General features: G+C 49.9%; 3 protein-coding genes across 4 annotated transcripts in view; all 3 read right to left on the bottom strand.

Moving 5' to 3' along the window:
• Positions 1-6,445, bottom strand: part of LOC144951275 (E3 ubiquitin-protein ligase RING2-like) — a 20,245-nt gene extending 13,800 nt beyond the window's left edge. The window contains exons 1-4 of the mRNA XM_078881443.1: positions 6,151-6,445; positions 2,825-2,960; positions 661-810; positions 13-173 (exon numbers count right to left, since the gene is read on the bottom strand). Of these exons, the coding sequence (XP_078737569.1) occupies positions 13-173; positions 661-768 (269 nt within the window). The 5' untranslated portion in view covers positions 769-810; positions 2,825-2,960; positions 6,151-6,445. The remainder of the gene's footprint in view (positions 1-12; positions 174-660; positions 811-2,824; positions 2,961-6,150) is intronic.
• A 12,855-nt stretch (positions 6,446-19,300) lies between these two features.
• C61H1orf21 (chromosome 61 C1orf21 homolog) lies at positions 19,301-58,146 on the bottom strand. 2 transcript variants are annotated; one of them, XM_078881409.1, is made up of 6 exons: positions 58,012-58,146; positions 36,501-36,759; positions 35,006-35,157; positions 33,759-33,820; positions 26,443-26,503; positions 19,301-25,258 (listed from the first exon to the last, which is right to left on the bottom strand). In XM_078881409.1, the coding sequence occupies exons 2-6, from the start codon at positions 36,640-36,642 to the stop codon at positions 25,220-25,222; spliced, it is 456 nt and encodes a 151-aa protein (XP_078737535.1). In that variant the 5' UTR covers positions 36,643-36,759; positions 58,012-58,146; the 3' UTR covers positions 19,301-25,219. The 2 variants fall into 2 exon arrangements, with proteins under 2 accessions (XP_078737535.1, XP_078737534.1); XM_078881408.1 differs by having other exon boundaries at positions 33,759-33,823.
• A 12,086-nt stretch (positions 58,147-70,232) lies between these two features.
• The window catches only part of LOC144951247 (interferon-induced very large GTPase 1-like), a 9,022-nt gene continuing 7,165 nt past the window's right edge, over positions 70,233-72,089 (bottom strand). Inside the window, exon 4 of the mRNA XM_078881397.1 lies at positions 70,233-70,256. Within this exon, the coding sequence (XP_078737523.1) occupies positions 70,233-70,256 (24 nt within the window). The remainder of the gene's footprint in view (positions 70,257-72,089) is intronic.

The raw sequence follows: 72,089 nt of genomic DNA on the forward strand, positions 1-72,089 counted from the left end.
GAGAGTGGTTACCCGCTGCGCAGGGCTGTGATAATGCACTCGGAGCAGAAGCGGTGCAGGCACTCCTTGGTCGTCATCGTGTTCTTCAGCATGTCCAGGCAGATGGGGCACATGAGCTCGCTGTGCAGGCTGCGCGGAGACACGGCGATCTCCGTGCCATCCGTCAGCGCCTCCTGCACACGCGCAAAGGCAAAGATTTCCCCCCCACTCACCGTGCGGCCTTTAACAGACTGGTGGGGCAAGTGGTGTCAGCGAGAACCTATTAAAGCCGGTTTGTCGCAGAGTGAGATAACCACTACACTACCACCCATGCACACAAACATACGCGTGCACATAGAGGCTCAGGGTGTTGAGACTCAGGGAGTGCATGGACCGATGAATTAATGAAAGAGTGAATGGCTGAGCAAGTGGGTGAGTAAAGCGAGCGAATGAACTAGTGAGCAATTCCGTAACCGAGCGAGTTAATTAATTGGCGAGTCGGCAAGTAAGCGAGTGAGTGAACGAGCGAGTGAGTGAACGAGCGAGTGAGTGAACGAGCGACTGAGTGAACGAGCGAGCGAGCAACTGAGCGAGCGAGTGAACGAGTGACCGAGCGAGCGAGTAAACGAGCGACTGAGCGAGCGAGTGAATGAGCGAGCGAACGAGCGATCGAGCGGGCACCTGGGGCGTGCGGTGCAGCTCGTAGAGGCTGAGCTCCCAGGTCTTGTTGGACGGGACGATGCCGTTGCCTTGAGCTGCCTGAGCCATCGCTGCCGGCATCAACACCATAGATGACGGCGGGGGGAGGTCACGCCAGGACACCCAGGAACTCTGCGCACAGCCACACAAAACAAAGACCCCCCCGTATAGCCTCAGCAAAAGGTTGGGGAAAGTGCTGTTAGCGAGCACCTATGAAGGCCGGCAAGGCATAAGTGGGGGTAGGTGGCCAGCACCACGCGTGGCCATCTTTGTCTCTCTCGCGGCGATGTTTACACATCGCACCAGGTACTCGTTTGCAGCCGAATGAACCTCGGGGAGGCCCAGGACCGGTTCAGATAATAGTCACCGACAATGGACATGAGCGGGAACAGAATTTGGGTCACTGGGCTCGAAGTGCCGCGTACTAACCACTACACTACCGCTCCACGCAAAACTGCGTGGAGAACAGCACAAGTACAATGCAGTGTCCAAATCACTCATCAGCTACAAGATCCTCCACATTCTCACCCCTAACCTCTCTCATCCCACTGTGGTTGCTTTTTTCCTCGATTTTTAGTTGCACAATTTTGTTGCTGCATTATTTCCTTGGCAATTCTTCGTGAACCTGGGCCACACTCGAGCCTATCCTGGTTCCTTGAGTTCTCCCCTGGTGAAGCAAAATCAACTTGAAGGCTGCCAATGAGTGTGCGAAAAACTTGAAGTTGTCATTCATCTACAGCTCTTGGTGCCTTCTCGCAATGGCAAGTCCATAATAAAGGTGTTTGTTCAGTTGGAGCGTGTAAATCTAAATGTGTGTCGTTAAACCCACCACCACCCAACACAGCCAATTAGTAGTAAGGTTTGTCGTGTAAACAAAACATCAATTCGTTACTAGAACAGCAACACACCGGTGTGTTGGGAGTGCAACTCCACAACGTTGACAATCTGAAGTTACTACTTCAGCACAGCAGTGTATTTGAGTGAACCCACAACATTTACAACTCGAGAATGTTGTTTTTGCTGGTGATTACATAAAGGTGAGGTCATCAATGTGAGCCTCACAGGGGGGGTTAATGTGGTCATATCAATTACAATGGATCATGTTCATCTGAGAATGTGCAGTACCGATTATGGTTGGGTTATTCACAGTTAATAAACATACATTAATGTATGCGCATTACGTTGATCTGAAAATATGCAGTACCTTATTATATTGCTGTGCAGTTGCTCAACGTACAGTGGAATGCATCCGTGATATCGACTCCCTGCCCAAGTCCAGGCTCAAGATCTTCTCCCTTTGGAGTCTCTACCTATGACGGCCTCCCTCTAAAATAAATGCACCAACTGCTTCTGTAGTGTCTGGAGCATTAGATGCTGTATAACATGCATATTTGAGTGTATATTGTGTCATGTGTGTTGTATTAATCAGAGGGATGAAGAGCTGGAACCAGAGCCACAAAGCCAGATAATGATGTTCAGTCAGAAAGTGTTTTATGGGTCACGATCCATCCACTGCTGGATGTAGGCCTCGCTAAGTCATCCACCACAGGCCCCCTCCCCCGACGCGTTGCAACAATCCAGCCACCAAAAACGAATTCAAATTAAATCCATCGGTGATGCTGGGTTGGCAGTGGTGCACAAGCACCAATAACACACACTCAGCACATATGTCAATAACGCCGTGTGTGGCACTTAAAGAAAATAACATATACAAAGGCGACAATTCAGATGATGGTCCTTCTTTAGACCACACTATTAAAACCACATTATTTACGTCCTATGGAGGGCTCATTGCCCGAAACGTCGCCTTTTAGTTTTTACCGAAGGCCATTGCGTTTTCAGACGAATGTGGTGGAGGTTGTTGTTGTTGTTTGTTAATTATAATCAAGGTGCTTCGAAGTGTCCACGTGTCGGGCAGGAGAGGCAGTGCTGCACCAGAGCCCCATTTTGTCCTCTTCTCAGGAGGGCCGTGCACTGCAGGGCCACGACAAATCCACACGGAATTTGCGAGGCCACCACCTCGTCAGACCTCGGGGAAGCCAAGCAGCTCTGGGCCTGGCCGATTGCCTGCGGGCGCTATCGGCTGCTGCGTGGGGTGGCTACGTGATTGGCGAACGGCACGGCAAATTCCAATGTTGTACTGTACCTCTATGCTCCCGCGAACTACGGCTTGTCCCCTGACGCGCCGCCGTGGTTGAGGGCTATGAAAAGGAAATGCCCCACGCGCAGGTCCGCACGGCGTGGGTAAGGAGGAGAGGTCCTAATCCAGCAGTGAGCGTGGCCTGACGATAAAAAAACATGACGGTGGATGGACACAAGAGGTTGGAAAGTGCTCAAAGGAAGTGTTTGGGGGGGGGGGTGGAGATAATTTGGGGAATCGGAGAGAGCACGGTGGACGCGAGGGATATTACGCCGAGAGACAACACAAGGAACGGCAACGCAACACGCGGGAACTAGAGGACGCAGGCGGGACTCAGCAGCATCAACATTAACAACATCATTAACATCATCAATAATCAAGGGCTTTTTTGGGGTTACTAGTAACGAATTGGCCACGTTCTGTTTATGTGACAAACCTTACTAACTGGCCGTGTCGGGTGGTGGGGGGTTTAACGACACAACATATACAGTGAGGAAAAAAAGTATTTGATCCCCTGCTGATTTTGTACGTTTGCCCACTGACAAAAAAATGATCAGTCTATAATTTTAATGGTAGGTTTATTTGAACAGTGAGAGACAGAATAACAACAAAATCCAGAAAAACGCATATCAAAAATGTTATAATTGATTTGCATTTTAATGAGGGAAATAAGTATTTGACCCCCTCTCAATCAGAAAGATGTCTGGCTCCCAGGTGTCTTTTATACAGGTAACGAGCTGAGATTAGGAGCACACTCTTAAAGGGAGTGCTCCTAATCTCAGCTTGTTACCTGTATAAAAGACACCTGTTCACAGAAGCAATCAATCAATCAGATTCCAAACTCTCCACCATGGCCAAGACCAAAGAGCTCTCCAAGGATGTCAGGGACAAGATTGTAGACCTACACAAGGCTGGAATGGGCTACAAGACCATCACCAAGCAGCTTGGTGAGAAGGGGACAACAGTTGGTGCGATTATTCGCAAATGGAAAAAAACATCAAAGAACTATCAACTTCCCTCGGCCTGGGGATCCATGCAAGATCTCACCTCGTGGAGTTGCAATGATCATGAGAACGGTGAGGAATCAGCCCAGAGGATCTTGTCAATGATCTCAAGGCAGCTGGGACCATAGTCACCAAGAAAACAGTTGGTAACACACTACACCGTGAAGGACTGAAATCCTGCAGCGCCTGCAAGGTCCCCCTGCTCAAGAAAGCACATATACATGCCCGTCTGAAGTTTGCCAATGAACATCTGAATGATTCAGAGGACAACTGGGTGAAAGTGTTGTGGTCAGATGAGACCAAAATGGAGCTCTTTGGCATCAACTCGGCGTGTTTGGAGGAGGAATGCTGCCTATGACCCCAAGAACACCATCCCCACCGTCAAACATGGAGGTGGAAACATTATGCTTTGGAGGTGTTTTTTCTGCTAAGGGGACAAGACAACTTCACCGCATCAAAGGGACGATGGACGGGGCCATGTACCGTCAAATCATGGGTGAGAACCTCCTTCCCTCAACCAGGGCATTGAAAATGGGTCGTGGATGGGTATTCCAGCATGAGAATGACCCAAAACACACGGCCAAGGCAACAAAGGAGTGGCTCAAGAAGAAGCACATTAAGGTCCTGGAGTGGCCTAGCCAGTCTCCAGACCTTAATCCCATAGAAAATCTGTGGAGGGAGCTGAAGGTTCGAGTTGCCAAACGTCAGCCTCGAAACCTTAATGAATTGGAGAAGATCTGCAAAGAGGAGTGGGACAAAATCCCTCCTGAGATGTGTGCAAACCTGGTGGCCAACTACAAGAAACGTCTGACCTCTGTGATTGCCAATACGGGATATGCCATCAAGTACTGTACTAAGTCATGTAAACAGGGGGGTCAAATACTTATTTCCCTCATTAAAATGCAAATCAATTTATAACATTTTTAACATGCATTTTTATGGATTTTGTTGTTGTTATTCTGTCTCTCACTGTTCAAATAAACCTACCATTAAAATTATAGACTGATCATTTCTTTGTCAGTGGGCAAACGTACAAAATCAGCAGGGGATCAAATACTTTTTTCCCTCACTGTATATATTGAGGCGATCTAACCCCGAAAAGAAACCGCCTCTGTAATGCATCAACAACAACAACATCGACACCGATTGTTTGGTAAAGTGAAGGCATTCCAGACGGGAATTCCCGACGGTGGCATTCCCGATGGGAATGCCGTCGACCCGAGCCCCCCCCCCCCCCACGTACGGCGCCCGCAGGAGACGGAGCGATGAAATCGGCTCCTGGCGCCGACGGCTCTCGCTGGTATCGTAGCACGGAACGACGGACGGACAATGGCTGAGAAGGATTTGATGGGGGGTGAGGGGCGGACAGACCCATGGCTGACGATGGTGGTGGTGGTGCGAACGAGGGGGAGCTGCGCGCGTTAGACAAAGATCCCCCGTGTAGCCTTAACAGACTGTAGGGGCAAGTGCTGTTAGCGAGCACCTATGAAGGACGGCACACGAGGGGGTGGGTGGCCAACACCACGCCCGACCGCCTTTGTCTCCCTAGTGGCGATGTTTACACATCACACCGGGTAATCATTTCAGGCTGAGTCGACCTAGGGGAGGCCCAGCAGGACCGGTTCAAATAATCGCCACTGATGGTGTTGGCCGTGAGCGGGAATTTAACTCGGGTGGCCAGGTTCGTAGCGCAGCGTAGCGCTAACCGCTACACCACTACTCCCTACACACACACACCAACACACACACACTAACACACACACCAACACACACATACACTAACACTCAAACACTCACACTTAAACACTCACACTTAAACACACACTAACACACAAACACACGCACTAACACTCACACTTAAACACACACTCAAACACACACTAAGACACACACACTAACAAACAATAAGACACACACACAAACACACACTCAAACACACACTATTACACACACACTAACACACACACAAACACACACACTCAAACACACACACTCAAACACAAACTATTACACACACACTATTACACACACACAAACACACACTATTACACACACACTAACACACACACACACTACGACGTACGGCGCGCGGTGTTCACGGCCTGGCTTGCCCGCGTAGCCTGACGAAGAAGAATGTGGCCCATCGCCCGGAACGTCGTCCATCGCCCTAGTTGTTGTTATCGTCGTGTTCTAATCGGGCGAACGCGACACGACGAGTCGGCGTCGTGTGGAGCGCCACGGCGACCCACACGACGACGACGACGAAGCGTGCGGCCCCCTCAGCGGGGAGACGTCGGGCGAGTGTGTGGAGTGTTGTTGTTGTTTTACCTCGAGACACGACGGAGGGCGATGGAGAGAGCGCTGGGAGAAAGGGCTGAGGCAGAGCGCTGTGGGAGAGAGAGGACTGGGAGAGAGAGCGACGGGAGAGAGCTGGGGGAGAGCTAAGAGAGAGGGCGACGGAGGGCAATGGAGAGAGCGCTGGGAGAGAGCGACGGGAGAGAGCTGGGAGAGCGCTGGAGAGAGGGCGATGCGGGGCCTCCTCAGTCCGCCTCAGTCGCTCGCACGGCCACACGGGGCCAATGGCGACTCCCCCCCACCCCCACCATGTCACGACGATCGCCATTGGCCCGATCCCGTCACGTGGTCCCCCTCGCCCCCCCACCTCCCCCTTGCACCCCATCCCCCCACCCCCTTGCACCCCATCCCCCCACCCCCACCATGTCACGACGATCGCCATTGGTCCGATCCCGTCACGTGGCTGTCCCGCGGACTCAGTCGCAGAGCTCCCTTACCCGCCCCGCATCCCATGGCCCCCCTCGCCCCCCACCCCCTAGCACCCACGGCCCCCACCCCCTAGCCCCCCTCGCCCCCCACCCCCTAGCCCCCCACCCCCTCGCCCCCTACCCTCTAGCCCCCCTCGCCCCCCACCCCCTAGCACCCACGGCCCCCACCCCCTAGCCCCCACCGCTCCCACCCCCTAGCCCCCCTCGCCCCCCACCCCCCTAGCCCCCCACCCCCTCGCCCCCTACCCTCTAGCCCCCCTCGCCCCCCACCCCCTAGCACCCACGGCCCCCCACCCCCTAGCCCCCCCTCGCCCCCACCCCCTAACCCCCACGGGCCCCACCCCCCCTCGCCCCCCACCCTCTAGCCCCCCTCGCCCCCCACTCCATAGCCCCCACCGCTCCCACCCTCTAGCCCCCCTCGCCCCCCACCCCCTAACCCCCACGGCCCCCCACCCCCTAGCCCCCACCGCTCCCACCCCCTAGCCCCCCTCGCGCCCCTAGCCCCCCTCGCCCCCCCACTCCCTAGCCCCCACCGCTCCTACCCCCCGCACGCCATCCCCTAGCCCCCCCCCCCTCGCCCCCCTCGCTTCGACGATGGTGGTGGGGAGGGGTAATGCCTTGGTTCGTGACGTCATCGACAAGCGCGGGTGACGTTTCGCGAATAATTTTTTTTTCACCATTGGAACCTCATTTGCCAGTAGCAAAATATAATTGGCTTTTTACCCTTTTATCTGGCAACAAAACTGACACCTTTTTTACAAAGAGTCATGTTAGTGCGCCTTTTGGCGTCATCTGGTCCAACACCACGTGAGACGAGGCTCTAAAGAAAGCTGTCTCGGGTGTGGACCAATCAATTTCAAGGACATTATCAGAGTTGTGTTTTTTTGTTTGCATTCCGACTGCGGGTATTGTGGTGTAAAAAAGGTGTCAGTTTTGTTGTCAGATAAAAGGGTAAAAAACCAATTTTCATTTTTTTTTCACCAAGCGATGATGTCATCACCCAGAGTGAATGTGGGGAGGCGTTCGAAACGGTATGACGTCACGCGAACAATTTTTCTCACCAGGCGATGACGAAATCACCCAACGCGAATGGGGAGATGCGCTCGTAACGAGATGACGCCACACATTTTTTTACCTGGGGTGACGTCATCACCCAACGTGATGGGGGGGGGGCGCTCGTAACGAGCTGATTCGGCGCTACGATGACGTCATATAGTAAAACAAACACATTTTATTTGGAACATTACTAAATTGGCTATTGACGCGCCAATTAAAAGGTGGCTCATCAGAAACATTAATGATGCAAGTGTGGCAGGCTCGCTTGCTGGCAGCAGCTTTATTTTATCGCGGTAGGGGGCGATGATTGCCGCTGCTGCAGAACTCTTGCGAATGACGTCACTCGATCATGACGAGCTTGAGGCCCTGTTTGCGTGACATCCAGCAGTGGAGAGGCCCTGGCTGATGACGCTGATGGTGAATTAGAGGTGGGGGGAGTGAGACATCCAGCAGTGGAGAGGCCCTGGCTGATGACGCTGATGGTGAATTAGAGGTGGGGGAGTGAGACTCATGCAGCAGTGGAGAGGCCCTGGCTGATGACGCTGATGGTGAATTAGAGGTGGGGGAGTGAGACTCATGCAGCAGTAGAGAGGCCCTGGCTGATGACGCTGATGGTGAATTAGAGGTGGGGGAGTGAGACTCATGCAGCAGTAGAGAGGCCCTGGCTGATGACGCTGATGGTGAATTAGAGGTGGGGGAGTGAGACTCATGCAGCAGTGGAGAGGCCCTGGCTGATGACGCTGATGGTGAATTAGAGGTGGGGGGAGTGAGACTCATGCAGCAGTAGAGAGGCCCTGGCTGATGACGCTGATGGTGAATTAGAGGTGGGGGGAGTGAGACTCATGCAGCAGTAGAGAGGCCCTGGCTGATGACGCTGATGGTGAATTAGAGGTGGGGGGAGTGAGACTCATGCAGCAGTAGAGAGGCCCTGGCTGATGACGCTGATGGTGAATTAGAGGTGGGGGGAGTGAGACTCATGCAGCAGTAGAGAGGCCCTGGCTGATGACGCTGATGGTGAATTAGAGGTGGGGGAGTGAGACTCATGCAGCAGTAGAGAGGCCCTGGCTGATGACGCTGATGGTGAATTAGAGGTGGGGGGAGTGAGACTCATGCAGCAGTAGAGAGGCCCTGGCTGATGACGCTGATGGTGAATTAGAGGTGGGGGAGTGAGACTCATGCAGCAGTGGAGAGGCCCTGGCTGATGACGCTGATGGTGAATTAGAGGTGGGGGAGTGAGACTCATGCAGCAGTGGAGAGGCCCTGGCTGATGACGCTGATGGTGAATTAGAGGTGGGGGAGTGAGACTCATGCAGCAGTAGAGAGGCCCTGGCTGATGACGCTGATGGTGAATTAGAGGTGGGGGAGTGAGACTCATGCAGCAGTAGAGAGGCCCTGGCTGATGATGCTGATGGTGAATTAGAGGTGGGGGAGTGAGACATTCACCAGCAGTGGAGGGGCCCGGGCTGATTACCGCAGTGCAATGTAACAAAGTGTCGGGGTGATTGTCACTCACAATTCACCAGCCTGTAGTTCCTCTTACCGTCAATAGAGTGCAGAGGTGTTACCTCGCCAGGGCACATGCCATGGGCCAGAGAGACGCCAACGGCGGATCCCAGGAAACGGATCCTGGGAGACATTCCCCGGGCCCCCGGGTGGGGGGGGACCGGGGGAAAGATGTCACCTGAGAGTGTTCCAGAAGGAAGGCGTGGCCAGGGCGGAGCCACCCACGAACCGGTATATAAGCCGGAGCTCAGGGAGCTCTGGCTCAGTTATCTACACACTGAAGACTGAAGCCCGGGCTGGAGAATATGACCCTGGACCCCAAGCACTACAGTCCTTCTAAGGGCTGGAGCTCAGAGAGGCCAGTGGTCAGGACCTACGGACCAGGAGGTCAGGGTCAGTCCCAGCCGGAGGACGATAGGGAACGGGTCACCAGAATAGGTCCCGTATAGTCCGGAGGCCACAGCTCCCTAGGAAGCGGGTGAAGGGACCGATATACCCTTCATGCTAGGGACCCTGTAGTAAAAGACAATAAACAAAGTGTGCCTCAAAGACTTTTATTCGTCAATATTTACAACACTACAAAAGTGACAAAGGTGGCAATGTTACCGCAGTGCAATGTAACAATGTAACAAAGGGGACATTGTTACCGAGGCGTCGTGGTAACAATGAAAGCGGACCATGATGGAATCATCGATCTCGCCGATATTAGCCAATCAAACGAAGGGGGCCGTGTCAAATCATTACTCGATCCGTGGATCGATTGGCAATGCATCGACACGGCGACTAACCCCCAAATTACGATTAACCGCGATACTTTCGATGTTTGATTACTAATGGGCCGAATGAGCGGAATTGATCACAAATCATCCCGATTCACGATTTTATCCGATGACAGCGCCACAGTGGCTAGGAGATGTTAACTACCTCGCCTGGTCTACAGGAGGTCGTGGGTTCGATCCCGATCTGACGCCTGCTGTATATTTGGAGTGTGCGTCTCTTTCTCTCATCATCATCAAGGTGGCTTGGAGATGTTAACTACCTCGCCTGGTGTACAGGAGGTCGTGGGTTCGATCCCGACCCTGACGCCTGCTGCTGCTGTATATTGGGAAGTTGGTGTGTCTCTCTCTCCTTTGTCGCGTGGATTCTTTCTCCGGTCTCTCCAGCCCCCCCCCCCCCCCCCCAAGTAGAAACATCACCACGCGTTCAGAGTCGTTGGCTGTTATAACTTGTTGGCCAGATCGCTTCTGAAATAAATCTTATATAGCTCAGCGGACCTTACTTGTTTTTCTGGCAACAAAACTGAAAACTTTTTACAAGGATTCATGTCTACATTAACCACAATAATTGCAGTCGAAATGCAAACAAAACACTATGATAATATATGCATTGTCCTTGAAACTGATTGGTCCACACCAAGGGACGGCTTTCTTTTGAGCCTCGACCCAATTGGTGCTATACGCCTTTTGGCGTCCTCTGGTCAAGCACCAATTCGGTCGAGGTTCAAAAGAAAGCTGTCCCTTAGTGTGGACCAATCAGTTTCAAGGACAATGCATATATTATCATAGTATGTTTTTTGTTTGCATTTTGACTGCAAGTATTGTGATTAATGTAGACATGAATCCTTGTAAGAAGGTTTCAGTTTTGTTGTCAAAAAAAAGGGGAGAAACCCGATTATTATATTTTGGTACTGGCAAAGGAAGTCGACTGATGGACCTTACCTGGTCAAATGATACTGATGGCGGTCACCCCGGGGTACCAAATAGTACTAAATGGGCGAGGCAATTAAATGTTTTATTTCTGGGACACTATTGTTTCCAGGGGTGTACTTCACTCCGTACCAATCAATCCGACATCACTGCCACTCCGCGATGTCGAAACGCAGTGAAGACGATGATTGCGCCGAAACCCTGAACGCTCACGGTACGCACCGTAGTGGTGGTGCATCATAGTGTACAGTGCGTACTGACTGTGGTGGTACCTGCTATGATTACAGCAGTGCATACCGACTGTTGTGGTATCTGTTATCACGACAGTAGTACATGCTAACTCTATGTCAGTATTTATCGACTCTATAGCACAAAGTACTTACCTGCAGAGGTGGGACAAAGTCATTGTTATGCAAGTCACAAGTAAGACTCAAGTCTTTGCTCTCGAGTCCCGAGTCAAGTCGAGTCAAAGATGAGGCAAGTCCAAGTCGAGTCTGAAGTCATCAAAATCATGACTCGAGTCTGACTCGAGTCCAAGTCGCATGACTCGAGTCCACACCTCTGAGGTGGGACAAAGTCATTGTTGTGCAAGTCACAAGTAAGTCTCAAGTCTTTGCTCTCGAGTCCCGAGTCAAGTCGAGTCAAAGATGAGGCAAGTCCAAGTCGAGTCTGAAGTCATCAAAATCATGACTCGAGTCTGACTCGAGTCCAAGTCGCATGACTCGAGTCCACACCTCTGCTTACCTGACAGAGTGGCGTGGTGAGGCCCAGTCCCGTGCAGAGCCTCCGGCCTCGCCTAGATTGTCCAGCCGGCCGAGGTGGCACCTTTGCAGGCAGGGGCTGGGCTGCTACCCCCCCCCCCCCGCAGCCATGATCTCCCCGGCCGCTCTGCAGTAATATCTACGGCCTATAGTGGTAGCATCTAGCAGAGGTGGGACAAAGTCATTGTTATGCAAGTCACAAGTAAGTCTCAAGTCTTTGCTCTCGAGTCCCGAGTCAAGTCGAGTCAAAGATGAGGCAAGTCCAAGTCGAGTCTGAAGTCATCAAAATCATGACTCGAGTCTGACTCGAGTCCAAGTCGCATGACTCGAGTCCACACCTCTGAGGTGGGACAAAGTCATTGTTGTGCAAGTCACAAGTAAGTCTCAAGTCTTTGCTCTCGAGTCCCGAGTCAAGTCGAGTCAAAGATGAGGCAAGTCCAAGTCGAGTCTGAAGTCATCAAAATCATGACTCGAGTCTGACTCGAGTCCAAGTTGCATGACTCGAGTCCACACCTCTGGCATCTAGAGACTATATATAGTGTTAATACCTACACGCATCGGGGTGGGGGGGACATCACACAGTGAAGAATCGCACTAAATCGCTAATTGAACTAATTGAACTAATTGAAAGTTGACGGGTGTGAAAAAGGAATAGCGCTTGCTGACCGCGGGGCTTACGGCGTGGTGCCTGGCTATTTTTTTTCACATAACCCCACCGTTGGAGAGCCAAGTGAGCGACCACACACAAACCCACAATTTTTTACTTTTACATATATATAGAAGAAGATAGAATATAGATAACATACATTTGTTGTCATGTTACAGTGTATTAACTTATCCGTTCTTTATCCATTAAAAACTATAGTCATGTAGAAGTGTTATCATTTTGTTTTGAAGCACCCTGTATTTCAAAATAAAAAAACAACAACATCCTTATCAGCCGGAGAGTTCTCAAACACCTTCCGTTGGTGGTTGCAGTTGGGCCACGGCAAGGTAAGGTAATTTACCCTTTTTACCGGGTAAAAGGGTAAAGGTAAAGGGTAAAGGTGTCGACATGCCAAGGGGTAAGGTAAAGGGTAGGGTAAAGGTAGCTCGGAAGAATTACCCGGTAGGGTAAAGGTAGCGCGAAGTATTACCCGATAAATACGGTGCCTTGTTTACTGCTAAAAGCTCCGTGGCGCAGTCCGTGGCCTCCATTTAATAAGTAATATTTAAAAAACACGCTTTTATTAAATGTACTCGTAATGACAGAACTCCACGACTCCAGGAAGTGGCCCTGAAGCTTGCCATAACGTAAGGGACCGTGGCCAATTACAGCCAACGTCAGTTGAGCGTGGACTATTAGACCCAAGCCGAAACATAACATATACAAAATAATGTTTAAAAATAGATCTTTTTTATGGTAGAATATATTGTCATCAGTATGACATAAGTATACAAAGTTTGCAGTCGATACCACATTAGGAAGTGGGTTAAAATTGAGTTACAAGATTTGAGGATACGACAACGACAACAATGACAACAACGACAACAAGCGTGTAAAATTTGAATCATCGAGAGAATTCTATATGAATAAAGCACTCTACCTAGCATTTACCGTTATAAACCTTTTTCATGTGTAGTACCCCAGTAATTACCCTGTAATCGGGTAATTTGTATGGGGCAAGAGTAAAAGGTAGGGTAAAGGTAGGCTCGTTGCTTTTTACCTTTTACCTTACCTGCTAAAGGGTAAAAGGTAGGGTAGAGTGATTGTATTGTGGCAAGATAAAAGGTAGGGTAAAGGTAGGCTCGTTGTTTTTACCTTTTAACTTTTACCTTACCTTGCCGAGGCCTCGGTGCCAGTCCTGAACTACAACTGCCTGCTCACGCTACTGCGGCGTGAGGACGATGACGGCTATTGCGTGTAGCCACATCACGCCAGGACCTGCGCCCGAACTCGTCAGGCCTCCGAAGCTAAGCGGGCTTTTTACAGCCTAGATAGTGCGCAGATAATTGCCTGTGGGTTTGCGCCTTGGCTGGGTCGAGCACAGCAGACGGAAATAATCTTGCGACCGTATTCGCTTAAAAATAAGCACATAAGCAGCACCCTCGCACCGTGGCATTTAAGCGATCTGTGTAATGAATGACAGGCGACACTAATTGGATATTATCATCTCATTGCGGTTCACACTCACAATGCCATCCATTGTGCCCTTCCAATTAACGGAGGCACTCACTGACAGCCAATTAAAGGTAATCATCAGTCAACAAGACAATTCAAATTACATACATCCCAGCCATTTCCACTACCGTGGTTAGTTACTGTTCTCTGGAAGTTTGCTCATGGATTCCTCCACCCGTGTTGAGGACTCGATCTATGATTTGGTCTCATCCACAACGTGTTCGACCACCACACTGCAGGTCACACCAACACACACATACACACTCAGTCATCTAATCACCCACCCACTCACACTCACTCACCCACTCATTTACCCACTCACCACACTGCAGGTCACACCAACACACACACACTCAGTCATCTAATCACCCACTCACACTCACTCACCCACTCACCACACTGCAGGTCACACCAACGCACTCACACACTCAGTTATCTAATCACCCACTCACGCTCACCCACTCGCTCACCTACTCATTTACCCACTCACCACACTGCAGGTCACACCAACACACACACTCAGTTAACTAATCACCCACTCACTCGCTCACCCACTCACCACACTGCAGGTCACACCAACACTCATGCATCTAATCACCTACTCACTCACCCGCTCGCTGCCCTACTCATTCACACACTCACTCCCTCGCCCACTCACCACACAGCAGGTCACACCACTTCACGTTCTGCTTCTTCCATCACATTGCTCCCCTTGGGAATTCCCTCCCCTCGTCTCTGATCCAAAGCCCTCCTATAGCCCTGCTCAATTTCAAGACACGTGCACATCCCGATCTCTTACACCTCCAAGTGATCTTTGTCGCTGGCCTCTGCACGTCGTTAGAGGGCGTTGTTTAGCCATACTCCGCCCTGCGGCGCGGTGTGTTGGGAGGGGCCGTCCATAAAAGACGTCCAGCACCTGGGGCGGGGGGGTCAGACATTTGTGACGATGTGTGACGAGTTGGGGGGAAGGGGTGTTTGAGAAATGTGACGTCACATCCAAATGCGCAACCTTAAATAAATATAACAAACACGTTCTACTTAATTAAATAGACTTTTTAATGTTTTCTCCTACATCAGAGTGCAGCGCCACATTAAATACGCACTACAATAACAATATCTTCTTGGTTCTTTCGGTATTATTTTATTATTTCCCTTCTACGTGACTTTACCGAAAGAACCAAGAAGTTGAATCCCTGCAGTCACGAAAGCTTTAAATCGAAAAATACAATAACAATAGTTTAAAGCGATTTGAAGCATGTTTTTTTCTAAATATAAATATGGTTTGGGGGGGGGTGCCGAGCTTTGTGATGTCATATTTGAGGGGGGGGGGGGGTTGACTCTTGTGACGCCGTGTGACGAAGGGGAGGGGGGTAAAAAATCGTCCAAAATCGCGTGACATCATTTATGGACGGCCCCTTAACCAGGCGAGAACTCGAGACCGGAATTAATCTCAATTGCAAGAGCGACAGGGGGGTGGGTGGGGGTGCATTCGTCTGCTGGTAGTGGGGGGCGGGGGGCAACGATTGCTCTTGTGCTTAATCCCCACGCGATGTATTTCCTGGTGTAATCGTGGAAAGCTGCACGCGACAACTCTCTTCTTGAGCGCCGTCGGTGGATATTTGTGGTCCACTTCGAGTCAAGTGGTTGGCGCGGAGTAGCCGTAGTTTCATCACGGTTAGATACACACCACGGGCAGCATTAACCAGGGCGGCCCACCTTGGATTCGAACCGCATCACCGCCCCCCCCCCCCCCCCCCGTATCTCGCTCAAGCGCAGAGCGAGCTGCGAATGTATTGAAATCACGAGAGCATCATTGTGAAAAAATGCATGTTTATTAAAATCGCGGGGGGACGGGGTCAGGGAGGGGGGCGAGTAGTGTAAAGTAACCATCATGGATGACTTGGATAAACAGCGCGGTCCTACAGTATTTTTTTTTCATTTCCATTATTTTTTAAGTGTGGCATGCTATGAATGGGGGGAGGGGGTGGGTATTGCATATACAGAAACTAGCGAGCACACACACGTTTTCTTTAATTAAATATACAAAATACCTGGCCTCCAGGACGTGTCGCACTTCTTACAAACACAGATGGAGGAGGCCACGCGGCGTCCCTTAAATAAAACGAAGCGGCCACAACAATCCATCGTCCAAGCAAATCCGTGAGGGAGGGGGGGGTGGTCTATGCGGAACGCAATGGGCGAGAAGCGAATTGTAAAGTGAAAATGACACCAAGGCTGAAGATGTCGTCGACGATGATGTTAATGATGATGATGATGTTGATGGCGCTACTCTGTGCTCGATTAATTTCTGCTCAAGTGATCCGATAGCAGAGCTCCAGAAAGTCTTCCCTGGCTCTTTCTCAACAGCTGATCCAGGGGAATTGGATTGGTCTTGGAATGAAGTCAATGGATAAACTGCGCAGTGAAAGATGGTTGGTGAGGGTTAGAAGCGATTTTTTTATGTTTTTGATTGGCTTCTAAATTGGTGAGGATTAGGATGCGAGGGGGGTTACCATTTACTTTTAAATTTGGGTTGGAGTTAAGGCTACACAATCGTCGATTACCAGGTTCAGCTTGTAATCCGGAGAACGCAGTGCAAGTGTGATGAGGGTTAGGGACGAGGAGTTGGGGTAGATGTGGAGGGTGTGTTAGGCCAGAGCGGGTTAGCGTGAGGTTTAAGATGAATGTGTGACCGGTGCGGTGGTTAGGAATCGGGACCTGAATATGTTAACGGTGTGACTAAATAACGTGGCAATTTGTCCTTTACACTTTCGATGTGCTTTCAAACGTGTTTTTTTACATTTTCCCCCAAAAAACGCTCAAATGTATTCGTCTCTTTAAAGGTGACACGCTTATTGCCTTTTTGCGGATATTTCTCTCTTACCCACGGCGACAGAGATGACGAAAAACTGCGATAAGCGGGCACCACCAAACGGCATGGTTACTTCAGAGGCAAGGGCTCAGGGCTAGGAACCCAATACCGCAATTCAATTGCCCGTAACAACAGGCGCCCGATGCTGTCCGTGGTGGCGGCGTCACGGCCAGCAACACAACTCAACTTAGAATCCAAAGATCGCCCATTCCCCATTCCATCTCCCGCCCCCCACCACCCGGCACCACTCCCACCGCCGCCTCCGTCAACCCATCAATGCCGCGAGTGGTTCAGTCTATCGGCAGGTCGCGTGCGGTGGGGTAAAGTGCGGGTTGCTCACTCCCACATCTCCTATAACGTACTGGCCGGCGTGGAGTATACTCCAGGGGGGGGAGGGGGGGGGGCCTATAGAGCTCAGTCTAGCGGAGGCCCTTTCCACCAGCAGCCGCGTGAGCGAGCAATACCTCGACATGATCATTAGAACAATCGCGTGCAACCTCATCCCATCCCGTTGCGTTTCGGCGCCGCGAGCATTAAATCCCAACTCCCCTGGCGTCACTTTCCATTCGCGTTTCGTTTCACAAGCTCGGCTCCATTCTGCATGTTGAGCTTTCGCACCATACATAGCCCACCGTGCTCATCGGAGGCGTGGCGTCCCTCCTCCGCTTAACGTGCTGCACACGATATGTAAGCATGTCGGATTGCACACACAATAACTCAATGGCATAACGTAAGAAAATAAAACATTATTGATATAAACAGCAATGATAATAATAATAATCATGATAGTAGATTTAAAAAAGTAATAGTGTTCAGCTTTTACACAAGGCCACGCAACAACAGGGATTCAATGGAAACCGAGGGCGGCTTGTGTCGGGATACACGAGTGCACACAAGAGGGATACAAACACGTGACCCCTGCCCCCAACTTCAGTTCAACCCCTTTTCCACTGGCACATCCGAGCCGAGCCAGTTGGTCACTCGTCGCGGTACGGGTTAATTTTTTTCCACTATTTTCCCGTGCCGAGCCGGAACCAAAGCCGTGCTACGGTCAGCCTCGCCAAAACGTCATCCAAAATCTGTCTCGGAGGCCAAGCAAGGCCAGGGAGGCGGTGGTTGACGACTCGTTCGCCGCGTGTCGGTCGGCACGCGGCATAACCGGCGTCACCCACACGTTCACTGTGCGTGGACGTCAGTGGCACGGCTTGGCTTCTGCAGTGGAAAAGAAACCCCGGTGCCCTCCTGGTGTCGTGGCCAGGTTGGCCCCGGCACAACCCCTGGTGACGGCTCAGTTGTGCGGTGGGGGGAGATACAAGAGGTACACAACAGTCTTAGTGAAGCTCCAAAACGGCTAAACTTGTTTTTTGTTGTCAGATAGATCCACCCCTTTCGCTAAAATAATAAGGGACAAGGGTCCGTTTCTTCAAACACGTACAAATACAAGCACGTCCCGTCCACGGGCCTGCAGGAGGATTTCTGTAACACTGCGTTAACCCGGCAGCATTTAACAACTCGCGAGAGGCTAAGAGTCAAAACCGACGTGGAGTTACGCGACGCAGCGACGTAATTGTGGAGTTGTGGCGGGGGGGGGCAACTGCACCAGGCCCACGGGCCAGAAGGGGGAACAGGCGCCAGGCTACGAAGGGGAGGGGAGGATTTTGGGCATTTCATTGCTTGCAGGGGGGGGGGGGGGGCATGCCAACCGCTCAACACTGCCGAGACGGATTCAACATTCTCCAATACTGGTGGAGGGAGGTGCATCGTGTGAAGGGCTCATGCCATCTCCACCTGGTGGTGGGTGGGTGGTTGGGAGGGAGGGACTCTTCTGTTAAACCTACACTCCGCCACAAAATGTGTGCGTCAAGTTGAGCACTCCTTTCACTCGCTTGCCGATCCCTGGGTTTAAGTTAACCTTATTAATGCGTTTAAAAAAAACTCTGCACATTCATCAACACAACTGTGTGCAGCCTTATATTTTAATGCCATGCATGGTCATTGACGAATGTGGAGATGTTTTGTGTTAATTGTGCTTATGCATCACTGCCAATGCAGCAGCTTTGCCAGATAATTTATGATTAAAGTAGCACATTTGGTGTTAGCACTATTCTTCACAGCACAAGTCTTTAGTCACAGTCATCATGTTTCACGGACGAGTGTGGTCTTCCAGTAGCGGGTGATGGTGGCATGTGATTTTTACCCAATTTAATAATTTACGTGCAATTAATTCATTATATTATGCCAGCACACGGCCTACTCTTCAAACAAAATAATTATAACTTGAATTGCAACGTTTTTTTCTTTTCCCGTTAAAATGAACAGGTCAAAGAAAAACACTTTTGAAAAAACCCAGTGACCCACCACCCAAAGCAACCCCCCGAACCCCCCCCATGGATTCTGCACTAGAGTTTCTTCAAGGACTTGGAAGAGTTTCACGTTTCCTCACTGGCACACGCAACGCAGGACAACGGCGGTGGTGGTGGTCTCCATTGGACGGCTACCAAATATTTCTGGGAGGCTTAAGTGGGCCACAGGGTGGCCCCGCCTACTTTTTTTACAAAGCCCCACCCACGAACCCCGCCCACTCACCTACTAGCCCCGCCCACTCACCTACTAGCCCCGCCCACTCACCTACTAGCCCCGCCCACTCACGCACTAGCCCCACAAACTAGCCCCACCCCCTACCCGGGTGGCCCCACCCTTTGGCCTGAACCACGAGTTGAACATGAGGCCGAAGAGAGGATTTGAAACCGGTGACAAAATCCGGACACAAAAAAACCCATCAGGCAGGCGAGGGGGGGGGGGGGCACACGCTGGGACAGAATTTCATAAAAACCATCGGGACTGTGGGACTCTCCTGTCACGTTCTTACCCCGTTCCCCTACTGGACATCTGTGAAACAAAGAGCTTCATAGCTCATCGGATTACTCCTGCAGTATAAATAAATATTGTGATTCTGAAATAGGGACACGTGGAAGCCTTAAGGTATACAACATCAGCGTTTGAGACACTTTTTTTTTACTCCCAATGGAAATCCATCCAGACATTATTTTTTTCTACAATGAACCTTCCACCGAACACTTGAGTAAAAACACTAATAATCATAATGCCATATATTACCTATCATGAAAGCCTCACTGAATCTCAACTCCTTTTGCAGGGGGGAGGCCAATTGCTATTGGACGTGCTTTGCTTAACGTGGGAGAAAAATCGGAATATCTGCACTAAACCAACCACGTATGCAAGAGAAGATGACATGCTAAAGGGCCTTGCAGATGGGTTTACAAACTAGCTTGCTGTACTGCCACCTCCTGGCCACATCGCAGCCCAGGTGCATCTGGGAGTCTCCTTATCGCTCTGCTGCGATGGTTACTGTTCCCGTGAACCTCACCGATTTCACGCCGGCCACTCGCTCTCTGGCGATCAGTCACTTCCCTGCCACCCTTCCATAGCTACCACTGTGGTTACTGCCCCCATGAACTTCACCCAGCGATTCGTCCACACACGGGTTGAGGAAGTCCACCAGTTACCTCTGTTCGACCGCCGCAATGTACGTCACCTCAACTTCTCTCTCCGCTTCCTCCCTCGCATTGCTCCACTTTGAAACTCCCTCCCATTGGCTTATTTCACCAAGTTTCTAGAACTTTTCTCAATTTAAGTAACCTTCTAACTCTAGCTGTTGCATCGTCATTTAGTGCAGTTTGTTGCTGGACACTTGGCATTTTGGTGGCCGGGTGGCCCAGGGGGTTCAAAGCCGGCACCGCTGAGAGCCTGGGTTCAAAATCCAGGTTCCAGCCGCTGCCTCTGCTTCAACTGGGCTCTAGCGCAGTGAGTTAATGTCTCATCCTGGTCAGCAATGACTGCAGAAAAAAAAACATTACATTCAATTTGGTTTTGTACACAATTTGTCCAAATTCCAGCTTGGAGAATTAAACAATATCGGTACTCTCTGTGGACCAGCATGTCACTCCAAAGGTTCTCAGAGATAACTCTGTGATGTCCACTTCCGCAGGCCGTCTCTCTAACGTGAAGCTGCTGTACCACCGTGCGAGATTTTCCAACGGATTCTTGGTCTCATGACGACGCGACGCCAATAGCGCGACCGTGACAAAACCCGCGGAACCGATGCATTCATTACACGCGTCTGTTAAGCGGGGACATTAAACAAAACACGTGGCCAAATATCCTGAGCAGAAACCCTCCTGCAAACCAATCCTGGGACTCTTTGAGGCTTTCCTGGGTAAATCGAGAATTGTACAATCAGTACGCAGAGAGACCCTGTACACAAACTCCGGGTGCGTCGTTGTGGAGCACTGGGGACGACTGCGGAGGTCTTCTCAAGCTCATTATTGCCGAATGTGCTGAGGAGCACTTGCAATGAACAGCGCCGGGCTGGTTCACGTCGGATGTGGAATTGTATCTCACAAGCCCTGAGAGCTGACTACTTAGCCGTGTGTGTTAAGTCACAACGCCACGAGGCAGAACGATCCCTTTACGGTTCACCCGCCCAACGTCGTGGAGAGGTTGCGGGTGTGGAGGTAATTAAGTAGAGTAATGAATGAATCAAGTGGCTGGGGTAAACTTGACGGCCTAAAAAGCACACGTACGTACATGTTCACACACACACACACACGCATTCATACCAGTGCATACATACAGACGCATTCATGAACCAATACCAATACCCGCCATTCGCCACTAAGTGATGGTTACGTCATACACTTATAAACATGCACACACGCACATTCATACACAAAGACCTCCCGTATAGCCGTAACAGATATTACGCCAAGCGCTGTTAGCGAGCTCCTATGAAGGCCGGCACGGCAGATTAGGGGGGTTGGTGGCCAGCACCACGCCCGGCCGCCTTTGTCTCCCCAGTGGTGATGTTTACACACCAGGTCCTCAGTTGAGGCCGTGTCGACCTAGCGGAGGAGGCCCATGAACGGTTCAGATAATCCTCACCGGTGTTGGTGGCCGTGAGTGGGAATCGAACTCGGGTCGCCGGGTTCGTAGTGCAGCGCGCCGACCTGCCACACTACAGCTCCCCCATTAAACACACTTAGGGCACACACACATTCCCCCAAGCATGCACACAATCATGCACACATACAAACACAAAGATCGCCTGTTGTGCATTTTTTTAATTGTTGGGGCAAGTGCTGTTAACAAACAAGCACCTATTAAAGGCCGTAGTGCCATGCAAGGGGCTGATGTGGCCGGACTCCACGCCCCCCCGGCCACATTTCCCTCCCCAGTGCTGATGTTTACGACACATCGCACCATGCCCTCATTACAACGGCCACTTTAGGCTCGCCCCATTGCAGTTTATTGTACATAGTGATCTAACTTGCAGCCCCTTGTCAATTTGCTGCTGGGTGACAGCCTCTCGAATCCGTATCGGACATGGGGGATGTTTGACCATACTTCACCGCACTGGTCACCGAGGGTTGGTGAAGTAGGGGGGCTGGGGTGAGCAGTACCCTCACGGGTAATGCTCACCACTTGTTGGACGTGGCCAGGTATTAAACGCTGGTCAGTTGTTCGTAGCACATTGTGCAAACCGGCGAACTGCCATTCCGTACACACGTACATGCAAACTCGCGCGCGCGCACACACACACAGCAGTACATAGAGACGAAACAACAGCCGCCATTCGCCACTAAGTGGCGCCGATGTCTCCATGGCATCTGTGCCAGGCTGCATGCTTTCTGAAGCGATGCGAAATGTCGAAGGCTCGCTTGCGGGAGGTCAGCAAACTCAAACACACACAGTGACCCTAAACAGTAAAGACACACACACACACATAGCCCCAAACAGTAAATCCACTCACACAGTACACACACACACACGACTCCACACACAGTAAACCAATACACACACACTCACCAGTGACACCACACACCTACATGAATTCCACATGCACGCACTGACAGAAACATGCGTACAAATATCCATACACGTACAGATACACACACACACACAACCCATCACTATTAACTCACACACAACCCCCATCACTACTATCACACAAACACCCCACACAAATGAATTTGCATTCACTTTGCTTAAAAAACAATATCACTCCCTAATTTCGTATTTTTTAAGTGATTTCACTGCACGCAGATGGACAGATGGCCCCCCAGGAATGATTGTTGGTCACCAGCGTGGCACAGAGCTAATGGGTGACCCCCCCAACCCACCTCTAAGAAGGCAAACGTGGGAAAAATTGGCAAAGTCGACCCAAAATAAATGCGTTGGCACAACACGTTGGGAAATGTTGGGCAATTCTTCAAGCCGGCTGCACACCTAAGCACCGAGCCGCTCCATCGGATCGCTTGCGTGGGGGTAAAAATAAATAAATCGGATCGCACCATCGCCCATTGGCCCATGCGCTGCTCGCATGCGAGCGAGTGGTGGCGTGCGCAACTAGGACGAGGTGTCCGGGCCGTGGCGCGTGTCCGGCCACACCCACTCTGCCCATAAAAACGTAAATCGTAGCTGTGGGCAAATGTTGTCGAGTGGGTGACGGAACGACTCGCTACAAATCGTCTGAGAGGATCGATGCTTGAAAGCGGAGTCCTTTCTCTACCATTGCAAGCAACTGCTCGTGACTGGTTGCAGATATGCGTCCGTATTAGAAGACATTCAGTTGCACGCAAGCAAGAAGTGCAACCGATCGGTTCACGTGTAGACCCCAGCCAGAAGAAAAACACTGCTCGGTTTTGTATTTATCCTAGTTTTCAGTTTGGCTTAAGAAGAGCGAACGGAACGGGACGGTACCGTGTTGAAATGCACGAGCATGTTAGCGTTTGCGTTTTGTCCACTTGCAAAACAATAATTTGGCAAAAATATCGACGGTCGGAAAATTAATCGGTGGGGAACGGCGGCGAGATTCACATGCAGCTGCGCTCTCATCGCTCTCGACACGAACTTCACGGGGAAAAATATATTTTACAAAGTCTGCCACTTTCGTAGTGTTTACGATACCACGTCACCAACTTAATGTCACTTCCCCGTGTCAATGACAACACCTTCAGCAGACATTAATATTAAGACTTTAGAATAAAAAAATTCGAACAACTCCCGTGGCACTTGCGTCTTCTGCCAAAGTTAAAAGAAATCGACGATATCTGTAGAAAAATAATAATTTAGGGGAAGAATCTGGTGGAGATGGGAATGTTCCGATTGATACTTGCGTAGGCTCTCGCGGTTGTGCTGCAGCGGAACACGGTTGCGTTCGGCACGCTGTCCGACGTTTCGCTCCACACGCCGGCCGCTTCTTCAGCGACTGAATTTGGGAACTAAGCAAGTAATTAGTTCCAAATGATTCCATTGTTCAAATCTGCGTCGTCGTCGTCGTCATCGTCGTCGTCACCATTTCCGTTGCCGCTGCAGACGCACTCCGCGGTTACCGCCGCAGCGGTGCGTTCCGTGGCGTCTGCCACGACTCTTGACGTGACGATTTCGCCGTCGGTGCCCATCAGTCATCAACGCTATTCCCAAACCGATTTCAGATTCAGCAGTTCCTGAAGAAGCGGCTCCCGCAGCGACGCCGTCGGGACGTCGTGCCGAACGGCGCCAAATCGGAAAAACCGCACGGCAGAGCAAAGCTAAAAAAAAGGTTGTCTCTCTCTCTACCCCCAGTTCAGTTGAAATCGGCTTGGAGTGAGGGAGAATGCAGTTGCCGCCGCCGCCACCGGCAGGGTGGAGCGCAGGGGAAGCCCTGCGGCGAACAGAGTGCGGGGCGGGGAGTGGGGCGCGGCAGGCTCCACGAATAACGCCGCGGCCGGGAATGAGCCCTTGCGCGCGCGGAAAGTAAAAACACGACGACGACAACAACAGCAACGTAGCTGCAGAGGGTAGAATACTAAAATTATGTTTTAAAACAATCACTCTCTCCATCTCAACGGCGGAATCTGGTCGATTGACTCCTGGGTCGAAGCGGCCGCAAGAGGAACGTGTCCCAAAATCTTCTTCTGGTTGCCATCATCGTCTTCATCATCATCATCATGATCGTTATTATTTACAGATATTTATTATTCACGAACCTCCAAACTGTTGCGTTCCATCAGACTCAGCAGTCGTCTTCTTCGGAGATGAACAAATCACGAACACATCATCGTCATCATCGTCATCCTCCTGCCTTGCCCCGTCCTTCACTCGGAGGGATAAAAAAAATGCATGGGCGCACGTGAAGAGATTCTCGAAACGTTTTGGCGCATCGGCAAACGGCAACCACCTCTATGCCGTCTCCTCTCCTCCTCGCACAGTCTTCCCGTCTCGATCGTCTTTGCCGTCGCTCCAGCCGCGGGTTCTCACACGCCCGCCGTTTCGCGGCGTCAATGCGCATTTCCCGCCGCGACGCGCAATTGGAGGACGGCTGTCATCTCCCCGTTCGGGAGAGTTTAGTTTGTCCGTCGTCTTGCACTCCGCGCCGTCGTATGTACACGGAGACACGCACGCCGTCCGGTGGCGCTCACGGCAGGCAGGCGGGGGCGCGGGGGGCAGCCCCCCCCTCACTGTGGGGGGGGGGGGGGGGGAGGTGGGGTCCCCGCCTATGTCACGTCCTCGTCGTCAGAGCAGTAGTCGCGCCCCTGCCGGGAGAAGAAAACACAACGAGTGATCGGCAAGGTGCGTTGTTTGCATCTGACAAAAAAAAATACCGGTATTGAAAAAAAACACAGGACAGGGTAACTTCGGGGGGGGGGGGGGGGCGACAGACAGCTGCAATTATTGTGCCCCACTCCCATGGCTTCAGTCACAGCTAAGACTCAGGGGGGGTGGGGGGGGGTGTTGAGACGGAGCTGTGCGGAGCGCCGAGCCGCCCCGGCATAAAGGAGGGCAGGTGGCTCCACCGGGAGCCAAATCAACGTTTGTATTATTGGCGTTACGCAACTCGTCAAAATGGGAGAGAGATTATCCCTCCGAGTTGATTCGCTCCTTGATCCCGACCATTGTCCCCCCATTTAGCGATTTTACCCGACAGCATTATCCCCTCTCTCTTCCCTCTCTTTCCCATACAAGCTCCCCCATAACACTCTCCCATCTCTCTCTCTCCTACCCCCCTCCCCCGCCCCCTCTCGTGCGCACTTCCTCCTGTTTTTTCCCCGGGAGATCGCAGGCAGCCGTTGAACGCCTCCGTGTTAACACATCGGTGGTGCACGTCGGCCGATCAAGTCTGCTGCCGTATTGTTGCGCCAAAACCATTAGGAAGATCATTATATAAAATAACAAAGGGTGGCCTTTCACAACGGCGCAAAGGGTGTACATAATTAGCACCCTTGACTGCTCGTCCAACGGATTGCTTTCCTAATGAGCAAATGTGCCCTGGCGTTAGCCCCCCGCTCGCTAAGCCATTTGCGCAGTTCACCAAAACAATCCCAAGCCGGAGGTATTAGCAGCACAACAGGCTGTGAGGAGCGGGGATTAGAGTAAGCGATCTGTGGCCCTGTGCGGGTTTAAATTTGCATCATTATTGTCAATATTGCTACGGGTGATGTAAACACCCGTTCATGGAGCTTGGTCAAAAATCTCCCAAACACCACCACGGCAGCTCTCTAATACAGCACCACAGAGCTGGCGGCTCCTTCTCGCATTTGTTTGTGGTTTTGCCGGTGGCCTCCGAAACATTCTCTCTCTCGGATAGTGAACTAAAACAGTGCTCGTTGCAAATTATAAATGGTTTTTACCTTTAATATGATCCACAGATTAGCTGATCTTCAACATCACTGTAGTAATCATCATCATCACAGATGTAGAGATGCAATAATGAACTTACCCGCTCTATCTTCTCATCCAACATGCGGAAGAACTCAATTTGACTTTCCGACAGGTGCAGGCTGCAAAACAAGTGCAAGTCAATTCTGTTAAGCCAGACGTGATCTCAAGAGACTAGGACGAGGTGTTATCTTAACGGAATTTATTCAGCGCCTTAGCTAAGGCCACTTTATGGAGAATTAAGAACGGTACAACACGTGTGAGTGTGTGTGTGAATGTAACGGTCGAGGTGAGGTGAATGAAATAGATGAGAGGGAAGTAATGGGGGCGAATCTGTGATGAGTGAATTCGGTGAAAGCGAAACTGATGACAGTAAATCATGATGAATGGATTGAATGAATGCGGAACGAGTGACAGCCATGCAATGAGAATATGAAGAGGGAACAGTAACGGTGGTGGTGGTTATGAGGGGCAGATTCAGGGGGTCGTGGGGTGAGCTAGGAAACAATAAGCGAGTTTTGAGTGAGGAACGGAAACTTAGTGAGCGAAGGCGACTGCCTAATGTGGAGCGGGAAATTTGTTCCAGTGAAAGGAGGGAGGGAGTGAGACGAGAGAAGGAGCGGCAGCCTGTGATTGAGCACAAGCAGGAGCAACAGAGAGAGGTAAGAGAGTGACCCGGGGACATTCATCTGCAGTCGGGGGCGGTGACTGCTGCGTGCGATCCCAATCGAGCGATCCGCGGTGTCATTTCCGAATTTGGGCGAATTTGGACCCTCTTGGCCGACACGTGGCAGGCAGCACACTCTTGCGAATGATGTCAAGGGATCTTTAACGCCCACCGTTGTAAGGGAAACCTCGTGAACGCGGGCTGGGGGAGGGGGGTGGTTATGTTCCTGCAAAATGCCGCGCTGGGAAATAGGGTTGCGCTCCTGGGTACAAAATCATCACCTCCCTCCCCCCTTCCCTCTCCCCCTCTTTCGGTTGAACTAATTCCAAGTGAATTCCCCCCTTGCCGTTGTACTAAAGGAGCGCGGAGTCGCTCTCCGTCCCTTGTGCGTGCGCGTGTACACTCTTTATTTTCAATTTCACCTCATCACCAAACCCCCGTCTCTACAGCACCCTTTCCGCACCGCTGCACTCGTGCCCAACCGCTCTCCCCCCCTCCCCCAACACTGAGCCCCCCCCCCTCCCCAGAGTGGACGGCTAGATGCGTGCGGCAACGCGCCTGCGAACATCTGCATTGTGCGCGAGCGTGTCGAGTTCCCTGTGTGTTGCATCATCACACACACACACGCGGTAAATAAATCGTTCCACGCAGTCAATTCATTCGCACCGCAGTCCCATCCAACGGACGCAACGCTCTCTCATCTCTCGCAAGGCCGCACCTCCGATGGGCGCAGTTGGCTACGTACGGTGCGAAAAGAGTCGAACGACTATCTTCGCAACAATCTTAGCAATGTCCAACCACGTATAGACGAAACATCACTCCCCTCATCCCAGTCTTCTGGAAAACCGACCTCACTAAACAAACTGTTTAGAGGCAAAGCCGTGATTGGCAAGGTTTTTATGTGGCCAAACATACCCTGTCAGGACCTTCCTAAAAAAAAAGGTCTTGAGACTCGATCAAACGTGATATACGTGTTAAACGAAGGCCGCCAACTAGCACTGCCGTGCATTTGCATGGGATATCGCTACAGTGAATCACAAGCGAAACGGATTGATCGACAGTCACTGGCCGACTTTCAAACAACAACAACAATAATGTGACGTAACAATATGAACAGATAAAAACAGATCTAAATCAACACCAAGAACGATTCAACATGACATCAATCTAATGACAAATATACATCGACAACAATAAGATAATTGTTCACATCAACAATAATATATCAACATCCACCAGTGACATATCGACAACATTAATATCATCAACACCTCGTGCATAAGTATTTTACAACCACAACTGAAGCCACAATATAACGAACAAACATTATAATCACAACTACAACCACATTACAACCGCAACTGAAATGAAATGACGACAACAGCCGCAATATAGCCACAACCACAGCCAAAAAACGGCATTAACGTGGACCAACCCTGTGACGAAGCCACCCGCAATGCGTCCGATCGCCGTCGGATCACGCAAGCTCAACGGGCATTGAGCCTGCGTTATGCGGAAAGGGCGAGCGTCGAGCGCTAGGCGTTGCGGCCTGTGGGGCCAAGTTCGTGGGCAGGAACAGACGGCAGTGCAGAAAGACCCAATGTTGTATATGCGTTGAACGTCTTTCGCGATGTGCGTAGCCAACCGTTCTAATCGAAGGTGCAGTGTAGAATCTATGGGCAGTGTTGAGTCTATGGAGAGTGTTAGTGGTTGAGTCTATGGGTAGTGCTGAGTCTATGGGCAGTGATTGAGTCTATGGGTAGTGTTGAGACAATGGGCAGTGTTGAGTCTATGGGCAGTGATTGAGTCTATGGGCAGTGATTGAGTCTATGGGCAGTGTTGAGTCTATGGGCAGTGTTGAGTCTATGGGCAGTGTTGAGTCTATGGGCAGTGATGAGTCTATGGGCAGTGTTTAATCCATGGGTAGTGTTGAGTCTATGGGCATTCTTGAGTCTATGGGTAGTGTTGAGTCTAGGGGCAGTGTTAGTCTATGAGTAGTGGAGTCTATGGGCAGTGTTGAGTCTACTCTATGGGCAGTGTTGAGTCTATGGGTAGTGTTAGTCTATGGACAGTGTTGAGTCTATGGACAGTGTTGAGTCTATGGGCAGTGTTGTGTCTATGGGCAGTGTTAGTCTATGGGCAGTGTTGAGTCTATGGCCAGTGTTGAGTCTATGGGCAGTGTTGAGTCTATGGGCAGTGTTGAGTCTATGGGCAGTGTTGAGTCTATGGGCAGTGTTGAGTCTATGGGCAGTGTTAGTCTATGGGCAGTGTTGAGTCTATGGGCAGTGTTGAGTCTATGGGCAGTGTTGAGTCTATGGGCAGTGTTGAGTCTATGGGCAGTGTTGAGTCTATGGGCAGTGTTTAGTCTATGGGTAGTGTTGAGTCTATGGGCAGTGTTGAATCTATGGGCAGTGTTGAGTCTATGGGCAGTGTTAGTCTATGGGCAGTGTTGAGTCTATGGGTAGTGTTAGTCTATGGGTAGTGTTGAGTCTATGGGCAGTGTTAGTCTATGGGTAGTGGTTGAGTCTATGGGCAGTCTTGAGTCTATGGGCAGTGTTGAGTCTATGGGCAGTGTTGAGTCTATGGGCAGTGTTGAGTCTATGGGCAGTGTTGAGTCTATGGGCAGTGTTGAGTCTATGGGCAGTGTTAGTCTATGGGCAGTGTTGAGTCTATGGGCAGTGTTAGTCTATGGGCAGTGTTGAGTCTATATGGGCAGTGTTAGTCTATGGGCAGTGTTAGTCTATGGGCAGTGTTGAGTCTATATGGGCAGTGTTGAGTCTATATGGGCAGTGTTGAGTCTATGGGCAGTGTTGAGTCTATGGGCAGTGTTGAGTCTATGGGCAGTGTTGAGTCTATGGGCAGTGTTAGTCTATGGGCAGTGTTAGTCTATGGGCAGTGTTGAGTCTATGGGCAGTGTTGAGTCTATGGGCAGTGTTGAGTCTATGGGCAGTGTTGAGTCTATGGGCAGTGGTTGAGTCTATGGGCAGTGTTGATTCTATGGGCAGTGTTGATTCTATGGGCAGTGTTGAGTCTATGGGTAGTGTTGAGTATATGGGCAGTGTTGAGTCTATGGGCAGTGTTGAGTCTATGAGTAGTGTTGAGTCTATGGGTAGTGTTGAGTCTATGGGCAGTGTTGAGTCTATGGGCAGTGTTGAGTCTATAGGTAGTTTTGAGTCTATGGGTAGCGTTGAGTCTATGGGCACTGCTGAGTCTATAGGCAGTATGTATGTAGAACTTCTTTCGCACCGTACGTAGCCAACCATGCTAATCGGAGTGCATTGCAACCGAGTTTAATCACAGTGGGTGGCTGAAACATGGATTCGAACCCAAGCTCTTAGCGGTGCTGGCTCAGTGGCCCGTGACCTCTGTCATCAGCTCCCAGATAATGACAATAAGCTGACCCGACCCCAAACTGGACTTTGCACTCGCAACCTTCCGATAAACCAAGTCTGGCGCCAACCAGCTCAGCACCACCCAATAAAATGCAAAGGTCTTCACACGGGCGAGCATCATCTTCCTGCTACCTCCACTCTCCTCCGACTGGAGTGTCCTCGACGCTCCGGGCTAATTCAGGACATGGAGAGGCGCAGCCCTACAATTTCTCACTCGTGCCACTGGTGGCGGAATGGCCTCCACTAGTTGAGGGAGCTCTGCGGAGTTCCATCTGGGCAGCGTTTTGGCCTACACTTCCACGCTGGCTCAACAGCTTCGATGAGGTGGGAGTACCCACACTTTTCCCCACCGCAGGCGCGTTGCCGATAGACTTAACTGCGGCGTGATGCTGCAGCGTGGACAGAGGCGGTGGATGGTGGCGTTTCAATCGACGACCTCTGGATTGCCAGTCCAGTGTGCTGCTGTTACACCATTGTGGCAGGGTCCCATTCTTTATTTAGCCCGTTTACGGCTCGCAATGTTATTTATATTGCTCTTTTACAATGTGTAACAAAGAAAAAAAGCAGCAATATAAAAATAAATGTGGCAACGGGGAACTAAAACCACCGTAAAAGTAACCAAAAACGCAAAACGATTCGGGATCGCACGATCCAGTGCTAGTTGGTCACTGCACACGGTACAGGACTGGACTGGACCTGCATCGGCACACATTACATCTCTCTGCGCAGCTCACAAGGGTGCAAAAGCTTTGGCAGTGCGAATTTCTTTTAAAATATAATTTACTTAAATGTTTATGTAGGGTACACGCCCACCACCCCCTACGCCCCCACCTCTCCAAAAACAAATATCCCTATTTGAGACCCACAACCACCTCCTTGGCCAATACCGCGGGTGCGTTGTTATCAACCACAAACACTCCGGGCAGCCTGCACCGTGGCGGTCGTTGCTGGAAGACGAGGTGGCCACGCGCTTGCCGGTGTCATGCTCCAGGTTATTTCGCGATAAATTAATTGGGGGAAACGCAGCGGTCGTGGTCCCCCCTAATGAAGCTCTCCTGAGTAAGAAACGTAACAATAGTAGGCAGGACACCGTGTTTGTGTGTGTGTGTATATAAGGGAACGGTAGTGTCGTGGTTATCGCGCTGCACTACAAACCCGATGACCCGAATTTGATTCCTGCTCACGGTCAACACCAGTGACCTTAAATTTAACCAGTCCCTGGGCCTCCCCCCTAGGTCGACTCAGCCTCAAATGAGTACCTGGTGCAATATGTAAACATTGCCATTGGGGAGACAAAGGCGGCTGGGCGTGGTGCAGGCCACCCACCCCCTCGTGCGCCATGCCGGCCTTCATAGGTGCTCGCTAACAGCAATTGCCCCTACAGTTTACCCGGAAGGTCTTTGTTTTTATAAATATATATAGCTTCCCATATAATGTTAGGACACACTGCAATTAACCGTGCTCCTGTGATGGTGCCAGTAGTTCACAGGTACACGAACGAGTGTCAAGTAGAATTTGTTTATCCAGATGAAAACTCAACAGACGAGGATGAGTCTCATCTACTGGTGACCTGGGGCATTCTTCTGTCAGTAGCACGGGGGGTGGGGGGGGACGATGATTGGCGTTGTGTATAATCATCAATCCGATAACTTTCGAATTTGCCGAATGTTGTACCCCAACGCCTGCACACGACGGGCCTACTCTTGCGAATGCTGGCACGGGAATTTTTAACGACCACCGTGGTGTTAGTCGTAGTAATATTGTTACGGCTATTTTACACCGCAGTATTAATCAGGATGGTCGCTGGATTCAAACCGCAAAACCCCCGCAACGATCAGCGAACGCGCCGCTGGCGCCAGGCCATGGTGGCACCGCGCCACGAGTGCCGGGCAGCACCCTCGTTGGCCTGTGGCCGCCCTGTGGCCGCCCTGTGGCCGCCCTGTGGCCGCCCTGTGGCCGCCCTGTGGCCGCCCTGTGGCCGCCCTGTGGCCGCCCTGTGACCGCCCTGTGGCCGCCCTGTGGCCGCCCTGTGGCCGCCCTGTGGCCGCCCTGTGGCCGCCCTGTGGCCGTGCCGTGGCTACAGGAAAACTGCTGCAGCAGCAGCAGTCAGCAGCTTTTACGGCGATTCCTTCCACAACGAACTCAACCCGCCTCCGTTTGACCTGGCGCCAATAAAATTTTACATTTCACAATAATGGCTCCGTTAAATAACACGGCGATCCGCGTGCAGATGCCAGAGAAGAAATTGGTACCTCCATGTAAGAGAGGTAGCAAAACTTTCGTCGATGGGATCTTTGCTGCCAATATCAACAATTATGAAAATTAATAAGAATAGGCTTTACCCTTTCTGGCAACACAACAGGAGGTTTTAAATTTTGATTTAAAGCTTTCGTGACTGCAGGGATTCATATTCTTGGTTCTTTCGGTAAAGTCACGTAGAAGGGAAACAATAAAATAATATAAATATAAAACAATAAAAATTCTCACGACGTTTCGACTGCAACACAAGCAATCATCATCAGGTGTGAAATCCACAAATATAATATAGAACAGGAGGTGTTAAAATGTTCATTTTAGATACTGGCAAAAAAAGGTATCCCATCGATGTAACTGCTCAACCCGAGCTATAAATGTTCCGAGACTTGCCTTGTCTTTGTACTTTCGCCTTTGAAGCGTTCTCTGGTCTCACACCGGTGAGACAGGGCCATAAAGACGTCTCTGGTGTAGGCCAATCAGTTTCAAGGACAAGGCAAAAATCATTATCAGAGCATGTTCGTTTACTTGTTTTGCCGAAAGTACGTGTGGTTAATACAGACTTTATACCTTGCAAAAGGTATCTATCTGGTGTTTAAACAAATTCTAACACCTCGTGTTTTATTGTCAGAAAGGGTAAAACCTGTTTTTACTGTTTAAAAACTTCAGTATTAGCCCTTTATTTACATGTCTGATTCTATTCTATCCCTTGCACATGGCAAATGTGCTCGGGAGCTCGATGCCAATGCGGAGGTCTGTACGGCCACAATCGCACTGCTATGGATTGTTTCTAAATAGATCTCTATCATTATGGGTTTACTAGATTGTCGATATTGTCCACAGTTTGTGTTGCATGGCTTGTCTTGGATCTTCCACATAGGAACGAAGGAGATGGTGCGCATTAATGTGGCTGCTTTTCCGCAGGATAAATTCTCAACAGCAATGCAACTTGACAGGAAAGTTTTGCTCGTACCCAATGATCTCATGACCACCCCCCCTCCCCTCACCCCGCCCATGTGAAAGACAGACAGGAGGAAAGAAACGCCGTGCAGCGGGATGCCTTACTTGGCTCGCGCTCCTCCGCTCACTTGAAGACCATCTCTCACGATCTGCCTCCCGACTCCCAGCTTCTGAGAGACAACAGAACGAGGCATCAAGGTCGTTGTTGCCGCCACCACCACCACCATCACCACCAAACCTCCCTCCTTCTGCTAGACCCGGTGCCTGTTGCGGAAGCGCAACACACAGGGCGGTGACGCGGCCCAGCGGTAGCCTGTTCATAACTATGTATGGACGAATAAGTTCTTTCCTATGTAGAACTTCTTTGGTACCATACGTAGCCAAACGTGCTAATCGGAGGTTTATATCTCGATTCCGGCAGGTAGCCCTGGCCAATACTGCACCGTGTGTTAATCACAAAAGACTGCGGGCCATCTGCTTTACAACGGACGTTAATGATCCCGTGTCATTATTCGAAACGAGCAGGCCATCACGTGCCGAAGTTACAGTCCAAATTTTCCCCAGTCTAAAAATTATACCGCAAACAACTCAATTGGCGATGAGTGCGGTGCAATCATCGCCGCCCCCCCTCCCCTCCTGGCAGACGACTGCCCAACGTGCGGGCCACGTGTCGGGTGGGCACCCAGCAGAGCAACTGAAACAATGGGGAGAGCAAGTTTGTTAAATCCCCACTCATATGTATGTTGAACTTTGGATTTAAAGTTTTCGTGACTGCAGGGATTCATATTCTTGGTTCGTTCGGTAAAGTCACGTAGAAGGGAAATAATAAAATAATCAAAATAAAACATAATAAAGTTCTCACGACGTTTCGGCCACAACACAAGCAGCCGTTCTCAGGTGTCTTTCAGACAGCTCTGTTTCTTCACCCGAGGATGGCTGCTTGCGTTGTGGCCGAAACGTCGTGAGAACTTTATTATGTTTTCGTTGTATAATTTTTATTATTTCCCTTCTACGTGACTTTACCGAAAGAAACCAGAAATATTTTGAACTTCTTTCACAGTGTATGTAGCCAACCCTGCTAAATCTGTTCACCCAATGGCAACCAGTGGAATTCACTTCTACTGGACGTACACTCTGCTGACTCCCCCACCCCCCCCTCTCTCACTTCATTCAAATCGCGCCGTAAGACGGAACTTTTTCAAAGCGATTTTTTTCTATTTCTTGGCTCCTTTGTGTTTGGGGGTTGGGTTTTGATTGAATCCACCGGAATCGCCCCCCCCACCCCCCCGGTTTGTGAGTCTGAGCCGGAGGAGCTGTGGTGGGGCGAGTTGGGGGGGGGGGGAGCAGCTCACCCCGGCCGCCGCATCCCCGGCAATCCCCGCAAATCGGTCGTTGGCATCGGGCCTGGCGGCGAGGTGGTTCTGCATGGTGCTGAGAGCACCGATCCCATCGGCGCCGGCGGCCTTTTTCTTCGGCCCTTCCACGTCCGTCTTCGAGGGTTTGTCTGCGGAGAAACGGGCCAAGGTGTGATTTTTTGTTATGTTGTTTTCGGATTTTTATTTACTGCGTTAACAATCGACCAAGCCGAGGCTGAAAACGCAAACGTGCACGTGGGTGGCGGCGGTGGCTACGCCGCCCGCCACCGCCTGCGCACTCCAGCACAGCTGAGCAGGCAGGGAGGCTTGGTGGATCGCACGGTAGCAGCCCATGCCAGATTGGCCACACATGGGGTTCTAAATGTGGAAAACATTGCAAGTAACAAATTCAATAACCTCGGCAAAAACGTGAGCTGCACTGGAATGGATTGCAAAGTTAAAGCCATTGAAATAAAGGAAACCCCTTTTTAACCTTGTTTCAGCTAGATTCCCAGATCGACACGAGATTTTTCTTTTTTTAGCAAAGTCATCGCAAGATAAACACAGCAAAGAAAATAATGTTCTATCATTTGACAGGGGAATCCTTATCTCGTGTGTGGTTTTTTGGCGGAAAGAGTGCCGAATCTGTTCACTCACGGTCGGATGAGGAGGTAGGCCCCTTGAAAATACATCCAAAGTTAAAAACTCTAAACTGTGTCCCAGGTTGTCCGTGTCCCCCCCCCCCCATCAATCAGGATGCGTAGGGTACACAGGGCCTGGCGGATATCCGCTGCTGGGCCTTTGTTTTCGTGTACAGAAAAAAACTAGTACATATATTTTAATGAAATTAAACTAAAAAACTGTGGCGTGGCTTTCATCGTGCCCAGGCAGTGCAAACTGCACCAGGCCCCCATGGGCCAGAGGGGCCCACCCAGGCCCTGGGCTACAAATCGTACACAAGTAGGGGTGGGGGGTGGTGAGCAGTGGGGTCCATTTCATTAATTGCATCTGGGCCCATGCCAACCAAGCTACTCCTACCGATTGGTATTGTTGATCGATTATTCTGGAAGGAAGACATGCACAGGGGAAATGTAACAGTCATGGACCGGTGGACACGTTTCCCAGGGTGTACGCGTCCCCGGAAGCCGTGCTCCCAGGCAAGCAGTTTTAATGCCGCGTTAATTCGCCAATCGATAAGTTTAGCCTGTGTCCATATCACACGCAATGTGCCCGACGGAAGTTCGTGTGGGACAGCGGTTGATGATGACCACGACGATGATGATGAGGGGTGATGGTGGGAACGTCCCTCATCTCCCTAACGCGCGTCTCCATTGCCCTGCGCTCTGTTGATGGCCACTCACGACGCCGATGACGAAGATGATACCAATGAGGATGACGCTGCTGCTGACGATGACGCTAATGACGGCGCTGCTGCCCACGAACTGTGGTGGCACCGACGACGGTGGTGGTTGCGCCTCCTCCACCCGCTCACCTCCCTTCTTGTGTGCGTCCCCGTTGTGCTGCGCCCTCTCGGCGCTCGCTCCGTTGGTCTCCCCCCCCTCCTCCTCCTCGTCGCCGGGCCCCACCGACTGCTGTTTCTTGCTGGAGGCGCAGCCCATTGCGGGCACGCGCATCGGGGCACCCTCCCCCTCCCTCCCCCACGCCCCCTCCTCCCCTCCTCCGGCGGAGTCCTCCGGCGGAGAGTTGCCGCGCGCCGGTGCGGCTTCACGTGCCTCCGAGCTCGCGCATTACTGCGGGAAAAGACAAGGGGAGTGGACACCACGCGTCAGCGTTGGCGCGTCCTTCCCCGCGCATTTTTTGAAGCCGGCTCACGAGCAATCAAATCGGTCAAGCAAACAAATCGCCAATCCCGAAATCGTGCAACGCAATCGGTCCCCGCGACCACTACCCACATCCGAGTGAGCAGTTGCGCAACGGAGGAGAACAAACGCCGTATTCAGGGTCGTGCCGACCAATCGTAGTTCGTACATTTTGCAAATCCTCGGCTGGATTCCCTGGACTCTCTCTGCCGGTTTCCCATTGCCTGCCTCTGCCACAGCGCCTCTACTCTCGGTCGTCCACCGTGTTTCTCTCCGCTCCCATCACCCTGCACTATGGCTCACGTGAGAACGATCGGCAGCTGCAGCAGCGCGACTCTCAACCTCCTCCTCCTCCTCCTCTCTCGACCACCGACCTGGGCGGCGCTACTGCCTGGCGTCGTCTCTCCGTGGCAGCCCCCGCCATCTGGAACGTGGCCATCATCGTCCCACCGCTGCACATTCACAGCAGCAGCAGCAGTCAATCTGCATCGCCTTTTAAAGAGACACTTAAAAGGCCCCACCACTATCACCTGGCTATCAAGTGACACCGAGCCTGGCTCCCCAACTCAGTATCACGGTCATTTTTCCGTCCGTGAATGTCACTACGCATTATAAATTGCATCGTTAGCAATGTCTCACGAGACAAAAGCGCGTCAGCTAAAGATTGCCGAGCAGGTCAACGGTCGACAGCGGCATCTCTTCCGCAAACGGTAGCGCAACTGCTCACAGAGACGCGCACACAAACAGCACACGAGCGGTGGCAAGAAACGCAGAGGTCGCCGGGTCGATTCTATCTCCCGGCGTGGCAGTAGAAACAATGGGGGGGGGCGAGTTTCTTAAATTCCGCCCCCCCCCCACCCCCTGCCCCCAGCGTGGGAGAGTAGACCAAATAACCTGTAGAGAAGGGCTCTGTTGAGCTCCCTCTGGTGATCACCCTTCCGACCAGCAGTGGTGCGAGCAGGAATTTGCAGAGCTGCACCTTCCAACCATTTAGCTTTTTATTACTTTTCACTATTTACAATGTTACAGAACGACCCAACTAGCAAATGCGATTGCAGCGAGTTCACAGGAGGTGGATGTTTTCAGAAAAGAGACGCTCTGTGTGGAAACAACCAAGCTTCCTTACCCGTCTGTGCAGCAACGCTCACTAACGATGAACAAAAACTCTGTGATAAGGCCCTGGTGGCGTAGAGTGTTGCAATGAATACGTAGCAGCAGTAAACCACAGAGCTGGGAGACAACAGCAGCAGCAACAAGAATGCAAAACAAAACACTGCTGGTCTCTACGCACGCGGCATTAGAATGTCAGCAGAGATTGGGGGGCTATACAGGTAAACAAATGGACAGGAAGAGAGAAACGTGGATTGATGATACTCGGAAAGCCACTGGAGCTATGCACTTTGAAATCCAGATTGAGAGCTAATTTAGTAAGAACTGCTTTTTGTGCTTAGTTTGTTGTCCTTTCCCCGCACCTCCGATTAACGCGATTGGCTAAGTACTGTGCGAAAGAAGTTCAACATACATTCTAGGCGATCTGGTCATACGCACGCTCCTGCTGTTCAATAAAACAGCAGCGGCGTTCTTTTTACTCCTTTAAACGTTGGACGAAGTCAAAATTAGATCATTGCCGCGAAATCAATTTTGGAAGCAAACCACGGGGGATCTCTGCCCGGCTGGGGTTGAGACACGAAGCCGAAAAACGTGGCTAAGGGAGACGAAGGGCAGAAACACGAGAGGTGATAGGAGACGATTGTTTAATGCTTCCAGTTTACTTTGACGATCCAGGTTAAAAAATAACTCTAGAGGCCAGGAAGAGCCTCATTCACAGCAAGAGCGACGTGATTATCCGCCACTTTGCCATCCGCAAGGCTCTATTAACCGGCGTCTGCCACGGACGGAAAACACAAATATTTGTTCATTTACCCCGAAAAAATCCCGACAGCCATCTGGCACCTTCCTGTGCGTGCGCTTATGATGGGTGCGTTGTTTGCGAGAGATTCAGGACGCTGCCGAGCGGTGGCGCTAGCGATAGTCTGTACTGTACTCCTGTATACTGTACTCTAAAAGGGCACCCACTGCTTCTCGACAATGAAATGAAAATGCCCTACAGCCGACTGGTCAGTGCCGCTGTATAATAGCGGAAGTTTCTTATATCGCAGTACAATATGCAGGCTCAGTTTCTTTGCAGAACAGGGGGAGAACATATCTAATTATACATTTTTTACTTTAAGGGGCAATGTAATTCACGAATGTGTTGTGCTTTTGCCGTTGGTGCTATGCGCCACTGCCACCGACACGTAAACTGAATAAACGGGGTTCCTCAAGTGTAGCGAGTTGATGATCAGAGCCCAGTTACCAATGACTTATGCAACGACCCACGAACTCGCACAGTGATCCACAGCTTCACGTTGATAGAGCTGTTAGTGAACAGGGTTTCTCAACTGTAGCGAGTTTATGGCCTCTGCGCGGTCAGCAATGACTGTGAGGGCAAGCGCTGTTAGCGAACACCTATAAAGGCCAGAACGACACACGAGGGGATGGTTGACCAACACCACGCCCGATCGCATTCATCTCCCCAGTGGTGATATTTACACATCGCACCAGGTACTCAATTCAGACTAGTAGACCCAAGGGAGACCCATGACCGGTTCAATGATCGCCACTGGTGTTGACCGTGAGCAGGAATCGAACTCGGGTTGCCGAGTTCGTAGCGCGGGGCCCTAACCTCTACCAAAAACGACCGCACGCACACAAAATAACATTTACCACGTTACGTTTGGTTTTTCGCTCAAGAGGTGGCGCAGAGGTCACAGCGCTGAGCTGGCTCGACCGAGACACCGGGGGCCATCCCTGTAATGCCCATGGGGGTGGGGGGGGCCCTCATCTCATTATAAGACACCAACAGCAGTACAAATTGGAATTGTGAAAAGGCAATAGAAAATGTTAAAAAGGGGCAGAATATTATTACCGAGGAACAACGTGTCGGGGGTGAGGTTGAGAAGGCACGCTGTGGCCTGCCTGTTTAACCTCCAGTGGTGGATGAGAAGCAACACTTATACCAAGCAAAGGCACACAAGTGGCTCATGGGAGGCACCAGATCCATATATACCGGTGCAGTAAATATAAGCTCAAATTATAAATTATATTTTGATTTGAAGCTTTCGTGACTGCAGGAATCCATACTCTTTTGTTCTTTCGATAAAGTCATGTGGGTAGAAAATAAATCACGACGTTTCGATCACAACACAAACGGTCGTCCTCAGGCGGAAAAAATATAATCCAGCAGTGGAACTGCTGAACTAGCGAGAGAGCAGCTACAACAAGGCTATATATGTGGCGATGGGCAAGCAAGCGGGCTCTGAGCTGGAAAGGATTAGAAATTCTAAACAATACAATATTAGAAATTCTGAACAATACAATAGGCTAATCAACATAAATCGCACAATTACTGTGATCTCTCTCTCACCGCCAACTTGTCTGCATCTCCCTTCTCCCATCCGACCACCCTCTCTGTTCTTGTACACAAAATGGATAAGGACACAGGAGGTCAAACTCCCGGCTCGGCAGTTGAAACGATGCGGACCCCCCTCCGCCTGCCGTCCCTCCACTCAGCAGTGGAAACGGGCTCATCACAGTTTGTCAATCGTCAGATTGCATGCCGTGGGGAAACCAACACCTCTTACAAGATGTCTGGTCAGTGTGGAAGAATAGGCCAAAGATACCCCCTGCAGAGGGACTCTCTAACAGCTGCCTCCAGTGGAGGCCCTTCTTTCACTAACAGTGGCACCAGCATGCAATTGCAGGACCATGCCTTTACTTAAATCTACATTTTTCATTCCCACATCTCAATAGGATTTTATAAACTGAGAGAAATGGGGGAGGGGACACAAAAACAATATTTGCTTAGGGCCCCCAATCGAGGGGAGGAGAGGGGCCCTCCCACCCCCCACAATCAAACCCACGACTTGTCCAAGCCATCGCACTGAAAGCGGCTACAACATTTGGCCCTGCACAAGCCGATATTTCAGAGTAAACAAAAAATACCCCTTTAACCTTTAGCACTTGCAATCACAAAAGGCCACCACCCGCCCCCCCACCCCCCATTAAAATCACTAACGCAGCAGGGCCTATTTTCCCGCAAAATTTGCCGCGCAAACCGCACGTCCAAACTGCGCGCTCGTTAGCCAGCGCTTTCAAACTGCAATGGTTTTGTCTTCATTTGTTATTCCCTCATCTCAATAGGATTTTATAAACTGAGAGAAATGAGGGGGGGGGGGGCACAAAAATAAGATCTGCTTAGGACCCCGAGGGGAGGAGGAGAGGGGACCTCCCCCCCCCCCCAATCAAACCCACGACTTGTCCAAGCCATCGCACTGAAAACGGCTACAACATTTGGCCTTGCACAAGCCAATATTACAGAGTAAACAAAAAAAATATCCCTTTAACCTTTAGCACTTGCAATCACAAAAGGTCACCCCCCCCCCCCGCCCCATTAAAATCACAAACGCCGCAGGGCCTATTTTTCGGCAAAATTAGCCACCCAAACCGCACCATCCAAACTCTGCGCTTGTTAGCCACTGCTTTCAAACTGCAATGAGTTCGTCTTCACGACCCCCTCCTCGTCCCCCCCCCCCACGCTGGCGACGGGTGCAGTTGGTACAGCCCTGTGATTTGCACACTCACGCCACCGCCAATTGGTAGAGGTCCCTCCACCCTCTCGGAAGATCACCTTGGCCTACTCTTCCAAGCTGGCCGGATGACTTACCCCCACCAACACACACGTGATCTCTGCCGATTGAGTGTGGTGTACCCAATTAAACTGCTAGATCCTCTCTCTTCACAGGATATTTGGCCTACTCTTTCACACTGGCACTGTGGAAGATCCAAGCGGGGGGGGGGGGGCAGCGCAATGTGACCAATACCCCCCTCACCCGGTGGTCCCCATTGAATTGTAAGGTTCAACCTGCTCAGAGATAACATCATTATGTTAAAGCAATGAATGAACTTCCGTACGAATTATGCACATTTATTGCATTCATTTCGTTTCTTAAAATATCCTATCCTTAAAATCTCCGATTGCTTTCAGTAGCCACCAGGAATTCAATGCCAACTGCGGTCGTGGTTCCCGACTTTTCAAGACAAGAAGCTGGAAGACTTCTTCACAATTCTGGCAAACCACCCGATGAAGCTGGTTGTAAATCGCCAGTGAAACGGCGTTGTGGGTTCACTTTCCATAACAGCAGTGTGCCGAAACAAGTAACTAATTGGCATGTTTTGTTCATGTGACAAAGCTTACTAATTGGCCGTGTAGGCTGGCGACACTTTTATATTTACACAATCGAACCCAAAAACCTTGATTATGAATAATATTGGTCTTCACAGCTTACTACGTGTTAAAGTGAGCGCCTATTAAGGTTGACATGGGGGGCAAGATCAGTGTTGCCAGCACCATGCCCGGCTGCCTTCATCTCTCCCCAGTGCGGATGGTTCACACACCACACCAGGTTCTCATTAAAGCTGAACTGACCTAGTAGAGGCCCAGAATCGGTTCAGATAAAAATCATAAAAATTGTGAGTGGGAATTGAACCCAGGTCACCAGGTTCGAGGAAAGGTGCCCGAATCACTATGCCATCATTCCCAGCACAGACATATCTGCTCACAAACATACAGATACACGTAGACACACACACACGTAGTAAAAACAGTGCCATGTACAGACACACATATGCAAAGTGAAAAGACAAGGATCCCCTGTGTAGCCCACACAGGCTGCTTGGGTAAAGTGCTGTTAGCGAGCAGTACCTATGAAGGCCACTCACACTAGCGAGCGCGCACATTATAATTAATCCTGGCACACTTTCGGAGTGAATTCCCTTCAATGAACAGGCTGTTAACACGCTTCATACCTTTCCTCTGGGCTAAACGCACCGGCAAGGCCTGATATCTACAACTACAACAACTCATGGGGGGTTGTTCACAAACCAGAGGGGATGGGCCCCATTGTGCAGAGGGCACCGAGACCCAAGGGGACTGGGCTTAGCAGTGGAACCTGCTCCCTCACCGCTGCTCTTTTCCCCACACATCCTGCACCGCTAAAATATGTAATTCATCTCCATCCTCCTTGACACCCTGGACTGCTAGATTTCGTCCTTCCCCACCGGTCTTCACACAGGCTTAACAAAACTCACCCTCGAGTCTAGCTACGTTCACCACTATCAGGTCCGCGATGCTCACAGCACGTTTGGTCTCAACTGCAGATCTTCAACATTTCAGTGGCGACCCTCAAATAAAAATTCGATTGTGGCCAAGATACACAGATACACACACATGCACACTCATGCACACTCATGCACACTCATGCACACTCATGCACACTCATGCAGACTCATGCAGAAGCGCATGACGGCTGCCTCGCCAACCGCACAGAATCCCTTTGCACGCCGAGTAGCAGGAAGGTCCCCAGGAATAGATGAACGCCCGAGGCGGCCAGGGAATGGCAGCGGCGCACCCACCTGATAACGGGAAAGTGTAGCCAAGGAGATTCGTTATCACGAGGGCGCCCGAGATAGGGACCGCAACGCAAGGAGGACTTTGGTCCCGACTGCTACGAACCCAGAGTCGACGATGCGTGTGCGCTAATGACCGACTGCGACGCGACGCTTTTCAGAATTGCCGCGACGCATGGTGAAACTACTCTAGGCAGGCAGAGGGTGCAAGCCCAGCAACTGCTTTCTCACGGCACTGTTGACGAAAAGGCCGATACGAGAAGGCAGTGCGGTCAATGGGATGGGTACAAATCTTTGAAAACATTCTTGGTCGAAATAGATATGGGGAAGTGTATTTTTTTTATTATTCACGTTGTTACACGACACTCACTGAACCAGGAGAGCCTCACTGAGGCGCGACGGTAGCGAGATGTTAACTACCTCGCCCGGTATACAGGAGGTCGTGGGTTTGATCCTAACCCTGATGCCTGTATATTTGGAGTTTGCATGTTCTCTCTGTGGCCCCACAGATTTTTCTCCAGGTCCTCTGGGTTGTTCCCTCCACATTTAGAAACAAGTGTCAAGAGTATTTGGCTGCGAAACATTTCCATGTGATGAGCCACTTCGTTGGGCTATGATTTGTGGCCAGTCCACGTCTGAAGAAGAGCTCGGGGGAGAGAATAGGCTCTAAAGGAAAGCTGTCTCAGGTGTGGACCAATCAACTTCAAGGACAGTGCATACATTATCAGAGTTGTGTTTTTTGTTTGCATTACGACTGCAGGTATTGTGGTCTATGCAAACATGACTGCTTGTAAAAAAAAAGGTGTCAGTTTTGTTGCCACATAAAAGGGTAAAAAAACAATTATATTTTTTACTGGCAAATGAGGTACCAATGGTGTAAATGCTTACCCCGAGCTCTCATACTCTGATGGTGCATTGTCCTTGAGTTGTGCGCCTTTTGGCGTCATTTGGTCCAACCCATGTGAGACTAGGCTCTAAGGAAAGCCGTCTCGGGTGTGGACCAATCAACTTCAAGGACAGTGCATACATTATCAGAGTTATGTTTTTTGTTTGCATTATGACTGCAGGTATTGTGGTCTATGCAAACATGACTCCTCGTAAAAAAGGTGTCAGTTTTGTTGCCAGATAAAAGGGTAAAAAACCTATTATCATATTTTTTACTGGCAAATGAGGTACCAATGGTGAAGAGCTACATAGCTCAGTGAGCCTTACCTGGTAAAATAAAAAATAGTTTAAATTTTAGTTAAACACTTCTTTAGGAGGGTCCTGCCATGTTGCTGTGTGCAATACCCATTAAGTAGTTTTCAGGTAATTGGGATGCTTGGCCAAAACCCACGCAGGACAGCGGGAGAACATACCAACACCACATTCCCACTCTCACTCAAACTCACGTTCTGCAGAGCAGTCGAATGTACAGCCTCCATACAGAGAAGCACCCGAATTGGGAATCGAACCCCGGCATATATTGCTATGATGCACAAGTGGGCATTTGGCCTAATCTTCCACTCTGACATCTTGGAAGAGGTAGGAGTTACCCACACTTTACCCCACCACACGCGGTGTGCCGATTGACTTAAACTGCAGAAACTCCATTTCAATTTGCCGCGTGGACAGAGGCAGTGGTATTTGGAGGGATTTAAGAAGCTTGCAACTGCGGTGCCGGGAGAGAGACTCGAACTGGCGACTTCTGAATTTCAAGTCCATGACACCATAGACAGGATCCCACACATTATCGTTTACACGTCATTGATCTTCTGACAGCATACGCATTATAAGTGTTATAGATTTTAAAGTTAGGACACTCAGGCACGCTTACGTTTGAGTGAACTGCAACCGGAGAACTTTTTGAAGTGAATCGTCATTTGTATCGAGAATAAAGCAAACCACAAACACAAGACAATAATAATACCAAACGAGTAATAGTAATGATACGAAACACAGCTACAAGGGTTGGTGGGTCACGTGTAGATCTGTGACAATTCCAAACCTGCTGGAAAGCGAGGTGCTCATGGGATTACAATATAGCAATTAGGTTCCTTACACACCTGTACAGCAAAACCATTTAAGGGTTATCTTCTGGGATGTTTTGTAGGTTTTCTCCGGGCACTCACACGTGATGAAAAAAAAATTGCATTGGGGGTTGGCGGCCGGGTGAGGTCAGAGCGCAGAGCCAGCACCACTCAGAACCTGAGTTGGATTCCAGTTTGCAGCCGCTGCCTGTGGTTAAACCGGGTTCTCTAGTGCAGTGAGAGTTGATGTCTCAGCGCAGTCAGCAATGACTCACACATAGCCCATAGACTCACACAGAGCCCAAGACTCACAGAGAGACCCACTCAGAGAGCCACAGATTCACAAAGTCTAAGCTGTGATTAAAATGGGTTCTCAAGGGTAGCGAGTTCGTGGTCTCAGCCCAGTCACAAATAGATTTACATAGAGGCTCATTAACCCGCACAGAGACCTATAAACTTCTACAACAATTAGGGAAACACTCATCCTGTACAGATGGAAACAGATGGAGATTAAACCATACTGACCCAGGGTATGGCACCTCCTCGACGCCTCTGGGAAAGGGAGTTTCACAACATCGGTATGTGATTCACCAACCCTCGCAGCCTCCACAGTGCTGGGTTACAGGCCAATACCAATACCCTCCACTCACCACCAAGTGACGGTGATGTCACCACGACGAAGGTGCCAGGCCAGGTGGACCTTGAGGTCACGTGAAGTGTCAAAGGCTCAATGACAGGAGGTCACAAGACAGACCCAGGGGCAATGGGTTGGCTGACTTAGATGACTGGCAGATGCACCAGCTGTACCCCCGAATGTGCCAACTTGCTGCATTTCAGCTGCCCGGCGCGCCGCTCGTTGTTGTGAGCATCGCTCCTCTGCCCTCAGTTGTTGTTGGAGGCCGACTATCCTGCAACTGCCTCCTCCGAGGAGGCGACACGCATAGCCACCACAGCCCCACCTATTTGGGTCTTCTGGCTCACAAAAGTGATGCCACTTGACACAATTTGTTGAACAAGGTATAGATGAGATGAAATAATTCAGTTCCAGTAGACAGAGCCCTCAAACATGGATGAAGAAATCAATGAGTGAAGTTCACAGGAACAGCAATCATGGCAGTAGCGATTGAAGAACAATAAGGGAGTGACTGACCACCGACTGTACACAAAACACATCTTTAGAAACTAAAATTGACATCACCACTATCACAATACAGGACAGCCATGTTAAATGCACCGATAGGTTAGGAGATATGATCTTGTAGCGGAGGTCTCCGACTCTGTGTTTAAGTCGTGGGGTGGCTCTCGCCGTGAAGGTCACCGGCAAGACCGGTCAAACCGGGTCACACGGCAGTGACCGCCGGCTTTGGCAGCGAGGGGGAGCAACCACGCGGAGCGAGCTAGACCGTGTAATCACGCAGGCCATCTCTCAGCCACGCCCCGTCCAGGCACTCGGCTCCACGCGGTATATGGACCGATGGAAGGGAGAGATGGGCAGACAGGGAGATGGATGGATAGATAGATGCAGGGAGGTAGAGAGTGATGAACAGAAAGATAAACTGAAGGACAGCGAAATGCATCGGCAGTAACAGACAGGCAGACAGACAGAACTGATGAAGAGAGACACACGGAGTGAGAGAGACAGGCAGGCACACCGGCTGATAGACAGGGAGACAGACCGGTAAGACCAACACAGAGGCAGACAGGCAGACAGACAGAACAACTGATGAAGAGAGACACACGGAGTGAGAGAGACAGGCAGGCACACCGGCTGATAGACAGGGAGACAGACAGCTAAGATGAATGGAATGACAGAGGAGCTGACCTACAGAGGAATATACAGACGCACAAAAGGACTGGTAGACAGATGGACAAACGGACCGCTTGGCCCGTTCGCCATGAACCAAAGGTTCAACTCCCACTGAAACTGCCTGGGAGGAGGGGGGGGGGAGGAATTTCTACTCTGACATAGCGGCACACTTCACCCCTCGCGAAGCCAGCGTCCAAGTCCCCGCGCCATCATTCGCTCGCGGCCGATGATTACACGGCATGGAAATTACCTTCAAGCAAGGTGGCAATCACAAACCACCTTCACTCTCCGTCTCCCTTGGCTGTCTCCACGGCCCTGATTCTCTCTCTCGTGCGTGTGCACTATTTCTACATTAAGCCACTTCTCTTTCTGTCTTGTATACTATCGATTTTGTTTTACTTCCCTTTAGCCTGCCTGCCGACTTTCTCTTGCACTGAAATGACACGTGCATCTGTCTGTACGTTATTGAATTTCTTTCTTTGTAACAAGTAGCAGATGCTGCTGCTGCTGCTCTTGCCAATATTATCTGGGAATCCAGTATAAATTATTTAACAAGCCTAATTCTGCTTATGAGACGTAGAAGGTTGAACTCCATCCATAATTTGCCTTAAACAAATAACCTTATGGTGGGGACCCTGGAGTCCCGTAAGCCCCCGGCTCTCGCATGAACATTATATTATGTCTTTTTCACCAATGGGTTTGAAGGATGGTGGCAAGTGTTTACTTGTTAAACTTTGCCTTTAAAACGGAAAACTACTTCAGTGCCCTCAAAAATTCTAGTTCAGAGGTAGGGTGTGCCCAGGTTATATCCATATTTCGAACCTAACCCAGTTACTTCCGCAAAGACAAACACGATCCCACTTAAAAAACTAAAAATCCTATTATATTAAAACGCAATAAGTACCTGAGAATAGCTTTTTTTTGTTATGCATACAGCATAATTCATGCAAATTTCAATCACACAATCGCCGAGGGACCCACAGATAAGCTGGAAGACAGCCAGGCGGTGAACCTGCGCCACTAACAATTTCCAAAGCTCCGTAGTCCTCTATATATACAAATTATTTCATTCATTCATTGACTGTTTATAAAGGTAAATGTGCAGCTATGCAAACTGCTTGTTCATGCCACTTCTGGCAGAAAAACCTCCACGAGAGGGCATTTGGCCCACTCCTCCACATTAAAGTTACCACACGGCACCTGCCGATCATAGACGAACTGTGGCGTGAGCTCATTTACACTCCTGAGTGGACAAAGGTGGTGGTGAGCGGGGAGGGGTTTAAGAATCTTGCACCGTTGTTTCAACTTTCGCCGCCAAGAGATGGAATGAAAGCGGCCACCTCTGGATTGCAAGTCCAGCGAGGTATGAACCGTCACACCTCTGTGGCAGCATCCAATTTTTACGTGAGCTTTCTACTTCTCAACCGTGCAAGAGACATTCTCTTTACACCTCCATAAAGTGTCACTTACGTGAGGCTTCAGTGGCCATTGCGTTAAATTACGCACATTTTTCCTACCTTAAGTATAGCACAAATCCTGCCCTAGAGTCTGCAAGAGAAATCCATTGCAAAACTCACTGCCTTCATCATTATTGCTGCCCCATTACATACAAATCATTAGGCTAATGGTCCTTTTTCAAACGTAAGTAACATGCTAGTTGGCCTGTGGCCGCACCTGCGGTACTAAAAAGGCATTCTGCTGCTGCTGCCGCCTCCTGCGCATACATTATTCCGTGTTGAGCTGGTGAGTGTTGTGGGGGGGGGCATGTAGCAGGAGTGAGGGGTAGGCAGGTATAGTTAGGGGTGCGGGCAGTTTCACGTCAACCACCAGAATCCCTCTTCGGACAGCGAGATTATACAGGTACTCCTCTACTTACCAACAATCGACTTACGAACTTTCAGAGATACGAACAAATCTGTCCGTATGTCCAGTTGCCTGTTCAGACCGAGTCGTAAGTTCAACCGCCGTGCAATAGATGGCGGTGGTGGCATCTACATCTCCAGAACACGAAGAACCAGTGGCATCTAGTTCTACAGAACATGAAGAACCAGTGGCATAGTAGTAGGTTTTTACCCTTTTAAACTGGTACAAAACCGACACCTTTATTCAAGGCATCATGTATGCAATAACCACAACACAAGTAGTCAAAAAAGCAAACAAAAAGAAGCAACTCTGATAATGATAATAATATGCACTGTCCTTGAAGTTGATTGGTCCACACCCGAGGCGGCTTTCTTTAAAGAAAGCCGTCTCGGGTGTGGACCAATCAACTGATAATAATATGCACTGTCCTTGAAGTTGATTGGTCCACACCCGAGATGGCTTTCTTTAAAAAAAGCCGTCTCGGTTGTGGAGTTGATTGGTCCACACCCGAGACGGCTTTCTTTAAAGAAAGCCGTCTCGGGTGTGGACCAATCAACGCAGTCTCGGGTGTGGACCAATCAACTTCAAGGACAGTGCATATTATTATCATTATCAGAGTTGCTTCTTTTTGTTTGCTTTTTTGACTACTTGTGTTGTGGTTATTGCATACATGATGCCTTGAATAAAGGTGTCAGTTTTGTACCAGTTTAAAAGGGTAAAAACCTACTACTATATTTTGCCACTGGTAAAAGAGATCTCAGTGTAAAAACCAGTGGCATCTACATCTACAAAACATGAAGAACCAGTGGCATCTACATAACATGAAGAACCAGTGGCATCTACATCTACAGAACATTAAGAACCAGTGGCATCTACAGGAGATTATACAACTTTTAAAGCCATTCCCCGTGTTTAGTGCACATGCCGCACAACATATTTGGAATCGACAAGAGTATACTCACAAACAAATCGACATGCAAACAGACCTCTGGAACCTAACTCGTTCCTAAGTAGAGGAGTCTCTGATCGACAGGGGCTGCGACATGGCCGAGTGGTAGAGCGTATTGCCGCTTGCTGCAGAGGTCTGTGGTTCGAGTTCTGCGGCCGCCCCGGCCAACTCTGCGCTGTGCATTGATCATGAAGACCATGCGCCGTCCGCTCCACAGCGCACGTTAAGAGATCCCTTGACGTCAATTGAAACGAGAAGGCCATCGCGTGCCAGCGTCACGGCCCATAATTGCCGACTTTGATAAAACCGCATGGCAAATTACTCAATCGGGAGATCGCGTTGCAACATTACCCTCCGACTGTGAAACTACTGTAGACCGTCTGCGAAACACAGGAGCGCCTTCCTTCGCGATGATCGCCCTGCGCTATACAAACGATAGCGCCAATATACTCATTATGCGATTGAAAAATATTTTTTTTTACTAATATAACATAGGTTTCAGTAACCAACGCAATGCTCCATAATTGCTTTCTTTAAACCTCTTCCACCTGACGAGATTGTCATGCTTACAACGATATTGTTGATGATGGCGAGGTACCCAGGACCTTGATTAGATGTCACTCACCACTAGTGCGAGTAGCCGTGGCCAGGAATCGAACTCGGGGGACAAGGATCACAGCAAGGACCTGATGTTTGCAATCTTCTCAACTGAGCTTCTCTTACATGCACATCCACACGACATCATCCACAAAGTGTCCCTATCACTCTTCAAACCGCCAATCCTCACCCCTCACCTCCAAGTTGCTGGATTACAAGCGACCTACACACTCCCCAAAGATAACAAAGCAAGCCTCTAACACCCAAAAGTCAACAAAGAAAACATCTCCAGCGGAGCCTGCAGCCTTGTTGGGGAAAGTTATGTTACCGCCAGCTTCTATGAAGGCCGGCGTTGATGCACAAGGGAGTGGGGGTATGGCCAGCAGCACATCCGGCTGTCCTTTTTTAGCCAGTGCCGATGTTTACACATCACACCAGGAACTCATTTAAGGGTTGAGTTGACCTAGGGGTGGGGCTTTGTCCTAGTTCTGATATAAACGCAGGTCACCGGGTTTGTATCGTAATTAAAGTGTCCTAACCACTACACCGCCTCTCATAACACAACCATCAGCGCGCACACACAAGCCACCGCCTCGCATACCTTACACAACCACCACACCCACGTGTACACACACTCTCAGAGTAAAAGTTCAGAAATATTCATCTCTGATATTGGCTGCGAGCAAGAATCAAATGCAGAGTTATGGGCTATTCGCGCAACGCACTAACCACTACACCACCTCTCTCCACAGCCACACTGCACAAGTGTGCATGCATGCAGTGTGCAGATTGCACACAGCAGGGGTCCCCATGTGGGGAGCTTCGCTCATTATTTATTGAACAATATTTATTTAGGGGTAGCACCTTAGGCCAGGCACCAGTACAGACACCTTGGGGGATTGGCAACACAGCACAAGTCGCAGCAGTGAATGGCAGCACAATGGAAGGCTATACAGATAGTCCCCGAGTTACGATGGTCCGACTTACGATATTTCGATCTTACGATGGCGATAGCGATACGACAAAATTTTTAAATATTTTAAATTTCGCGCGGCAGGCAAACGCAGCAGCGTACGAGGTACGATGCTGTATGTTGGGACGCTGCCGGAATGTACGCATCTCCCACTTTGTGTGATGCAGATAGGATTGTTTCCTGAAAAAACTTTCTATTTAATTGCAGTTCATATAGGTAGGCTAAGAATTAACCTTGTTTTCTTACTTTACATTTTACTGTGCAATACAGTATTGTAATTAATAAATACATACAGTATATAGTTTATACAGTACAGTACTGTAAATTGCTTTGTTTTGCTAAATTATCACCATTCTTTAAGACTCCTGGGTAGGCTAGGCCATCTTCGACTTACGATATTTTTGACTTACGATGGGGTCGTCGTAACGCATCTCCATCTTAAGTAGAGGACTACACAGCGTATTACCCAACCGTGAGCAAACATTTAAAGGTGCAGCCCTGAAATAGCTTGTTAACACGACTCCTGCTGAATGAGCAACCACTATAGTGCAGCGCTAGGGAGTGCCCCTCCAAAAAGGGGTTTGCCTCCTCCTACATGCTGGCCAGATGTCTCGGAAAAGGTGGAAGTAACCCACACTTTACCCCACCACACACGTGCCCTGCCCATCAATCAACTGCGGTGTAGCTATTTATACTGCTGGGTGGACCAATGCGTAGCGGGGAAGGGGGGGATGATTTATTAAACTCACCCATTGTCTCAACTGTTTCAGGTTAATGGCATCATTCAATCTGTGTAAGTGGCCTTGGGCAGGACACGTCATGGCTAGAAGGGTTGATGGCCGATGGTCAAGAATTATGACGGAGTTACAGCCAACTCCGTCGCGAGAGGTACACCACCGAGGAGATGGGGGGATTAAATCAGCTAGTGTGCATGGGCTAATCATCACCAATCATCAATACAATCTCTCACCGTCATCCTTATCCAGTTTAATCACAACTTGTCAATGGGGAGTCCACAGGTCCCCCATGTAAGTCTATGGGCCTCTATGTAAATTATATGGCTCACTGCTTAGGTGTACACATCTCTATGCAAATCAATTGGTCTCCATGTAACCCTACGGAGTTTCTGCGCGAGTCATTTGCCACAGAGATTAGACAATCAACTCACTGCACTTGAGAACCCGGATTAAATCACGGTTGGGTGGCAGAAAGACGGATGGGAACATGCAACCTCAAGGAGTCTGACACAGCATTTCTGCTTCTACGAGTCATCTTCAGATCCATCTGGACATTTAAATATCCACATTTTGCCAATCGTTGCGAAACCCTTGGCCCGAAATAGACATTGCTCCACGTTCACACACACCATTTCTCTAGCTTGGAGGAGGGTAAACATTTTCATTGTGAAATGTCACTTTATTGCCGAGGTTATTTTGTTTTCAAATGTTACCTTCACCAATGTTGATATTGACAGGGATGCAGTTGAGGCAAGGATTGTTGCCGTGGTGTAATGGTCAGCACACTGGGCTTCCACTGCAGAGGTCCCCGGAAGTTCAAACAACAGTTCAAGTTTCTTAATTCCTCTCCCCCCCCACATCTCTTTTCACCCAGCGGTGTAAATGGATTGACCGACGTTGCCTGGCAGTGGTGGCTTTGCATGCGAGTTTGACACGTAGGTTTTCGAGACCAATAATAAAGATTTGTTGGGTTAGGTCGCGCCAGTATAAATGTGCAGTTAAGCCCGCTCCGGCCAATTAGAGAGGTTTGTCACGTAAACAAAACGTGCCAATTAGTTACAAATTCAGCCTACCGGTGTGTTGGAGAGTAAATCCACAACATTTACAACTTGATGCACAGATGCGTACCTATGCATGCAGCCTGCAATCCAGCACTGTGGAGGCGAGGCTTGGTGGACCCGCGTGTATGTTGCGAAAATCCCGTCCCCTATGGGTATCGACGGAACAAATCCTGGCTTTAAAGAAAGCAGCGCAACACATTTGGACGAAGTTCATCTGTCCCATCAGTATTGGAGAGTGTTGCTGAGTGAAAGGGGGTCAACACCCTCAAATAATCATTAAGAGAGGGCCCTCCAGAGCTCCCTCTAATGGAGGCCCTTCTGCCAGCTGTAGGCATGCAACGAAGCAATTGCAGCGCTGCACCTTTACCATTGCAGAGTGGACACACCAGGGTTGTCAACAGCTATGCATTCGAGGCTGCAACCAGCACACGATTACTATTACGTCAGGAGACATTACTCGATTACTAAGGAAAATACAGACCCTTGCCACCGTTCCATGTGGCGGTACACTGTGATTTTCTTGTACAGTGTTTGGCAGCTCTCTTTTGGCGGGCGCGGCCCGAGGTGAAACGTACATGCGGTCCTTTGTCAATCCACCGCTGGATGAGAGACATTAAGTGAGAAATCCACATTTTTATTTAAAGCTTCCAGACATTATATTCTTGGTTCTTTCGGTCAAGTCACGTAGAAGGGGAATAATAAAATAATAAAAATAAAACAATACAATTCTCACGACGTTTCGATGGCAACACAAGCAATCATCATCAGGTGTGAAAACCACAGCAAGAAAACTTTACCGAAAGAACCAAGAATATGAATCCCTGCAGTCACGAAGGCTTTAAATCGAAACTTTCAGACATTGCCCACTATAATCTAAATGCACTGATTAACTCCTTCCCGAAACATTTTGTCCAACTTAACCGGTCTGATGCACTCAGAACATTCCATAATGCGAGAGCCGAGGTCATTCGAAAGAGGGTAATTAAAAATCAGTGGGGTATCTATAAATGGATCGCCCAGAGCAGTATATCACCAATGAATTCACATTGGTGTTTAAATTGAAAATGTCATATTTTCAACTTCTTTCGTGAGTTTGCACTGAGAAAACAACATTTACAAAAGCACTTCAAAATAATGTTGGTGCAATGTTGTTCTTATTCATCTTCTGAAATTTAACCCCAGGTGCATGTACGACACATTTGACAATCCAATGCTGGATGAAGGCCTCCTCCCCCCCACCCTCCCCCCAACGGTGGAGGGTGGGGAGGCGCATAGATGGGGAGCACAACAGTACAGTCCAACAGCCACCCGCTGACCTAGGCTGCCGTGTGGTTTCTACGTTCGCCCACAACCTGGCCACGCAGAAGCCTATAAATACCCAGTTGCGCACAGCAGTTTGACCATATATCCTTGTGAGATAGAGTACAACTGTGGAGGTCCTTCTGGTCAGGAAAGCCTCGAGTCATGGACAAATGTGCACGAGACTGAGTGAAAACCGAATACAGAACCTGTCGCCTTGTGGGTAAAACTTAAGACACAACCCAAACGATGCAGCAGTGGCGATGTGAAAATTCGATCCACGGTACAAGTTCGGCCATCGCCAGACCTAGGCTCCATCTTCATCAACCATTATCTATCCACTGCTAGATAATAACTTTTTAACTCAGGAAAGTTTCACCGAGTCAGAGATGTTTTGGTTGTAGGAAGGTCATGCATTGGGATGTATGGCCCACACCAATTACATTGCATGTGTTTCGCTATCAGAGGAAACCGGAGAACCCTGGAGACAAAACCCCATGCAGAATACGGGGAGAAGATAGAAATTGCACACAGAAAGGGTGCCAGACTTGGGAATCTAACGCAGGTGTATCCTGCTGCGAGGCACCAGTGTGCCACTGTGCTACCCTCATGCCGTAGAATGGAGGCCACCCCGCGCCTCGTGACTCGTGTTGAAAGAGAGAAGGATACCCATACTTTGACCCACCACACGCCACCTGCCGACCGCCTGTAGTGAACCCATTCATATTGCTGGGAGGACTGAAGCGTGTGGGGGGGGGGGGGGGATAATAAACTTCAGTATTGTTTCAGATGCCGCGCCGGGAGATCAAACTGGCAATCTCTCGATTGCAAGTCCAGAATACACCGTGGCTAAGGGCCCACATTACACCATGGAATACATTCCGACCATGTTCAATCCACCGCTGTATTAAACAAAACAAAGATACAACCCACGCACCAGTGTCGGCCACTATTTGACCAAATGCTTCATGTACCACGCCGACCAACGCGAGTTGACAAGAGCCGTCCCGAGGGTACGCGGCGCGACCGCCCTGGGCCCCGCGCTTGGGGGGGCGGCACGCTTTCAACGCCAGTGTCAGCAGATGTAATAATTGCGGTTTAGTTTTAAGGCGTCTGGGGGTGTAGGGGGGGGGGCACACATTGGGATTTTCCCTGGGCCCCGACCATTCCCGCCTATGCGGGTTGGTGAAGGGGAGACCCCAAACCAGTCTCGGTTCAGCTAAACACCACCCACCGATGTTTAACACGGAAGCTTCCGCGACCAATATCATCCATGCAGTTAGTTTTTGGGTTAGATCGCGTAAATATATAAATGTGTCGTTAAACCCGGCACCACCCGACACGGCCAATTCGTAAGGTTTGTCACGTAAACAGAACATGCCAATCTTGATTTGAAGCTTTCGTGACTGCAAGAATCCATACTCTTTGGTTATTTCGGTAACATGCCAGTTCGTAACGAGTACAGCAACGCCGGTGTGTTGGAGAGCAAAGCCACAACATTTACAATCTGAGTACTACTACGTTTCACCAGTAATTACAACTAGCATCGTCTAGTTATAATTACAACTAGTTCAGGCTAGTTGATGGAACTAGTTGTAATTACTGGCGAAACGTCTCAGACTGTCGTGGCTTTGCCCTCCAACACACTACCGGTGTGTGCTGTTACCAGAAACGTTCCATCACCCACCAATGTTGGCCGCAGCCGGGATTCGAACTCAGGCCGCCGACGTTCAGGGCGCAGCGCGTGCGCTCACCGCTGCGCCACCGCTCCCACCGCACAACAATAACAACATTGCATCATGATTCTTCTTAACGAACGGAAATTCCACGGTGCTGAGGGCCAGTGGAGTCGAACCCAGCGGCGGACTGGTTTAAGGCGACGCCTCTTGGCCGGGGACAAGAACTCGGGCTCTCATCATCAGCATCACGGGCTCTCATCGTCATCACGGTTCTCATCATCACCACGGTTCCATCATCACCACTCATCATCATCGTCACCACGCTTCCCATCACCATCACCACGGTTCCCGTCATCACCACGGTTCTCGTCATCACCACGGTTCCCGTCATCACCACGGTTCTCATCATTATCACCACGGTTCCCGTCATCACCACTCATCATCATCATCACCACGGTTCTCATCATCACGGTTCCCATCATCATCACCACGGTTCTCATCATCATCACGGTTCTCATCATCATCACGGTTCTCATCATCATCATCACGGGTTCTCATCATCACCACGGTTCTCATCATCATCATCACGGGTTCTCATCGGCATCACAACGCAGCCGTGCGCTTTCATCCCCTCACACACGACACAATTATAGCCACGCAATGTACGTGATGTGTGCGTGCTGTGTGTGCGGTGTGTGGTGTGTGTGCTGCGTGTGCTGCGTGCTCTGTGTGTGATGTGTGTGCTGTGTGTGTGGTGTGTGTGGTGTATGTGTGGTGTGTGTGGTGTGCTATGTGTGCGTGGGGTGCTGTTTGCTATGTGTGCTGTGTGCTATGTGTGCTCTGTGTGTGTGCTGTGTGTGTGTGATGTGTGTGTGTGCTGTGTGTGTGTGCTGTGTGCGGTGATGTGTGTGTGTGATGTGTGTGTGGTGTGTGCTGTGATGTGTGTGTGTGATGTGTGTGTGGTGTGTGCTGTGTGTGCTATGTGTGTGTGTGATGTGTGTGGTGTGTGTGCTATGTGCGTGCTGTGTGTGCGCTGTGTGTGTGTGGTGTGTGTGCTATGTGCGTGCTGTGTGTGCGCTGTGTGTGCGTGCTGTGTGTGCGCTGTGTGTGGTGTGTACTGTGTGTGCGTGCTGTGTGTGCGCTGTGTGGTGTGCTGTGTGTGTGTGGTGTGTGTGCTGTGTGTGCGTGTGTTGTGTGCTGTATGCTGTGTGTGTGCGTGTGTGTTCTGTGTGTGCTGTGTGTGTATTCCACATTGCTATGGCCGGGGCCAAGTTCTTCCCACCCATCCGTGTCACGCACAATATTCAATGTTCGCAATTCCATGCCTTGGGCCTACCTCGGCGCCAGGCGATTTTTTTTATAAAGATGATTATTTCTTCAACATATCAACGTTTAAAGCAAACACAAATGTGTGTTTTTTACAGGACACAAACCTGCGATGTCGCAGCTGCGATGCGCGCGTCTTAAAACCGTAAGAAATTACGAATTAACAATAAAAACCTCACGAGCGGACACGAGCGACGTGAAACAATAAGACGACGCCGTGCCAATTGAAACCTCCCCTCCCGGAGCATGAGGGGATAGCGATAATTTTAATAAATAAAGTTAAACACGTACGCGTGGCGACCAGCGGCTTGCCTCCGATCGCTCTCGAGGCGGCGCAGACGTGTACGAGTGTAAGTTTGATGGCGATGTCTCTCACCTGCTTTCTGTTCGCCTCAGAGCCTTAAAGTCGCGCCGCCCGAATCGCTTCCCAGTCGCCTCTTCCCCGTTGCTAAATTTGGACCCCCTCCTCCTCCACGTCCTCGCGGGGCCCCGCGTGCACTCGCGAGGGCTGGCTTGCGCATGCGCGGTTGACGCGAGCGAGGGCTTATTTAGCGGGAGGGGCACAGATGTGGCACGGCAAGTCGGCGAGGGTTGTTTTTTTAAAGGGGACGCGTCCGTGATGATGTCGGTGCAGGGCCAATCGCGAACCACCATCAGCGGCAGCCGTGGGCGCTCCACTGCTGGATGAGTCCCTTCCCCCCGTGGGCGCTCCACTGCTGGATGGACCCCTCCCCCCGTGGGCGCTCCACTGCTGGATGAACCCCTCCCCCCGTGGTCTCTCCACTGCTGGATGGACCCCTCCCCCCGTGGTCTCTCCACTGCTGGATGGACCCCTCCCCCCGTGGTCTCTCCACTGCTGGATGAACCCCTCCCCCCGTGGTCTCTCCACTGCTGGATGGACCCCTCCCCCCGTGGTCTCTCCACTGCTGGATGGACCCCTCCCCCCGTGGTCTCTCCACTGCTGGATGAACCCCTCCCCCCGTGGTCTCTCCACTGCTGCATGAACCCCTCCCCCCGTGGTCTCTCCACTGCTGGATGGACCCCTCCCCCCGTGGGCGCTCCACTGCTGGATGAACCCCTCCCCCCGTGGTCTCTCCACTGGTGGATGGACCCCTCCCCGTGGTCTCTCTCCTGCTGGATGAACCCCTCCCCCCGTGGTCTCTCCACTGCTGGATGGACCCCTCCCCGTGGTCTCTCCACTGCTGGATGAGCCCCTCCCCCCGTGGTCTCTCCACTGCTGGATGGACCCCTCCCCCCGTGGTCTCTCCACTGCTGGATGAACCCCTCCCCCCGTGGTCTCTACCCTGCTGGATGGACCCCTCCCCCCGTGGTCTCTACCCTGCTGGATGAGCCCCTCCCCCCGTGGGCGCTCCACTGCTGGATGAACCCCTCCCCCCGTGGTCTCTACCCTGCTGGATGAGCCCCTCCCCCCGTGGGCGCTCCACTGCTGGATGAACCCCTCCCCCCGTGGTCTCTACCCTGCTGGATGAACCCCTCCCCCCGTGGTCTCTCCACTGCTGGATGAACCCCTCCCCCCGTGGTCTCTCCACTGCTGGATGAACCCCGTGGTCTCTCCACTGCTGGATGAACCCCTCCCCCCGTGGTCTCTCTCCTGCTGGATGAACCCCTCCCCCCGTGGTCTCTCCACTGCTGGATGAACCCCGTGGTCTCTCCACTGCTGGATGAACCCCTACCCCGTGGTCTCTCCACTGCTGGATGAGCCCCTCCCACCGTGGTCTCCCCACTGCTGGATGGACCCCTCCCCCCGTGGTCTCTCCACTGCTGGATGAACCCCTCCCCCCGTGGTCTCTACCCTGCTGGATGGACCCCTCCCCCCGTGGTCTCTCCACTGCTGGATGAACCCCTCCCCCCGTGGTCTCTCCACTGCTGGATGAACCCCTCCCCCCGTGGTCTCTACCCTGCTGGATGGACCCCTCCCCCCGTGGTCTCTCCACTGCTGGATGAACCCCTCCCCCCGTGGTCTCTCCACTGCTGGATGGACCCCTCCCCCCGTGGTCTCTCCACTGCTGGATGAACCCCTCCTCCCGTGGTCTCTACCCTGCTGGATGAGCCCCTCCCCCCGTGGGCGCTCCACTGCTGGATGAACCCCTCCCCCCGTGGTCTCTCCACTACTGGATGAACCCCTCCCCCCGTGGTCTCTCCACTGCTGGATGAACCCCGTGGTCTCTCCACTGCTGGATGAACCCCTACCCCCGTGGTCTCTCCACTGCTGGATGAACCCCTCCCCCGCTGGATGAACCCCTCCCCCCGTGGTCTCTCCACTGCTGGATGAACCCCTCCCCCCGTGGTCTCTCCACTGCTGGATGAACCCCTCCCCCCGTGGTCTCTTCACTGCTGGATGAACCCCTCCCCCCGTGGGCTCTCCACTGCTGGATGAACACCTCCCCCCATACATCAGCGGCAGCCGTGGGGCAATTGCTACATTGGCAACCGCGGTCACTGCGTGGCCCACATCTTGCCCTCGCGTCTGGCGTAGCGCGAGTGAAGAAGGTGGTGAGCTGCAGAAGTGGGTGGCGCTCTTTGGCCTACTCTTCTTTCCGTGCCTACCAGCGGTCTAGGAAGAGGCGAGCAATACCCACACTTTGTCCCATGGCACGCAGCGGCCAGGCGAACCACGTTTTTCCATCCATTATAGAGGGCTTTTTTTTGTGTGTGGTTAGATGTCGTAAATATATAAATGTTGCGTCGTTAAACCCGCCACCGCCAACTAGTAAGGGGTTTGTCACGTGAACAAAACGTGGCCAATTCGTTACTCGTTACAGCACGTGCCGCTGTGGTGGAGAGTGAACCCACAGCGTGCTGGGCGCACACTCCACATGCCGAACCCCTCCCCAATAACCATCAGCGGGTGACGTCACTACACATGGGGCAACCCCCCCCTCATGAATAATCATGAGCGGGTGACGTCACTCCACATGCCGCACCCCTCCCCAATAACCATTAGCGGGTGACGTCACTCCACATGGGGCAACCCACCCCCCGCCCCTCATTAATAATCATGAGCTGAACAATTTCCTATTTAATATTTCAGATCCACTGCAAAATAAAACCCTTCCTTGGACGGGCAGAAAAAAAGCTAGTTTTTAAATATTTGTTAAATTTTCACTTCCGTTTCAACTGCCGCGCCGGGAGATATAAACATCCAACCGGCGCGCTGCACGTGCGCGTGGTTGCCGACCGTTTCACAACCGTCGCAGATCTCCTCCCTTCGTTGCAACATCAACAACGACAACCAAAGCAAACAAGGTGAACATGTTGTACGCGTTTGTCTGAAGCTTTCGTGACTGCAGGAATCCATACTCGTTGGTTCTTTCGGTTAAAGTCACGTGGGTAGAAAAATAAAATAAATCACGTTTCGGGCGCAACACCCGAAACGTCATTATGGACGCCCCCCTGGAAGATTGCGGCCAAGGACCTCGCGCCATCGACAACCAGAGCAAGAAACAATTTTCCCACTTCACTTGCTTCTTGCTGCGGTTGTCCCACCTGATGACGGACGCTTGTGTTGCGCCCGAAACGTCGTGATTACATTTATTTAATCTTTTATACCGACGTGACTTTACCGAAATAACCAAAGAGAATGGACAACCTGGCTCCTTCATTATCGCAGGGGAAATTCGGTGCTCAGAACCTGTCCGCCCAATGCACGCACGCACGCGCACGCACGCGCGTGCGTGCGCGAGACATGTTTTACGTTGAGGAGCGGTTCGTGGAGCGGTTACAAACCCGGCGAGCCGAGTTCGATTCCCAGTGCCGGCCCGAGCCTCTTGGGGGCCCTAAGCAGAATTTGATTTGGGGGCCCCCCTCCCACCACGCAGACTCATCTGTGCTAGAAGATTATTGACACAAATGTCACACTATAATGTTATAGCGAATATTATAAACGAATACAGTGAGGTTATGTATTAATAAAAAATAAAAACAACACTTAAAATACTTCACTCTTTTATTAAAACTTCTGAATACAAACGGTCACAAAAAACATATTAAATAAATTATTTGCAAATGTGCATTAAATGTGCAATCTTTTAAATAAAACCAAAATAGACAAACATTAATCTAATCAAAAATAGAATGTTACAAAAAAAAAGATACTTAAATAATGAAAGCAAACATAAGAACAGCAAGGGTTCAACAATGTCAACTGTACAACAATGACCTCAAAATCGTTCCTTCCTAGCTTTTCTGGAGGCAAAGTCACTAATGACATCATTGTATGGTATTGCTTGGCCAACTTTGTTATTAATACTAATGACTGCAAGTCCACTTAGTCTTTCCTGGGCCATTGATGATCTCAAATATGTTTTTATCAATTTGAGCTTGGAAAAGCTCCTCTCTGCTGAGGCAACTGACACAGGCAGAGTGCAGGCTATCCTGAGAGCTACCCAAAGATTTGGGTAAAGCTCACACATCTCATTTTGTGAGAGGTATGTGAGAAGCTCAAAGGCAGTCATCATAGTTTGGGGAAGTTCAGGAAGACTCTCTATCTCTACTGCCAGTGCGCTACCATCAATATCAGCCTCCTCTCCACAAGAGAGTTTTTCCCCAAGAAGCTCACATTGTTCCCTCCGGACCTTTTGATCTAGCTCCCTAAAATTGAGCAGCACTCCAAAGTTCTTTTTAACCTCACTTAGAGACTTAAATCTATCCTCCAATGACAGAATACTACGGTCCACTACAGCATTAAAAAATGACACTTCCAGCCTCTTCATAGCGTCCACTATCGGCTCATCTGCAGCCTCATAGGCAAAGTGCCTTTTTGTAGAACGCAATCGCTTCTCTTTCAGCACTGCTTCGAATTGTCAATGAGCCGTGACATCCGTGAGCCGTGACAAAGCAGCAGTTGTCGACAGAATTTTCTTGTCTTGAATCATTTATTCATTCATTCATTAATTCATTTATATCACTTGTTTAAGTTATTTAATTGTAAAAAAAAACGATTCGGGGGCCCCCTGGTGGCCAGGGGGCCCCAAGCAGCCGCTTAGTTCGCTTATGCCTCGGGCCGGCCCTGTCGATTCCCGCTCACGGCCAACACCGGTGACGATCATTTGAACCGGTCCTGAGCCTCCCCTAGGATGACTCAGCCTCAAACGAGTACCTGGTGTGGTGTGTAAACATTGCCACTAGGGAGACAAAGGCGGCCGGGCGTGGTACTAGTTACCCGCCCCCTCGTGTGCCATGCCGGCACCTTCATAGGTGCTCGCTAACAGCACTTGCCCCTACAGTCTGTTAAGGCTTCCCGGGAGATCTTTGTTTTGTTCGTGTTATATGCAGCGTGGCCCAAAAGTCAGGACACGGGGATTTTTTATTTATTTTACCAAATAACTTTGATTTGTTTAATTTATTTGAACAAAGGTTAAAAGTGACTTCCATTTACATGAATGCATGCGTGACATCTGTATTGAAATTAATTTTAGGACTTTTTAAAAGATGCCAGGAGTGTCATCTTTGAACGTTCATCAATTATATTTTGTTTCAAATCATTCCAGGTTCGTGGTCAAGTTTTGTAAATGACTGATTCATGTGGCCTCACAGAAAGAAGACACTATGTAGACAATAATAATAATAGACTCAATATTATCTCTAAAAATACAGAATTAACATGCGTTAATGCCAGTATATTAAAATAAATTAAATAACCCTGTGTGTCCTTACTTGTGGGCCACCCTGAATATATGGGGAGCGGTAGCGCCCCATCGTATACGGTAGCGCACTGCGCTACCGTGAGCCAAGTGACCCGAGTTCGATTCCAGCTCACGACGAGAAACTGTGGTGAATATCTGAGCCGGGCCTCCCTTAGGTCGACTCAGCCTTCAACGAGTAAACTGCTGTCGCGGTTTGTAAAACATGTAACACTGGGGGAGACAAAGGCAGCCGGGCGTGGTGTTGGCAACCCAGCCCCCCCCCCCGACCCTTAAATCGACTCGCTAGGACACGGAGCGTGTGGGAGCGGTTGTTTTGTTGACCCCTGTGGTCGCCCTCGGCTTTACAATCGAGGTTTTTGTTGGGTTAGATCGAGTCAATATAAACGTGTCGTTAAACCCGCCGCCACCCGACACAGCCACTTAGCAAGGTTTGCCACGGAAACGAAACGTGGCCATTTCGTTCCAAGTACAGCACGAACCGGTTTCTTGCAGAGTGAACCAAGGCGGTAACTATAATAGATATTGGACACACACCCCCCCCCCCTCAATATTCAAATATGCTCAAAATGTCTCCCCCAATTTATTGCTATAAAATAGATTTCTGTTTATATGATTGTGGTTATGGTTGTACTTTATTAATTCCCAATTTCTCTGCCATTATATACAATGAAACAAGAAAAGGTAAAACAGATAAAACAGAGCAATGTAATATAATACACTATTAGACATTATTGTAAAAAAATATTAAAAAGTCCATCCTATGTTTTAGTGAATTTTTTATATTTTAGGCAGGAAATTCGTTTTAAAATTTAGATATTTTTTTCTGGGGGGGGACCCCCACACCTCCTGAAAGATTGTATCCCCCCCAATGTTGACTCCATGGCTACGGCCTTAATTTATACTCTCCAACAACGACGCCAATGATGATTTTTAACTGCAGCATGAACACACAGCATGTGCCCTTTGCAAGTCACGGGACACATCCGGCCGCCCTCTGGTGGCGACTGAGCGTGTGGGCCACACTACGACGTGTTACTGCTGCTGCTGGCGAAGTGTCGTACTCCGATTGTAAATGTTGGCTCTCCGACACACCGGTGTGTGCTGTAACTCGTCACGAATTGGCCACGTTCTGTTTACGTGACAAGGGGTCGTCCATAAATGACGTCACGCACCTAGGGGGGGGGGGGGGTCAGACATTTGTGACGATGTGTGACGATGAGGGGGGGGGGGTTGAGAAATGTGACGTCACATAAAAATGCGCAACTTTTAATAAATATAGACAACACGTTCTACTTAATTAAATAGACTTTATAATCAATGTTTTCTTCTACAACATCAGAATGCAGCGCCACATTAAATACGCACTGCAATGACAATAGTTTAAAGCGACTTGAAGCATGTTTTATATTTGTTTTGGGGGGGGCAGAGCTTTGTGACGTCATATTTGAGGGGGGGGGGGGGTCTGACTTTTTGTGACGCCGTGTGACGATGGTGGGGGGGGGGAATCGTCCAAAATCGCGTGACGTCATTTATGGACGGCCCCTAAGCCGTACTGTACTAGTTGGCTGTGTCGCGTGGTGGCTGGTTTAACGACACATTTATATATTGACGCGATCTAACCCAAAGTACCTATATTATGGATGATAATGGTCGCGAAAGCGTCCTCCGTGTTCAACCGCGATGTGTGCCTGCCGCCTGTGCACAGGAGGGTTCATGCAGGACCCAAACCCTGGGCATCCTCGATGGTCCCACGCCACTCAAGTGGATTGCACCTTGGACAAAAACGCCTGATTCTATTGTTCAGATCTAGATTATTATATTCTGCTAATGCCCCAGTTACCTGGTGTTCCATCGCTTCAAACATATCCTTCCACCTGGGTGGCAGGCTGGTGGGGGTGCAGTGGCGATGCTCGTGCCTCGCAGCAAGAGGCGCCTGGGTTTGATTCCCGACTGGAACGTCCATTCTGTGGCGTTTGTACATGTCCTCTCCGCCTGTTCCTCTGAGTGTGTGGGGAGCGGTGGTGTCGTGCTTAGCGCACTGCCGTACGAACCCCGCCACATGAGTTCGATTCCCACTCACGGCCAACGTCATTGATACATATCTGAAACCGGTCCTGGTCTTTCCCTAGGTCAACTCAGCCTCAAATGAGTACCTGGTGCGATGCATAGACATCTCCATGAGGGAGACAAAGGCGGCCGGGCATGGTGCTGGTCACCCACGCATTCATGTGATGTTCTGGCCTTCAGAGGTGCTCGCAAACAACTTGGTGAAGGCTATACGAGGGATCTTATATTCTGAGTGCGAGTGAGTTGAGCGGGTGGCGTTTGTGTGTTGCCTCCACGTTTTGCATGGGATTCCCCCCGGGCCTTCTGGCTTCCTCGCACAGCTAACCACGTGGACACAACGCCATTGGTGTTGGCCAAAGATTCCAATGTTAGCAGGACCCTCCTGAAAAAAGAGTCTACGGACTCAGTGTTGCTGTCCCGGGGAAGCCAGTGGTTGTCTAAATCACAAGGTGATGCCGAGCTGTGGATTCTGTGCGACAGCTTTATTTACCATATGTCCCCGTCTGTTTGCACAGAGAAATAATCACTCTCGTCTCTATGCTCAATGGCTCCGTGACTTAACTTTGCTGTCAATGTTTTTAAAGCGATTTGTCCGACCCAATATTCGTTGCAAGAAATGTATTTAATCGAATGCTTATTTGTGCGTGTGTAGTATTTCCTATCTATGTTGTCATTCATTTGTTTTCGTGCTGGTTTCTATTCGCTTGTCTTGCTCAGTACTTTGTAATTAAGTCGTTTTTTTCATTCTGGTGACCAAATTGAGACTCGTACTGGTCTCTTCAGTTCACACCCGGTTTAACAAGCCAGACATGCGACCTCAGCTTGATGTGGACTGACATTCATTGTTGTTGTTGCTAATTAATACATTGTAGCTTACTTCACGCCAAACAAGTTAAGTAAAACAAGATGCAGGCCAATCAGGCAATTGACATTTCTGGGACAATAATTCCCAGCAGCAACTTTGGTCGAGATTTATTCAAGTGAATGGTGTTGCTGCCACTGCGGTGTGATGGTTTGCATGCTGGACTTGCAATACAGAGTTCACTCAGTTGATCTACCCCGTGTGGCAACTAAGGCCCATGTGAAATCACAAGACCCACGTGTCAATTCAGGCCCACGTGACAATTCAGGCCCACGTGACAATTCAGGTCCACGTGACATCTCAGGCCCACGTGACATCTCAGACCCACGTGGCATCTCAAGCCCATGTGACATCTCAGGCCCACGTGACATGACAAGGCCCGCGTGAGGTCACAGTGGCGCTGTGTGCTCTCGCTCACTTTGCTTACAGAGCGGAGCTCGTGTGCACAGTTCAAGATCCTTCCACATGGACGCCTCCATGGACGTTTTCGCCGGTGGTGATTTCCGCATACCAGGCCCTCAGCTGCAGCGGCGATTTGCGAACCACGCGGCCGGAGATGGTGGTGTGGACATTGGGGCTGTGGCCGGCGCTGGTGCCTTGGTTGATGCCGTGGCTGGTGCCTGGGGCGGTGCTGGGGCCGGGGATGGCGCCGGGGCTGGCGCTGTTGTCGGTGCTGGCGCGGGTGACGCATGGCACAGACGTCGCTGTCGCCCTGCATTTGGCGTGGCGCTGCGCAGAAGCAAGCGGGTCGCTACGATGGCGCTGCGGCGCAACCTGCGCCGTTTCCAGCAGCAACTGCGGAAGCGGCAGCAGATGGGGCGAGCATAGGTGCAGCATCCACGGTAACACCACTGGCGTGTTTTGTCCAATTAGCTTAATCATTTATGTTTGGTTTAGTCCGCGTGGTAACGATTGGACCAAAAATACGTGACGTGAAAACCTCCACCACCCGACACAGTTAAAATATGACATTGTCACTCGGTGCACAAGCGTTGAATGAGGTGCCAATTGCTATTATTTCAGTTCAACTCACTGGTGATTGAGTTTGTAAACAATCCTCAACACCAAACTTAGCAAACGTCGGTATTTTAGCACGAGCATTGCTCCTCCAGCAATGAGTGACGACGTATTTTGCTTGGCTGTCGGGTGGTGGAGGGTTTCATGATACAAATTTGGCCAGATCACTCCTACGTGGCCAAAAACTAAAAACAAAATAATGAATCGTAATATTGGCTAGGGGCCGTCCATAAATGACGTCACACACCTAGGGAGGGGGAGGGGGGTCAGACATTTGTGACAATGTGTGACGAGGGGGGTAGGGGGGTTTGAGAAATGCGACGTCACATCAAAATGCGCAGCTTTAAATAAATATAAACAATATAATTGCTGTAACAACACTAATTTTGATTAATTTTCATTATTAACTATTTGATTATTTAAATTTACTAAGTTCACCTTTTATTTATTCCATGAAGGAACATTTTGCTTCTCCATGGGAGAATGGAGAAGCATAAATTTTGTGAAAAAATTGAATGATTGTTATTAAACATTTACATTTTAATTATTCTACCAGGGCTTTTCATTCTGTGGAATTAATATGTATGTGATTGTTATAATTGTATTCTCCATTTTGCTTTGTTCTACTACAAAGTTTCAAGTATTTTTTATTGTTATAATTACTTTTAATATTTTATAATTATAAAAGAATTTCAATATAATATTCTGAACATCTGCAGTTTTATTTAGACGTTGAATATTTTCAAGTGAATTTTATGCAAAATTTCAGCTTTCCAACGCCTCCTTTTTAATACGTGTTTTCTCCTACAACATCAGAGTGCATCGCCACATTAAATACGCACTACAATGGCAATAGTTTAAAGTGATTTGAAGCATGTTTTATTTTCAAAATGGAATTATGGGCTGGGGGGGGGAAGAGCTTTGTGACGTCAAATTTGAAGGGGGTCTGACTTTTTGTGACGCCGTGGGATGAGGGGGGGGGTCAAAAATCGGCCAAAATCGCGTGACGTCTTTTATGGACGGCCCCCTACGAAAACGGACGATGTGTTCAGTCATTTACGTATACGATTGTAGTTGTAGTGGTTGTGTGGAGTTGATTGTTTTCGTGGTACTGATTGTTACTGCCCTGTGTTTCATTCAGAGCCTGTCGAAACAAAGAATACGAACACAATTTCCCAGACCTGTTGAAGATAAAGACAAAGATAGCCCGTATAGCCTTTTAACGGACTGTTGGGACGAGTGCAGTTCGTGAACACTTCATGAAGGCTGGAATGGCACACGAGGGGGTGGGTGATCAACTGCACGCCCAACCACGAACACTACACAATACAAATAAACCCACAGACCTCCCAACCCACACACACCCACATGTACAAAAGTGCTCAACTGATTGAACTAAATAAACTTGAAAATGGAACTTTATATGGACTGGCATTCACTGTCGTTAATGAACAACATTTACACGGGGCAAGAGTTCTGTTTTTTTTCTTCTGACCAAAATAAATGACACAAAGCCACATCGAGGTCCATCAGCTAAGGGCCTTGAGGGCCAATAACTCCTAAGCGCAACTTTCCTTGAGATGAAGTGAACAGGATTCTATTCTACAGTATTCTTGCGCACGATGGCCGCAATATGTTCAGGAGCTAAACGCCAACGTCTGCTGGCCGTGACGAGAGGGTTTCCGCGAGGGAGTTCCGTGTCGTTCTCATGTTCCTCTTCCGTTGAAGGAGCAGAAGACCACAGTGGTTCACTTACACCACGGCTGGGGAACGTCCGGCCCGCAAAATCATTTGGTGTGGCCCTGCCAAGGCAACCGCAGGCGGGACTCGAGATTCAATAAATCTCGGAGCAAACCTGGAAAAGCAGTTGCGAGTAGCAGCAACATCGTCAACACCAGCTAACATCACTCGCCTCACCAAAGAGAATCAGTTCCAGCCATCACATTAGGGATGAGTTATTCAATGTTTTACCAAATATAACAGGCTAATTTTTAAGTTGATAATTTTGTATGATGTTATAAATATCCAAATGGCCCTTGGCAGAAAAAAGGTTCCCCACCCCTGACTTACGTGGTAAGGTTGGCTAGCAGCAATCCCTCACCAACCGTGGGGGTTAGGCCCCTGAAACCCCTGCCCCTGCCGCCCTGCGGTTGGCAAAACCGTGGTTGGTTGGTTGGCAAGACTAAAGGCGGATGGAAAATAGGGGGTTATGTCCCGCAGCCGGCGTTGATGCTCGTACTGAAGCCTAACTACCGCATCCTACGCATTCAGTAAACTTGAGAACGATATACAGTACTATACAAACACACAGTGACTCTGTATGAACAAAATACAATTTTTACATTCATCGTGAACAAAAAATACATTTAATAACCTTTAATATCAATAGTGAAGTCCAGATAACGTTGACAGTGACGCTGCTGATGACGATGATGTTAGGGGATGGGGGGGGAGGTTGCCCTCCGCTCACACAGCTCAGATGACGTCCTACCGACGCCACAGTCTCTCCAGGCGCGGGACGATCGAGCAAACTCAACCACAACCCTCCTCTCCTTGCCCTCTTCTTCACATTAGGCTTCACCTTCACCACTACTGATGGGGACGAAAAAAATAGTGGCATTGCACAGTAGTTACGGTACAACTTTCACGAGGTATAAATTACAGCACTACTACGATGTAACGTACCGCTGCACAACAACTCAATGACACGGACAAGTACTGTGGCACGCAGGGCAAGCGTGATGGGTAACGCGCTTGCTGCGCCCCTGGTGTGGCAGATGCTTGAACACGGCTGGAGATTTGAAACATACATCACCCCTTCCGGATCACATCAGTAGCCTCACTTTACGCCACAAATACAAATGAAGGCGAGAGACGGAAGCAAGTCTGGACTGCGGCCGGCATAACATCTCTCACTCAGCGATCCTGTCGTCGAATCGCCCGGTTTCAACCTTCTGCACCGCCAATGGTCAACTATCAACCGAATCAACACGTGGCCGATGCAGCCACCTGATGCACAAATGGTGCATCAAACCATTGACCACATTGTAAACACTCCTCCATTGCTGCTGTCTTCACTCCTTTGAAGGAGGAATGGACGCGATCCACTCTGCTTCTCAAAAGAGAATTAAGTGGATTACAAATATCAAAAATTACATCTTAATCAAGGGTAGCAGGGAAAACCAAACCGTGGTTATGCAAAACGCTGTACCGTGGTTGGCAAAAATGGTACACGTAATATTGTGCATCAATACTCGAAACCATGGTTGGCAAAATTGTAGTTGACGAGATATTGCTGTACTGTACATTGAACTTATTTTGCACTGTACGTAGCCAACCGTGCTAATCAGAGGTGCAGGGGAAGGACAACAAACTAAATGCGGTTCTAAAGAAATTCGTTTCCAATGAGATTTAAAAGTGCATAGCTCCAGTGGCTTCCTAATACTATCACTGTGCTCAGGTTGATTGGAGCACCGCTTTGTGTTAATGCCTTAACCAATATGGACGCCCACTAAATAACTTAACCAACATGGACACTCGCTAAGTCAGGGGTGTCCAAACCTTTTGCAAAGAGGGCCAAATTTGATAAAGTGAAGATGCCCGGGGGCCAATAGTTCCTTCTGACATTTTTTAAACCACAAAAGTTACGTGAAAATATACACTGTTAGAAAAAATTTTCATTGTCACAATTACCTTTTATTTTTCAAATGACAATGTAACCAAATATAAGTCACTCAGGCAGACGTGAACAACTCTAAAAACACAATTCTGTCTTTCATTCAGTCAGATAACATTGAACAAACTGTATAGAATACCTTACATTTCCATGAGTTAAATATCTTTGCCTCGTGAACATTTTAAACAGGAGTTATAAGTAATGCAAAGTCGTCTGTTATCATTACACTTTAAAACAAGTTAATTTGCCCTTGTCTTTTACAAGATCTTTCAGAAAGCAATAGTTTGTGTTACATCTACAGGTACATAATATCAACAGTTATAACCAAATATTATTCAAGAGTTTAATAAAAACAAGTGCCATAAGTCCAAGTGCATTAGTGTGCTTTAGGCTTTTCACTGTTAATAGTGACAGATGTTACCGTTCAAAACACTCAATTTCAGATTGATCAAGGAACAGATAACTTGCTGACACTAATGAGAAGGGTGATACTGAGATCTATATTTCAGTAAAGAGACCAGGTCTGATTTCGATTTAAAGCTTTCGTGACTGCAGGGATTCATCTTCTTGGTTCTTTCGGTAAAGTCACGTAGAATGGAAATAATAAAATAATAATAATAAAACAGGTCTGGCTTGAGGGCAGTGGTTGAGATGCGTAAAATGTCACACAAGTGGGAGTCACTCATTCTTGACCTCAATTGGTTCTTGTTTAAGTTCATGACTGAGAATGTTTGCACACACAAATATGTGGAGCCGAATAAGCTCAGCATTTTCTTAGCGAATGACCGCATTTCTGGAAACCTGCTTTTGTCCAGCTGCCGGTAAAAGTCAACAAGAGAACACTGCTGGTGTTTTCTGCGGCACTCATCGTGACAGCTGTGGAGGAGCATCATCAGGGTCCACGGAGAAGGGAGAAGAGAAAAGCAACATGTCCTTTTCAATAACTGCAAAGTCCCAAAAGCGTTTGTTAAATTCCACAGAAAGAGATGCGATAGCTGTTGCATAACTCTTCATTTGCGCAACCGATGTTGTCCTGTGGGAAACTGTCAATGACCTCTTTCAAAGCTGGGAAGTGCGCGGTGCAGGGCTCTGTTTGGGACAAATGTCTTTGGAAAAGTTGCAGTTTGGTTCCAAAGGCCTTGATGTGAGCGTATAGCTGGCTCACC

Source organism: Lampetra fluviatilis, chromosome 61 (genome assembly GCF_964198595.1).
Source record: "Lampetra fluviatilis chromosome 61, kcLamFluv1.1, whole genome shotgun sequence".
Taxonomy (NCBI): Eukaryota; Metazoa; Chordata; class Hyperoartia; order Petromyzontiformes; family Petromyzontidae; genus Lampetra; species Lampetra fluviatilis.

Coding starts and splice junctions, on each gene's coding strand:
- C61H1orf21 (XM_078881408.1), bottom strand. CDS start 36,642: ATGCGCGTGCCCGCAATGGGCTGCGCCTCCAGCAAGAAACAGCAGTCG. Junction 35,158..36,500: donor GGACGCACACAAGAAGGGAG/GTGAGCGGGTGG, acceptor GTTTCTCCGCAG/ACAAACCCTCGAAGACGGAC. Junction 26,504..33,758: donor AGCGGAGGAGCGCGAGCCAA/GTAAGGCATCCC, acceptor CTTGTTTTGCAG/CCTGCACCTGTCGGAAAGTC.